This window comes from Cupressus sempervirens, chromosome 7, assembly GCF_028749045.1.
Source record: "Cupressus sempervirens isolate cs-2001-9-10 chromosome 7, ASM2874904v1, whole genome shotgun sequence".
Classification (NCBI taxonomy): domain Eukaryota; kingdom Viridiplantae; phylum Streptophyta; class Pinopsida; order Cupressales; family Cupressaceae; genus Cupressus; species Cupressus sempervirens.
Window position 1 is genome coordinate 231,363,192 of NC_143124.1, and position 72,089 is coordinate 231,435,280.

At 34.0% G+C, this 72,089-nt stretch overlaps 2 pseudogenes; both read right to left on the bottom strand.

Annotated features, from left to right (window-relative positions):
• Positions 1-21,302: 21,302 nt before the first annotated feature.
• Positions 21,303-24,122, bottom strand: LOC149546354 (protein ACCELERATED CELL DEATH 6-like; annotated as a pseudogene).
• Positions 24,123-49,152: 25,030 nt separating this feature from the next.
• LOC149546355 (protein ACCELERATED CELL DEATH 6-like) lies at positions 49,153-51,972 on the bottom strand (annotated as a pseudogene).
• Between the last annotated feature and the right edge of the window lie 20,117 nt (positions 51,973-72,089).

Below are 72,089 nucleotides of genomic sequence, written 5' to 3' on the forward strand. Positions count from 1 at the left end.
CTTAGATTTGGAAATGATCTTCATACTCTAAGAGCATCGATTAATTATTCATGTTGAAAAAGAAACAAATGTAAGTTGTTTTCTTTTCCCATCCATTTCACATCTTATACCATGCCTTGATATCCTATTATAGAGATTGATTATGTTTTTTGTTTTGCCTCTCTTAATTTATTTTTACCCTAAGCCTCTTCCTATGAGTCTAGTGATGTGCTATTAACAATAGGAATATTGTGTAGAACTGTAGGTAGTTGATTCCACAATGGGCTACAATTTTTAGTCTTTTACTTTTTAATTAGGTGTCATAATGGCATCTTAGAACTCAAACATTGATTAAGATAGAAAGTTTCTATTATAGCATTAGATTTAAAATAATAAGGGAATTGTCTAGGTATTCACCAACGTTCACAAAGTCTAAGAATATCAGCTCATAAAATTGGAACTAAAACAAACAGCACTAGAAAAACTACCCTAAATAAATCAACAAAGACCACTGAACGCATATATCTGAATAGGTGATTTGGACCCAAAGAGCTCCACAGAGCCCTGAAGACTTAATAGCTGCCCACTGAACTGTTGAAGAATAATGCTGGTTTTATAATTAATAGTTTTATAATTAATTTACTAGTATGTGGAAAGTCATTTTGAATTGTTCCTATTCATAGAGTATTTTCTCCAATTTTTTATAGCTTTCAACATGTGCACATAATTTGACTAGTTCTAATTCAATTAGTAATTCTGTAGGTCTTTTTAAAAAATTTTAACCATATTTAATCTTAGAAATTTTGGGCCAACAATTGACAATTGCCACCCTTTCATATGCCATGTTGTCATCCATGAAAGACACAAGTATAATAAAGGTTTATAATTTAATAATTAATATTGTCATAATATGCTTGAATACTGAAATTAATTATAAATTCATTTGTTCATTGACAACTAGGTTTACCAACGAGCATAATGTAAAATTTCAGAAGATGATTTTGTTGTTGCACGTCAATTCCTAGGAAAAATTAGGTCAAGACAAATACAAATTAGTTGATGATATCCTCTGCAACATCATCTTTCTCTGTCTCAAACAATAAGTCTTGTAGGTTTATTGCACGTCAATTCCTAGGGAAAATTAGGTCAAGACAAATACAAATTAGTTGATGATATCCTCTACAACATCATCTTGCTTTGTCTCAAATAGTAAGTTTTGTAGGGAAACTTCATAAAGCTTTATTGATCTATGTTTTGAAGTTGCTTGATTGTACAACTTCAGAGATGCATATGGATTGGTTTGGTATTTAAAATTTAAAATTATGATTTCATCATAGTTCATTAACATAATATATATGTTTATGTTACTTATTGATTTGAACATGAAAGTACTGCTCACCATCAATAATGGAAAATGCGAGCTAACTAATTGGAGTCTGAGTGGTATTTTAGATTTTCCACTTTGGCTTATCTAATAGAATAGATCTTAGCAGGGCCCAAATGGAAGGAGTTTAGTTGGTATTTGTCCTCTATTCTAGCTTTATTTCAGTCTTCAGAAGGAACTTAGCTGTCTTGTAGCTATTGTTTCTATTGGGAACCTATGCCTATGTAGGAAAATACATACACAAAGGATTGAAGCAGAGATGTAAGGTATCAGCTAATTTAGGAATAATATATGTTAAAATATTTTTATTGCAATGCATCGTATATTTCAAGTGGATTACAATGCACCAAATTATGGTGGATTATAGAAACATATCCTCTCGTATGTAAGATAATCTGTGCGACATGTTGCTACTAAATGGATTTGTCTTGAAGTAATTTTAACTGAGATTAATTCCTACAATGGCATGTTCTATTTAAAACCATAGAGCCATGCTTCTCCCACCGGATGAGTGGATGGATTCAATGACAAAGGTGGATAACTACTCTATTGTTATAGAATAAAGTTAGCTTGCCTGCTGGAAATGAGAGGGGCTATCTTACCTAAATGATGGCTATGCCTCACCCTATTTTTGGTGGTGGACCAACTCTGTATAACTGGTTCTTACTTGAATGGAACAACAATAGTTCCAAACTATCTGTCAACACCACTGCTTCCTACATCATTTCCATCCCCTCTAAGCCCCCTTCCTTCCTAGCCCCATAGAGTCAATAGCATTATTATTCATTTCCATCTATCCGTTGTTGCACTTCTAGAAACCATGAGGGTGGTTCAAATGCCAACACTTCAGCCCTCCCGGCTGCCACTTCTTTACCTGGGATCACTTATTTATACTTAGAGAGTATTATCTTGAGAATAATCTTGTAACTTATGTAATAGAGGGTTTCTAGCAGAGACTAGGTTATTTCAGCCTGGAGAGATAACCTAGATGTCTTATGCTTCATTTAGAAAAGAAACTACATTTGTAGAGGGGTTGTGTAAGTAGCTAGATGTTAATGTAACCACATAAATAAATCTAATTTTTAGTCATTAAAAATCATGCACAAAATTGGGCTCTATCATAGTGCTTGCTTAGAAAAAAAATTAAATACATGGCCTTTCATTGGTTTATTCTCCAACCATACAAATTTATGCTACTAGAACCTCCACTTTGCCGTAAGATGACTACACCCATATCCACAACATATCATTACTTTTTGAAAAATCCATTTTTTGTAAGAAGAGCTGTTCCTTATACCTTGTATAATTTACATACAAATACTTCACCAATTCAGTCAATCTCAGAAAAAAAGCTATGCATTGTTGTTGCATCATCAATATTACCATTCAAGTCAAGCCCCCCAGTGAACCAACCCACCCCAACAAGGTAGTTCAATGATGGGTCCTCCACAAGATTTGCACCAATTATAAATAGCTGTTGGAAATTTTCCATCTTGAGTGCTTGATAAGAATCATTGGTTTTTTCCCTTTGTAGATGGAAAATCTCTCTATTAATTTGGCTAATTTGATCATTCATGGAATAGTCACATATCCCTTGGCTCTAATTTGAATGTAGACTGTCGTTCATTCTTATCATGGTTTCTCTACTGCTACATTCATGGCAGCTACTCTCTCTTGAAAACCATAAAGGTTTTTGTAGTCTTTTCTAAGAGTGTTTCTCATTATCTTTATTTACCACTTGCATTTAATGTTAAACAATGTATCTTATTGACTTGATCTAGTCATTTCTCTATGATTTGACCTATTATAACATTGTATGAAATCTTTTTCATCCTTATGATTGCAATCTAATAGTCATTTGATGATTGCCTTTTGCATTTATGTATTTAATCATTACACCTCTCTATTATCAAATCTTGGTCAATCTTATCAGATTTTAGGACTTTTAACAATTTATTCTTCTCAATTAGTGTGCTTTTATTGTAGTGCCCTAATATCTTTGTAATCTCTAACTCTCTATTGCCCTCTTACTATGATTTAACTTATTTTAAGGCCTTTGAAGAAATTGTAGAAGATTTATAGGGGCTGCATTAACTTGGTAGAGACATCACCCCTTTTCTTCAAATTCTTAATAAGAGTCTTTGACTCCCTTTTGAGTCATGAGATATTGAACCTTGTGTTTTACTGTTGCCTAAGATGGGCCACACAATCATTACTGCCATGCTTGAAGGGGTTGATGGTTACTGATAGGCATCCCATTGTTGGAAGAGACGTTATTCCAATTCTTTTGGCCTCTGACTTATATAGAGTCTGCTCCATACAAAGAAAAAACCAACCAAAAAAATGAACAAATGAATTGAGTCATCCCAATCTTATGTTGAAGATATAGAATCATATACAATTTCCAGTGTAAATAAACCCAATGATATTCTACATAGAACAATTTTGGATTCCATTAGATCTTCATATCCAAAAAGACTAGATGCGCTAGTGATTTAATTCCAGTATTAGTTCATGTAAAAACATTACATTCTTAAATATGATTTGCTATTATATTGTATCACTGTTATGATTCAAATGATAGAAGCTTTATTTGAATTCATGAACTCATATTTGTAATCTCATTAGTTCTCTCTTATTTATGGCGTTCACAAGAATTTTCATGTCTTCCTTAAAAGGGCTACTCATAATAGAAACACCATAAACTAGCTTCCTATCACTTGCTAACAGAGATGTTTCTTCTTTCCCTTGCCCCCAACCACCATGATTCTCAGGAACCCACTGGGCACCAACACAAAGAGAATCATAACTAGGTGCTAGGACTAGGGATGAGGATCAGTTGTCTCTTGTTGTTGCTAGTGTAGGTCCTATGCCTGCACTTGATGCGCCCATACTATTTAAGGGTTGGGTGGCATTGTTGTCCAACCCCCAAAATGCCTCCTGCTCTTTGTTTGACTAGGTCTCTGCATTTTGGGCCTCCATGGGAGTGCTGAGGCTACTACTACCCCCGCCCTGAGTGGCCAGTTTAATGGTCAGTCATAATAGAAATACTTTCATTTGTAATAGGAGTACTCTAATTTAAGTGTATTTAATTATTCATTTTTTAAGTAGTAATGGTCCTTACCTAATCCATTTTTCATGATTAATGAGTATTACAATTGGCATTAATGGTTTTCACAAGGGTGAATTATCAAAACTTGTCTAATATCCCATAAGTACAGTAGTACCCATACAAATATTATTTCAAGACAAAGCCCCAACATAATGGGATCATTTATTTCAAATGTTATATGCACATGAACTATCTAGTTGGCTATTAGAATGTACTTTTAGCTAAATCAAATTAAGACCATATGTTATTATTTTATTTTAAATTAATTAATAACGATAATCAAATGTCTGCAATGTGAATGGGCATCTAAGTACTACAACTAATTAAAGCAATTCTAAAGACAAAAATTGAAATTTGGAAAGACTTGCCTGAATAAATCTTGTGACCCCATGCTGTCTAAGAGTGTCTATGTATTATGAAACAATGTAACTCTAGAGGAGAGCAAGACTGATGTAATAGTTTAGTAAAAAATCATTGGCACCAGAACTAAGGATGTAGAGAGCCTATGACACATTAGATGAAGCATTCTGCTATCCCACCATGCTTATTAGTTTTGAAATGGCTGCAACTATGGAGGCCATTTACATAAGTTTTGTAGGTGCTAGTTACATTCGACAGCTGTAATGGAATGAATTGTTCCATTGGGAGGTACTAAATTTCTGAAATAAAATATTGGCATGTAAACTTATATTTGAAAAAAATCATTTCTTTTCTTTTTGTTCTTTTTTTAACCTCTAGCATGTCATTTTGGCAACTGGAAGCCTTCTTCATTTCTCATTTGATATATTGTAGTATTACCTTAAAATAAATTGTCTCATAATTTTTTATATGATTACAACCATATGAATAAAGGATCAATCAAACTGACAGGAAGATGATCTCAATGAGTTTTGTATAAATGGTAATAGTGTAATATTTGGTAATGATTAATATGAATAAAATCAAACTTTGTTTTTATTCCTCAATGAGTTTTGTATATAAAAAAGCATATTTTGAGTGATTTTGAGGAGATGGTTGCAAGGATAGGCTGAATTTAAATGCACACAAATTAGTTTAAAAGGTGTCCTAAAACAAAGAGAATAATTCTTTTATCACAATATCAAGCTGTATTTATTTCTTAATGACAAGTTTGAGTTGAGTATCACCTTTTCTATTTTAATGCCAAATTTTTGAATGGGGTTTATAGTGTTAATATGCAGGGGAATATGGAGCTTTGATTACAGTTAAGAATTTTATTATTGCAACCACACAACGCCAAGGTGGAGTTAAATATTGTTTAGTTTCCAATTATTTAGGATATATTAGGAGCATAACATTTTGTAGAATATAAGTGATGCTATGATAATTTCATACAGCTTTAGATATAGTTATTGATTTTCATTCACTACCAGGTATTTACAACTAGCACATTTCATAATTTTAGTGCACACTACAATGACTACTTCAATAGGATTTCAACTTGCCTTAACTAGTGTTTGGTTTTTATAGGGTTCTTATAAAGAAAAACTTGAATATTTTATGTAATGGTGGACCAGGTATTTATGTGGTTGTTTTTTGTACTTGTGATATTATTTTAATGGAATAAAAGACTAAACCATGATTTAATATTTAGCACGTATAGTAATATTTAATATCTTCATTACTATGTCTTTATTGTTTATGTAAAAAAAATTCTACATTGTTATGAGTAATGTATTAAACTTGTTAGTGATAAAAAATTATATAGATGTTTCAAAGTAATGCATATCAAATATGGAGCTCCTTCGTGACATTAATAAAATGCTTCATATTAGAAAACCATTCAATGTGTTTTAGCACACTATGATAATAAGGGTAATATATGAGTCAAATTATTTGGTCTTATCATGGATCACTTAGATATCTTCGTGAGACAATGACAGGTGTTCTAGAGGTGAGCACAGAGCATGATGATGTACGTAAGGGATGTGTGTTAGGGAAGTTTGTGAAAGCATATTTTCCAAGAAGTTACACTAGATCTGAGGGTGTTCTTGATCTAGTACATTCAAATGTTTGTGGATCGATGTTGATGAAATCTCTCAGAGGATATGAATACTATGTTACTTTTATTGATGATTTCTCTAGAAAGACCTGGATATACTTCTTGAAAACTAAGGATGAGGTTTTTAGTCGATTCCAAGAGTTCAAGGCTTTTGTGGAGAATTTGACAAGAAAGAAGATAAAGGCTCTTTGGTCAAACAATGGAGGCAAGTACAAAGGACATGTCTTCCAGGAGTTCTTCACCAGAGAAGGAATCAAGAGAGAGTGGACTATTCCTTATAATCCATAGCATAATTGAGTTACTGAGAGGAAGAATCATTCTATATTAGAGGTAGCAAGAGCTATGCTACATGACTAGGACATGCCCCATTACTTATGGGTAGAGGCGTGTAATACAATAGTTTACATCTAGAATAGAGTTGCACACACGGTGCTAGAGAGGATGACACCAGAGGAGGCTTTCACATGGAAGAAGCTAGAGATTGGTCACTTTAGGAAAATCAAGAGTTTGGCATATTGTCATATTCCTAGAGATACATGTACAAAGTTAGATCAAACTATAGAGAGGGGGTACTTTGTTGGGTACAGTGAGACCTAAAAAAAATATAAGATTTTCATTGTAAGGAATAAAATAATTATTATCAAATGTGATGTCAAGTTCATGGAGGACAAGGCATTTAGAAGATCCAAATATTTTCCAATAGATGATCAGAGTGAGTAGCCAACATAAGCTCCAAGACCAAGTCAAGGGTAGTAAAGCTCAAGTACAATTACTTAATACAAGTGTAGACTCGAGTGGTGAAGATTCACAGAGTATGGACCAACAAGTGCAATAGGAAATGCATCTAGTGGACTAAGAGGTTGAAATTTCATCCTCTATAGTTGGTACTAGGAACCATGAGGTTCTAGATACACAAATGGATACCTAAGAGTTTGTGGGAGCTCCTAGGAAGAGTACTTGACAATGGAGACAACCAGCCAAGTTCAATGACAATGTGGCACTAGTTAGTTAGTTGGTAGATAGTGAGCCTTCTAACTATCAGGAAGCTACAGAAGATCAGGTATGGCAAGATGCTATGGTTGAGGAATATTCCTCAATAATGCAGAATGATGTATGGGAGGTAGTGCCTAGACCAATAGAGATCTATAAGATAAAGCACGGTGCATATGGTAGCATCTAGAAATACAAGGTGAGGTTCATGGAAAAGGGGTTCTCTCAGAAGAAGGAAATAGACTATGAGGAGACATTTTCTCTAGATTCCAGGTATACTTCTATACAAGTTGTAATCTTACTTGTAGCATAGATGGGATGGTAGATCCATCAAATGGATGTCAAGATAACTTTCCTTAATGGTGAGTTGAAGGAGGAGGTATACATAGAACAACTAGAAGGCTTTATAGTACACAAAAAAAAGACCCACGTGTGCAGATTGAGGAAAGCATTTTATGGACTCTAGCAGGCTAGCATGGTATGAGCATATTGATACATACTTGCAAAAAATAGGCTTTGTGAAGAGTGAAGTTTGGGGGTGAGATTCTCATTCTTGTTCTTTATGTGGATGACTTGTTTCTTATAGGATCACTAGGGCTCATATTGGATTGCAAGAGGAACCATGTAGAAGAGTTTGAGATGAAGATTTGGGACTTATGCACTACTTTCTAAGCATGAAAGTGTGGTAGACAAATGGGAAGATTTTCATTGGTCAAGGGAAATATTGCATTGAAATCTTGAAGATATTCGAGATGGAGGATTGCAATGCCATGTCTACACTGATGATCACAAATTGGAGGAAGGTAGATACATCCAAGGAGAAGGATGTAGATCCCACTTTATAAAGACAGTTGATTGGTTTGCTTATGTATTTGGTCAACACTAGGATAGATATAGCATTTGCAGTTAACTCTCTTAGAGAGTTCACGGTTGAACCAAAGAGAATGCATTGGAAATTGGCTAAGCACATGCTACATTACTTGTGTGGTATAGTTGAGTATGAGATCAGATATGTTTGAGGTGAAGGTATCATGTTGATAGGCTATACTGACATAAATTGGGCAGGAGTTACAATGGACAAAAGAAGCACTTTAGGGTGTTGTTTCAACTTGGGATTAGGAGTTGTTTCTTGGTTTAGTAGGAAGCAAAAGTCTATGGCTCTAAGTTCAATAGAAGTAGAATACATAGTAGCTAGCATGGAGATATTTGAAGCTATATGGCTTTGGAAGTTGTTAGTAGCTTTATTTGGTCAGAAGGTTGAAACTACTATGATACATTGTGATAATTAGAGTTGCTTCAAGTTGTTTGAGAATCCAGTGTTTCATGATAGGTCTAAACATATAGATTAGATATCACTTCATCAGAGATTGTGTACAATGGGTAGTTATTCAACTACAATACATACCTATAGACAAGCAGGTAGCAGACATTCTAACTAAGGCATTGGGGAAGACAAAACTCATCTTCTTTAGAGATAAGTTGGCTGTCATGCAAAACAACTTCCTCACTAAGAGGGAGTGTTAGTTTTGGTAGCTTGGATAGTTGTTTTTCCATATGCTATTGTTTAGTATATAATTGTTTTTTCTAACAAATTGGTTAGAGTAAGGAAAAATATTTATTAAATAATTGACTTCTTTTAGAAGCACTAGAAACCAATTTTTTTACGGTTGGTAAGTTGTTTTATATCTCAGCTGCCAATTGTAAATTGATCTTGGTCATTGGTTTACCAACAAGAGTAGTATAAATGGGGGTCTAGGGGGCATTAGGAAAATAAGAAGTTTGGAGAAACATTTTTAGTGCTAGCAAATGAGTTTGTAAGTTTGTAGTGTTAGCAAGGGTGTAGTGCTACCGTGGGAATAGTAGTGGGGAATATCAACAGGGGAAATTAGGAGGTTGTCAAAGTTTTGCTAGTGAGAGGAAAATAATTTTTTACTTCTTGATTTGCTGAAGTTTAATATAATTTCTCATCTGTAGAATTGGTTTTCCCTTAGGGGTTTTTCCAGGGACAATTTGTCTAAAAATATTGTGTTCATTGTGTTGCACTGCATGCATTTGTTTCTATATTTTATAAGTGAAGTTGCAATTGTGTTATTTTTCTATATTAGCTAGGAATTTGTTTTTAGCAGTTTAAAAATTGTTTACGATAAGAGATTAATAATTAGTGACTACAATAGTTGATTTTTCACACACTAAGTGTCTATGGTTTGTGGAATGAGATGGTTGTGATCTTTAAGCTAATGTGATAATGGTACATTGTAAGATGAATAGGAGATGAAATTTCATATTTTGATATGAATTTAATTGTGTAATCTTTTACTCAAATTTATTGATTCATGTTTAATGTATTATGACAATAAATAATTTTACACACTAAAATATCTTCTACTTATGTGAAATAAAATGTCTTCAAGGTTAATTTGAACTAGTCTAAAATAGATTAAATTCATTTGAATTAATTGATGATCTAGATACTTATAAGATACAAGAGAATTATATATACTATTAGTTAAAATTAATAAAGTGGGTATGAGTACTTAGTCTCTCTTCTCTAAGAATTTCTCAAGTTTGGTGCTAATCTTATATTTATAAGGATTGTGTGTGTGTGTGTGTGTGTGTGTGTGTGCGCGCGCGCGTGCACGCGCGTGTGTGCACATGTGCATGTGCGTGTGCGTGTGCGCATGTGCGCATATGTGTGCATGCATGTGCATGCGCAATATTGTATGTTGAAAGATATGTTTAGGTTATGCTTCAATCAAATGCTTTCTTGGATGAGAAGCCTTTGGGTTGACAGTTTTATTTCCCTCTCTTTGGCCTTCCTTCTAATCTAATTTCTCAACAATGTCATTATCAAGTCTAAATATTATCAAGAGAGTATTTGCAAAATTACCACCATAAGTTTGCACATTTTTTGAGCTTTTTGGCTAGATAAGTAGATGAATGAAGTGGTCTCATTGCAAGAGATTTTTGAATTTGAAAAAAAAAATTATAACTAGATCTTACTTTCTTCATTTGTTTATACACAAGTTTTGGTTTTTAAAGAATTTTAGGAAAGGTTTAGAGTCTCTCTTTTATAGAAAAGTTTGTAGGTATGTCCTTTGTCTCTCTTGTTTGAATTTAAATCTTTGATCGATATAGGTGATAATTCTTCAATCTCATTAATACTTTCAAATAGAAATTAATTATCTATTTACTTACTATATATAAAGTTATTTAATTTACATAGGTAATGTTTAATTTATCTTATTTCTTTCTTGATGTGGGGCTGCAACATTTACATAAAACTTAGCCTATTTATTTATGCTTTTAGCTTGCTTAAATAATGTTATGGTGCACCATTTCCAAGGGGGAAAGGTTCTGATTTTTCCTAGAAAATCAAAGTTATTCTATCCATGCGTATAAACCATTGGTCTTAGAATGGTTTTCACATTTGAGTGTCAACACACTTAATAAATTCTACCATATATGCCAAGTACACCATGTATGCCAAGTTGTAGTGTGTGCCGAGTTAGAATCTTAACAAGTGCCAAGTGACTTTAGGTGCCGAGCAAGCAATGGATGTCGAGCAGTATATAGGTATCGAGTCACAGTTCATGCTGAGAAAAATAGAATGTGGTATGTGCTATGTGATCCAGGAATATTCATGTGCCAAGTAACAGAGAGTGTAATAGGTGTCGAGAAATATAGAAACATTTATGTGCCGAGAACCAGTAATGTAACATGTGCTAAGTAACACAAAATCAACATAATAGTTTGTGCATTGACAAAATAAGATATAATGCATGACTCACGAAGGGATAAGAAGATAAGATTAAGCCTTTACATTTACCTATGATATCAACATGCAACCAATCAGAGAATTGGTGACAACATGCAACCAATAGGTGAAATCCAAAGATTTGAGTAGAAATTTTAAGTTTGTGATTACATTGCAAACCCTATGTCCACAATGTCTTGCTAATGAGACTTGGACACCATAATGTCAAGGTTGTTGGAGTTATCAAGTTGCCAAGAGATTTTTGTAGAATAGAGAAATTAGCAAGGGTGTCAAGGACTTAGTGATTTGAGCAACAATTACACATCTAGTTGATTAGTATAAAACAAGAGTTACATAGAGATTAGATCAAGCAAGGATCAGAATAGATAGAGTAGATCAAGCACCTAAACCTAGCAATTGAAGATTGCATTTTATCAGGTCTATTATTCTAATACTTTCTTACCATTGTATTAGATGTTTAAAATCCTATGTTCATAGGTTAGCTTAACAACTAGGTAGGAGAACCTTTGGAGAAGGTGATGAAAATCTTATTGAATTAGATGGGTTTAAAAACCTATTGTAAATCCTTTAACAGGGTGACACTTCTTGTAAAGTGTTGGTAAATTCTCTAACCAGGTCACTATTGACATAGTGTAAAGCCTTTAATAGGGCAGACCATCAAAAGTGATGGAACAAATATTGTTGCAGTGATTTTGTGGGTGTCATCCCCACCCCAATTTTACCTTCTTATTCTTGGAGGGTTTTTGGGTTATCAAATTCCTAGTGTCATGTGTTGATGCATGCTTTTATTCCATGTTTTCTTATATGTTTTGATGCATGCACTTTACTTTCAGTTATGCATTAAAGATGGTTTAAAAGGATAAAAATTAGTTACTTCTAATTCACCCCTCCTCCCACCGCCCCTGCCCCTCCTCTTCTTAGAAGTCTACTTTCTATTTTGAACATTCCAACAATTAGGATTAGAGCTCTGGTTCTCACAAGGAGAAGCCTAAAAAATTAGAGAAAAAGATCAAAAGATGGAAGTCTTCAAACTTGGGAAGATCATAGACAATTAAGTGATTGATGTGCATCTCGCTCTACAAAAGCTGGAGGAAGCTAGAGAGGAACTGAAAAAATCCTTGAAAAGAAGAAAGGACATAGCTATAGCTGAAAATGACATAGATTACAAGGAGATTGACACCACACAAGTGTTTTCCAATGGAGATTCAAAGAAATTTGATGCAACAATAGAAAAATTGATGGAGAAAAATAGAGCTCAAGTAGAAGAGATAAGATCTCTTAAAATGGAACAAGATTCACAAGCCATGATGCTATGTGAAATAACTAAACAAAAGAAAAGAGAAATTGAGGATAGAACCATGCTTGAGGATGAAAAAAGAAACCTTGCAAATAGACTTGAGGAGAAGTCCATAGAACTTAAAAGGATTTCCAACATGCAGTTGGATAAACTTAGCTAGATGATGAATGCTCATCATGAGCTAAACATGAAGGACATTGAGATCTCTACTCTTAAAATGCAAAATGAACAATTGTAAAATGATTTGAAAAGAGAAAAAGAGATATTAAAGAGCTTCAACAAGTCAAGTGAAGCCATCAAGCACTTTGAGTAGTTACTTAAATCACCAAGATTCAGCAATGACACTTAAGGAGTAGGATTCACCAGTACTGAAGAAGGTGAAACATCAAGGAGTGCTAAGAAAAGGAGTGACAAAGGTAAGAATTCTGAACCTACTTGTCATTTCTATGGTAAAAAAGGGCACACTGCTAATGTTTTTAGGAGTAGGAAGACCAATCAATAGGACACACCCAAAAGCAAAGGTTATTGTCACAAGTTTAGCATGCAAGGACACCTAACACATGATTGTAGAAACAAAGCCATAAAGACACCAAGATTTAATGGTCACTGCTACAACTATAAAAAGTATGGACATAGAGCTTTTGAGTGTAGATCAAAGCCTATGTGGACACCTAATCAGCCTGTAAGGAGAAACAACTATGTGCACCACTACAACTGGGATTATAATACAAGGAAAAGTTGTCACTACTATCAAGAATATGGTCATGTTCCTCAAAACTGCATAAGAACACATTTTAGAGGGAACTATAATAGGTGGTTAAGTCAAACCACATGTTTTAGTTGCTTGAAGACTGGACATGTCAGTAGATATTGTTGAACAAAGGCCAAGGCTCCCAAGTTATAAGTCAACAAGGGTAAAGAAAAATTTGATGTGGAACACATCAAGGTAGAAATGAAAAAGACATGGCAAAGAAGAGATGGACCAAGCACATCCAATGGAGAGGTCATTTCACCCAAGATATCAAGTGATAACACTTCATCCAGTTAAGCACAAGACAAGCGCATGGGGCTAATATATATAAAGATATATAATGGATCAGCCCAAAAAAACAAAGAAGTGTTGCAAAGAAGAGATCAACATCAAAAAAGGTGCTAAGAAAAAACTTGAAAATTTTGTAGAAGATGCTGAGTTGCCTTTGGATGTCGAGTGAAACTCCAATATAAGCCGAGTTGGAAAGTCTAGTTGATGCCGAGTGAGATATGTTAGTGGTTTCCAAGTGAATAGAAAACAATGGATGTTGAGTTTACAATTGTAAGCACTATGCAATAAATGCTAGGTTTTGAACCTAATAAAGTTGAAAATCACTCATTTTTAAGTCATTAGAACACAAAGAGAAAAGAAAAGAATAGCGAAGAACCAATCAAGAAGTGATTTAATAAAGATTTGCATGAATCCAAATAGCAATTCAACTTGAACTCTTCGATTCAAAGGTATTTCATCAAGTGCCGAGCTACGTAGTATTTAAAAGTTTATTCAAAATTTAAACTCTAGCTCAATCAAGATGGCATCTAGGTCTAAAACCAAAAAAGGAAAGGAAAGTCACGAAGTTAAACATGTTAGTAATGAGGTTAAGCAACTAGAATCTAAACCCATTCCTAAGGTTGCATACAAAATGACCCAGCCCGTGCTTTGTCAGTCATTCTAGACACAGTAGTTATGGTCCAAGATATCAAGAAATGTTATAACTATATGATTGGAGTCATAGGTGACCTAGAATTTTTAATGCCTTTGATAAGCTGTGTGACAAGGGAGTATTGAAGGATGAGTTCTCAGTGGTCGAGAAGAACGGTTAAACTAATGCCCTAGTTTTTTCCATTATATTTAAGACTGAATGGATTTGCATTGTGCTAAGTTGAATTCATGATGGATCATTTTGGTGAGAAACATGACTAGTGAAGATCACAAAGAAAATAGTTCATAGGGTTACTGGATTTCCAACCCTAGATCAGCCTAAGACCCTAAGAAGTGACAAAAGGGAGGCTATAGAGAAAAATAATAGTGCCAAATAGAACAACAGGGGAATGACCATTGACACCATCATTGAACCCTTACTTGATTTTGTTGTTAGAGTTATATCCCACAAATTTTATCAATCTAGCAGACTGAACAATGTGTCATGCATAGCAGTAGATGTTGTATACAAACTAGTGAAGAAGGACCACACTTATGATCTAGCAGAGCTTATGCTTTAATAGATTAATGAAAATTTGGGAGCCATAAGGAAATCTAAAGGAGCTTAATGAAAATTTGGATTAGTGTTGGTATGTATATTCTTCTATGTCATGAAAGAATTTCCTTTAGTAGGAAAGGTGAATTGGGATCCTAACAAGACAATTGTCACACAAATCAATGAGTATATTGAGCAAATGGGTGACAATTTTGATGTTCAGATGATAAGCTACTTTGAGTACTTCAAGAAGTCCATGAAACAAAGGATGAGGATACCAGTACTCTTTGGAAGATCATGTAGACTCACTACTCTGAAAAATAACTCTGCCACATGAACAACATCACTAGTCTTTTTGCATGGAATGAAATTTGCTATCTTTGAAAACTTGTCAACTACCACAAGAATAGAATCATACCCTTGCCAAGTCCTTGATAATCCAAGAATGAAATCCATTCTAACATCCTCCCATGACTACCCTAGTATAGGTAATGGTTAATATAACCTTGTAGTCTTCTTCACTCCTTTTGCCATCTCACAATTTTTTACAACTCTATAAAAACTTCTTCACATCTTGGTATAACTATGGCTAGTAATAATTTTTAGCAACTAAAGAAATCGTCTTATCTCTCCCAAGATGTTGAGTCAATCCTCCACTATGCTTCTCATTGATTAGATTCTCTCTCGTAGAACTTTTGGGAATGCATAACTATCTTCCTTTTAACATCATACCATCTTGGATTATAAATTCCAAGAACTTTGTCCTATCAAGTGTAATAGGTTCTGCACAAGCCTTCTAAGCTTCACCAAAATTAGAATCCTCTGAATACAAATTATTGAGTTCTTATAACCCATCCACCTTAATATGCATCTCTGTTAGAAAAAGTTATCTTCTATTAAGAGCATCTGCAACTCTGTTAGACTTTGCACTCCTATGTTTTAAAAAAAATGCATAATTCTACAAAAAATCAACCTACATCAAATGCCTCTAGTTTAATTTTCCTTGACTATTCAAATATTTCAAAGTTGGATGATCAGTATACAAAACAAACTCCCTAAGAAGAAGATAGTGTCTCCACTTCTTCAATACATGAACTATAGCATTAAATTCTTGATCATAAATAGATTAGTTTCTTTTGACATCATTCAACTTCTAACTAAAATAAGCAACAATTATACCTTGTTAGCTCAAACTAGCTCCTATTGTAGTACTGCTAGGATCATAATCTACTTGAAACATTTTGCCAAAATTTGGAAATCCTACAATAGGTTGCTATATAAGTTTTTGTTTCAACAAATTGAAAATCTTACTTGCTCCTACAGTCCACTTAAATTAATTTCAATCCCCTCTCATTTTTTCAATAAAGGGTCCACAAATATTGCTAAAACCTCTTATGAACTTTCTGTAAAAACTAGTTAGTCCATGAAAATATCTTACCTTAGTAGCACTCTTTGGAGTAGGTCATTCAAGATTAGCCTTTTTAATGTCCCTTTTTTGGACTATTATTAATTTACTTTACAATTTTTATGAGGTTGATAGTTTCATCTCTGATCTCCCTTAATCTGTCTTCCATTCTCCTATTTATAGACATCATTACTAGTGAATGGTCGTATCCCTTTAGATAATAATTAATCAAGTTACTATTGTTAAGATTTAATTAACTCATATTCTAGAATGTATATTATATCTAATATCAATAATATTTATAATTTTAAAACACATTAGTATTTATCTTATATTTTTTTGATATTTTAATTATTGTTTTATTGAGTCCATTATATAATATACCTATTATATTAATAATGTAGATAGATAATATAATTTCATTATCTATTTGATATATTATGATGTTAACTTTATTAATTTTATTATTATTATTAGACATATCATAAGAATATTGGATTAGTAAATATATATTATGAAATTATTATATTAATAAATAATGATAAATTATCATTATACATATTTTAAGATTTAAATATATCCAATTGTATATATTAAAGATACTTAATATTATTTATTTTGATTGGTAATAGTTTTTTTATATTAATTAAGAAAATAAGTACAATACATCATCAAAATGAATAAGTCCATCTATCATCTACCTATGCTACTCTTCAGCCTTACATTGGACTTCCCTCCCCTTTTAGCTTATTTTCATCTATAAGCTATTCCTCTATTCTAGACATTACTATTTAAAGTTTTACAATCTTCAAAATAGCCTGGAAATACATATTAAGAAAAAAAAAACTATGAGCTCCTATGTAATAAGAAAATTTGAGCTATGTGGCATTCTATGCAGCATTATCATCTTTCTTCAATTCTATCTTAGCAAATCTCAAACCTAGTTTGCATTTACATTTGCTTTGCTAACTAGATTTTTCTTTTCCCTTTCTTGTCTATAATTCTTGTCACTCCAAGAAACAAAATGTTCTAACTGCTTCTTAGCATCGCTTCATTGTTGTCCACAAAACTGTGTCTTTATTTTCCCTAGTACCTTCGCTCTTAGTCTCCACTCGATTTGACTGGTGTTACCTCAATACTAGTGGGTTAGTGATGGTTTGTAGGCACTACACTAGTAGCCCTTTCATGGTTTTGTGTGAGTCGAAGAGGTGGTTGTTACCTTTGATCGCCTATCAAGATGCATCACCCTCCCTATAGTTGAGTGTCTTGCATCATTTACAACAAGTTAGTGGGTATTTTAAATCTAAATTATATTATTCACCCCCAAAGTGAGAAGCATTTACTAATCCCATGTGTAACGTGAGTGGACATTGAATGATAGTCTTGTCAATAGCATAAGGACGCCTCAAAGTTGTGTTGGAGTTGTTGTCTAGGCAACACAATTTGGGATTCTAGCAAACAATAAGTAATGGGATATTTTTCTAGTTCAAAACTAACTATTCTATGCTCAAATAAGTTTAAATGTTGCAGGTTCTCAAATTTTGGATGCTCATTTGTGAACAAACAAAAGATTGCTCATATGCTTAGAACCTCACAAGAGGGGGTCCAAAATGTTTATCTTTTTGGACCGATGAGGCTTACACTTCTACATTAGATGTACCTTTCATTGTGACATATAACGGTGCACAACATGGACCCACTGCATGCAAGGTTTTCACCATCAAGAGATCTTTTTGGTTTAATTCTTACCTACTTAGAAGGAGCTTCACTTGGTTTCAGAAGCACTACAATAGATACAAGGTGAAGTTCCTTGTTTGGGGTTTCTTCTTTCCCATAGCATGATCGAGTGATCTTGCATTCCATGATATCCAGTAATCAAAACCCTAGACCTAAATTTTTTTACAACTCTAGACTATCTTTGATAACATAGGATGTGTTGAGATTTCTTCCTAAGTTGATCATCATTTTTTGTTGTTGGCTGACATACTTATTAATGATGAAAGTAGGCAAAATTCCCTTTTTACCTTCTCATTTCTATGTATAACTGATACATTTTAAGTTTTCCAAAGAAGTGGAGTGCTCTTATCAATTGGTGGGTGTCTCAAGAAGATGGTAGAGATTTGACTAGGAAAAGCATGTGAAGATAACCATTTGAATCAAATTTCCCTCAAGAATTCCCCTTCTTCCTTTCCCCACTTCTTTCTACCCCTTCCATGGATTTGATGTAAACTTATTTTATCCATGAGTGGTCCTGCATGTAGATAGTAGTAGATGGTAATAGTTAAGGTGACATGTGAGTTAGTTAGGGTTGGAAGTTGTTTTCTCGCCCTAGATATAAACACTTGCCTATAAATAAGAGATAGATTGACTTTATTAGGGTCAGTGAAGTTAATGATTTTATCCTCCATACTATTGTAACACACTACATGATGAATGAAAGATATATCATCTTTTTTGGAAATTCTTTGTCTCACCCAGTATGTTTTGGTATTTATAAGTTGTGTTTTGAGTAAAGGAATCTTAAAGTGCTTGCTATGCAATTCATTTGTCTTCAAAAATAGTGATATCTTTCTATTTTGTTTCTATTATTTTCCTTGTCTTGGATAAACTAAATGACTTTTTGTACTTTAGTACTAGTTTCATTTGCAACACTTATATGTGTTAGATTGATTGATTGAGCACATGTTTAAATAGTTCTATCATTCAAGCATGTATTCTTAATAATAATAGTGTAAAAATAGACTATAGGTAGATTGTATCTCTAACTCTTTAGGATCCTTACTTTCTTTGTTGTTCTTGGTTCCCTCCTAAGATATTTGACCAACTCTATTTAGTAATCCAATGCTTGACCAAATGAGAAGAAAAATGGTGAATCCATTACCCAACCTAGGTATGTGTAGGATCATGGTGTGCCAAAAAGTGGCAATATGAAAAAGTTGTAGTTTTAAAATGTCTAAAAGTGTTTGAAAATCCATTCTACATTTTTTCCCATCTATCTTGATACTAAAGAAAAAAGGTAGTACCTTAGTCAAAGAAGATATGAGGCTACTTGATTTGATCTATGGCCCAATAGGAGTACCAAAAGCATAGTTATTTATTGCTCTCTTTGGGTACTAGTGGTCAGTTGACATGACGTCTTTCAATACTTTTCCAATTTCTACTTGTGATGCTAGCCAAGATGCTTTCTTATAATTTGAAATCTATCTGACCCTTCAAATGAGAATAGATGACCTTGCCGTCGAAAAAAATCTTTTAGGGCTACAAAAATCCTATACAGTGGGAGTTTGTTATTTTATAAAATGACTATTAACTTTATTTTATTAAAAAATAATAATAATATATTGTCCAAAAAAATGGGTGGGTGAGAAAAGCAAAATTCAAAGCTCAAGTGAGATTGAGTTTAATTAGGAAAGAAATAATTCAGAATTGGAGTTTATTAGGGATGAATTTGATCAAAATGAATCAACAATTTTTTAAAGTTATGAGAGATATTCATAAGGAGGTTAAGAAGAATGTAATTAAATGTTATAAACATTCTACTAGATTATTTATGTCTAGGGCCATGTTCATGTAGAAGTCTATGATCTTAATGGGAGGTAGAAGGAAATGGCACTTTAGTAGTTATACAAGTAGTCATGACTACTATATTTAGAAGCATAAAAAAATGGATAGGTTCAAGCATCACTTTATTAATTTGCACCTAGATCTATATAATGACATTATAGAAAAGCATAACTATAAGCATTTAATAATTATTTCAACAATATTAATAATGAAAATAACAAAAAAAGGTCCAAATACTAAAAGGATATTCATTTGAAATCACACTAGTTCTAGATAAATTTGAAAGTGAAGTATCATCAATCTTCTAGCAAAATCATATGCCTTAAAAATTGGGTAGCCTTAATCCCCTTAAAGAAGTCCTTCCTTGACTTTGGTACAAACAAAAAACATACATGATAGTCTTAGGTTGTTCACAAAATGGAGTGTAGGTGTAAATAATATATTGATCAAAGATGTCCGAATCAAGTTGAAGATCTTGATAAAGAATTTACCAAAGTAATGAATCTTTAAGTTATGAATCGCTGACTAAATAGTCTAAAATCCACAACGTAATTACCCAAAGAGGAATAGAGGTGTTTTCTTGGAATTAAAATTATACCAAATGATAAAAGAATTTTCACTTGTTAAAGTAAACATGCATAAGATATATTGAAGATAGTTAGAATGATAATTTACAATCCAACATCTATTATGTAGCAACAAACACAAAACTCAATAGAAAAGATAAAGAGTCTAAGTTTGATTTTTAAAAAATTAAAATTAAAATATTGTTGAAAGTTTCATGTATCTCACTACAACTATGTAAAATATTATGCATGGAGCTACAATGTTCATTACATATATTGTACTTCATTACATGATTATAACTTTCATTGCATATATTGTACTTTTTGACATGAACCTACATTGCAATTTAAGGCTAAGAATACTTTATGATTATTGATTTTGCTCAACTCTTTACTTTCATTTATCAAAACAGATTTATGTTACTAATATAGTCAATATAGTCAACGCATTTATCTGTTATATGATTAAATAATACATCATATGCTATTTTGTTATTCAATACTTATAGTTGTATACAAGACAAAATTGATGCTTGGTGCAAAGCACAAGAATAATTATTTAGTTTTACTGTTCATATTTAGTTAAACTAAACAGAAATTCAATTTTTACTAACTTCATAATGTTTTTTACAATATGATTTAATTGTATGACATATAACATTTATACACTTAAATAAATACAACTACACTTTAATAACAAGGAAAAAATATACATAAGGTGTGAATAAAATGCCTCTTATCTATCAAACATTAATTAATTAAATCTAATTTGTATCTATTTTATAGGTTTCACAAAAGAAAATCGAACCAAAACAAATCTACTCGAGTATTGAGAATACATACAAATATACAATTAGCTCGAAGCATGCGGGTGTCTGACATGGTTTTGTATCACAGGTATAAATAATCTGTTCACTTCCAATGAAATGCACATATTCATATTGCAAGACATAGTAATGATAAGACTCGTAAACACAAATTTTCAAACCTTATGAATCACTGAGAGTGGTTTTCCTTCGTTGCTCGTAGCCATATCTTTCTCCGACTCATCCTTGTCAGCCGTATCTTTCTTAGCCATATCCTCATGGCGATCGCAGTAAAAGAATGCAAGCCACTTGCGTACGGACAAGCGCACCAGGTCCAAAAGGCCCTATCTTTCTAGTGTCATCCACACCCACTCCCCCACGAGCTCAGGAAGGAAAAGAAGTAGACCATTCAAATGGTTAAATCTGGCCTTCTTCACGCAGAACTTTCCAACCATGTAGAAAAAGGTGAAATTACCACAACCACATATGATCAAGCAGGCCCCAAGAATGAACCAAGCCAGCTTGTGAGCCTTGCGGTCAAGCATTGCGTACATTGCAGCCATGAAGCCATAGGCCGTAAAGGCAAACGTGGCACAAACCAAAAGGTTGGTAGCACAGAGGAACAGTATCTTATTTCCCGTTGTGATAGGGGTATTCATCTGCCACATCAGCACCACGAAGAGCGACAGAAAAAATGCAACACAGTAAAAAATGAGAAAAAGCTTAAATGAGTCTAATCCCAGCAGAATTGGTGCACCCAAGTTCTTATCTGACTCTCCTTTTTCTACCTTCATCACGAAACTTCCCGGAATAGTGAAAGCCGCCGTAGAAGACATTGTTGCTAACAGAACTGCCACCACTAACTCTACGTTGCGCCTGTCGTCAAATGTTTTGTCCACCGTCTTTATTGCAACCTCATGTTTCTCCGCGCTCACCTTTGGAGCGCTGTACAAGAAAGGCTTGCGCTTCGAAGGATAACTAGGCAACACTACAATTATCTTGTCAGATTCGTGATACTGTGTGTTCTCTCTCACAATGTCCAGGGCCGTTAAGCCTTCCTTATTTAGGGCAAATTTGTTTATTCCCCCCGATCCGCAGCAACGAGCTCACCATCTACAAAATGCACACATAGATTCAGTTCATTGGAAATGGTAATCCATTAAAAACAGTAATGCTTAAGGATTTAAACTTTTCCCTTGCTGGGTATTTTCAAAGGAAATACTTTCATTAACTTCACTTTATGGTTACCTATTTCAATAGTTCACGAGATCTGGCCAAGAAATCTTACACAAACCCAAATCGAGTTCTCGTACATTGTTTCTTCAAGGAAATAAACCAAAGTTTTGTTTCCTAAGAAACTTACATTGAAGCTTTTTTTCCTTGCTGCAATATGCAGAGGCATGTCTCCTTCACTTATCTTTGAAAAACGATCTGTTTCTCCAGCCGCATCTTTTTCTCTACTTTGGGGGGGCTTTTCCTCTGGAGGCTTGTCAAGTCCCCTGTTCACCAAGTCTAATAAAAACACTTTTTTACTCAAGTATTCAACAATTCTGACTTGGCTAACTTGGGCAGCTAAATGCAGTACGTTCACTCCACAACTGTTCGGTATTTCAACAGCGTCTGGCCGCCACTTTATCAACTCTTGGACTGCTTCCAGATGCCCCAGTTTCGCCACCATACAAAGCGGTGTTTCTTTGTTGTCATTAAGAAAGTAACACAGTTGGGGTACTTTAGTCTCTATTAACTGCTTTATTATATACACATCGTTCCTGGCAACAGATATATGCAAGGCTGTATTTCCATGTTTATATTTCTCTTGGATTAAATCATTTGCATCTAGCAACTTTAGAATCCGGTCCACCAGATCAGTAAAAGAGACACCCTACAACATTACCTTAAGTTTGGGAAGCTCTTGTTAAAGAATGGCTAAAGCTAAAGAATGCCTAGTTTACCCTTTGCTCAAGCGATAAAAACCTCAACTAAAGACTCAAAATCGTGAACATAGGGAAAATAAAGCCATGAAGTACCATATGTATAATGTATAAAACAGCTACCAACAGTGAAGAAATCAAAGCTGAAAATAATAATAAGATCAATAGAATAAAACAACTGTAAAAAAAAGACAGCCGTGCTTAACTCATTTCAAGTGAAGAAAGTTTGGGACATGGAATGATATTTATTTGGCGAAAAGTTTGATAGTTGTTTAAATAAGAAATCACTGATCGTCTGAGGGCATTGTTGCATCAATCTTAAGGAAGATTTTTTTTAATAGTATATTATAAAGAACAATCTGTAAATGAGTGTATAGACATTTTATAATAATAGGAGACTACCCGGTCTTACATCTTTCTTATGGGGTTTAAGTCCTCTCTTTTCAACTAAAGGGTATACATTGTTTTCCCTCTCAGAATTTAACCTTGTAACCGATCTTTAAAAACACAAGTCCTCCATTACTAACAAACTAGGACTATACTATCATCCACGCAAATAAAAACATAATTTTTTCAAAACACTCACTTAAATCTCCTCTGTTTATTGCAACATAAACAGGTTCTCTCGTCCAGAGTCTTTTGCAGAAGCCTCGGCGTTTTCCCTTTACATAGCTGCTTCACTGTGATTAAATCGCCGCTTTCGCAGGCTTTGAAGAGAGGCGTCTCCTTATTCTTGTTTAAGACATCCACACCACTTTGTTCTTGTTAGAGCAGATGCTTTACCACATGAGGAAAGCCTCCCTGAGCAGCCAAGTGCAATGCAGCATTCCCTTGAGCATTTGTAGCTCTTACAAGCAGAGAATTGAGTCGCGGGAGCTGTTGAACGAATGATAGATTTCCCACAGCGGCAGCTAAATGGAGAAGGGTGTTTTCCCCTCCAAGTGTTCTACTTTTGAGAACCTTTTCTGCAAGTTGGGCATCCGCTATCTTTATTTTCGGACTCAGTGAGGCGTTGTACGCCTCATGATCGATTCCCTCGTTGAGCTGCTCAATATCAGTCGCCATGGCAATCTCTTCAGATTTCTGTGCTCTTGCCTTCACTACTCGTCTTTATAATGTTGTTAAACAATTTGATTTAGGAAAATGGGCATACCCTTCAATGAGAGGTCGAAGAAAAAGTACTTTGAAGAGATTCCATCGACACTTCCAGAATAAGTGACAATGCGAGTCTCGTGTGTTATCAAAGAATGCTTTAATTTAGTTAAAGAGACTTGAAGTGACTTCCACTACATTTGTTTGGTTGAACTCACAAACTTTTCTTTAGATGGAATCAGATACAATATTTAACGTGGATTGAGGGTAACTAAGGCCTTGAATCAGAACAAATCACTAGTACATACGGAGGCATTTAAAGACATTGTTTAAAGACAAAATTATTATTTTAATTATCTTAAATAGAAAATAGTAACATATTTTTATTGTCTTTGATTAAAGTTGAAGACAAAAGCACCGTGCATTTTCGATGAAGGAAATACGAAGAATATGAAAGCGGGAAACAAATTTGTGCACGAAATGTAGGAGATTTCGAGTAATTTTTTTGGCTCATCCATGCACTTTCGATTAAGCAGTATGAGGAAGATAAGGCAGGAATTTGTAGAGAAACTGTAGGAGATTTAGCATAAATATTTTGGGTCAATCTTCTAACTCTATTTTGGGTTGTTTTCTAACTCTGTTTATGTTACAAAATGCATTAGGGTAGGCATTGTTGGCTCTGCATGCTTTAGTAGGTAACATTCTATGCATCTGTGTATTAGATAAAAATACAAAGTAATTTTTTGTGTTTGATTGGCATTATTTCTATAGTAGGGGTTTTAGCTAAGTTTTTTTTAGCTTTCATTTGTGCTCTAGCCCGTGGGAGTTTTGGAAGATTTATTCGGAACCTCCACTACTAATGGCTACCTTACCCTAAGACACGATTTAGGAGATTTCTCCTCTAAAAGGTATTTATTCATATAATGAACTACGCCTCTAGTTATCAAACTAGATTATAGGTTTGAAGAAATGAACCTCAACCTAGATTTGTAACATATCATTGCTTGTGTGTTGTTTTATGAAAGAAAGGAGACTTGCACAAGTTGAACAATAATACCCAAAAAGAAAAACCCTAAACGCTTATAGAGATAAAAATTTCGTATTGTGGCCAATACATAATTCTATATTGATGATATATTCCCCAGACGCCAATGAAATGATCAAGTTGCACATGGACAAATCGAAGAAGCTGGATGAAGAAAACAAGGTAAGTTTGATCTCTCTGCCTATTTTCAAAATGGTCTTAGATGGCAAGATATTCCAGAGGTGGGAAATTATATTGGTCTAGTGATTATTAAAAGGTCACCTGTGCATGGCCGAGGTCTGTTTGCTACCAAGGATGTTGAGATCTGAGATACTCTGCTTGTGTGAGTAGACTCTATACGAGGCCGGGGGCCTTCCATATGGAAGAGAGCCCTATCAGTCATGAGGTTCAATCTCTTCATCAAGACACACACGACTGCGAAGAAGGTGTGCGACATATATACGATAAGTGATTTTTTATTTTCAAACAAAATTTGTTAATAATGTGGTGTGGCAAGACATCCTGTGGTACTTTTGAAGACATTTTCAGCCAAGGGTTTACCTTGCCTTCTTTCTGAGAACCCACGAGCTATGGTGAGGAGGCAATAGTTAGGCCGATATTTTTGTGTTGCAAAATGCTACCAGTTATACATGGCAGATCCCTATTTTTTGTTTGTTTTGGTAATCAACTATTGTTAGTTTTGAGGGTTAAGCCATAAATAGTGATTAATAATTTTATTTAGAGCCAATAACATTGCTGCATTTTCCTTCTAAGATATTTATCTTCTATGTTTTCTAAGGAAACATTATCGATCTTTAATTATTATCTGTGTAAAATGCTTGCTGTCACATTTTCATTGGCCAAAGTAGAGGCTTCACATATTTCTATGTGAGAGAAGAAGTGATTATCAGCCAAATGTAGAATCAAGGCAATGTGAAGAATCAGACAATCAGAGTTCGCTGGTGGCAGGTCAATCATTAATAGCTCATGCATACAGAGCAGGTGAATCATCATGAACATCCCATGTGGAATCTCTAGTTGCCTGCCGTAGGACCAAGTGTTGTGACTATTGATGTTAGGGAATGTGTTTGAACTGTCATTTTTATAGATTATCTTTAACACTTGGCGTGTTTGACAGAATGATGGAATGCCCCTTTGCACATCTCACTATGCATTGCTTTTTCCTCACCTAGACACCATGGTCAGAAAGCAAGGGCACTTGGTTGAATTCTAGAAGACAATTAATGTTCCTCCTCCAACTGTCAAGCATGCAAACTGTTTGTGTGTCTAAGAATTTTAACTAAATATATATTTTTCTTAGGAGTATTTTACTGTAGATTTTTCCAGGGTACTACATTGCAAGAGGAGAGATATCCACAAGCAATTGGCTATGTAGGGAAGCAATATCGTGTGCCTTCATCTGGGTTCCTAAATATTAATTCCACATTTTCTGTTGGTATACAATTGGAGTTGGCTATGTTGTCTAGGTAGATTCAGTCTCCACTACAAGAGAACACCCTAATATCCATGTCTTAGGGTTTTCATTTATGCATTTAGCCATTTTGTTGTTCTATTATTTTCTTGTTCATGTGTTTGTCCACGACATAGATCTACGGTCTACTATAGTTGAAAAAAGTATGAACCTTGGCAGTTAAGTTTCAAATGCATTCTCTTAATTGGACGGTAAGGAAGTGCTTAGTGAGCATTGTGAGAAAGAGTTTGCCACATGTAGTGTTGTCTACTTAAAAGCTTTAATATGAATAGTCACTCTAACTGAACTTTCTGGTGCGAAAGACACTCAACAGTTCAAGTGCAACCCAATGGTTCCATCTTCTTCCCAACATTTCTTCTCTACACCTCTTCCAAATTTCCATTTGCATTGTAATCCAAACACATTAAAGCCATTTTATCTCTCCATACAAGCTTTTTAATGAAAATTTCATATTCAACCTTCAGATAGCCCCATATTTTCATTTAATGAGCTCTAACAACTTTTCTACCTTAGTGATTACACTGAAATCTGTAGTAAAATGTGGTCATGTGGGGCAGCAGCATCTGATAGCCCTTTTCTAGTATCCTCTTGTAAGAGTATGCAGCCTCTAGATTCTTCAATTGATTTTTTCCAAATATTTAATATGGAATTTTCCCTTTTTTTTTGGTATTCTAAGGTACTAGTTTACCCCTGAGGACCTCATGACAAACTTTTTCCAATTATACAAATTAAAAATTCTATAAGACAACATATTCGTAGAAGGATAGCGGCTAGTGACATCCTTTTATTTTCATCTGCACTTTCTTACGCTAGTTTGGTGGATTCTTCAGAGTACTTTTGGGCTTCATTTTGGTTGTCTTAAAAAAAACATATGATGTAATGGTGGTTTTAACATAAGGATTCGATTATGACACATCTTCCATTATATTTGAATTCTTTGTTATGGTGGTTTTAATAGAATGATTGGATAGCTTAGTCAGAAGTTGGATGCAAAATGGGATATCTCTGTACTTTTTTCTTTTCTAAATTCATGTAATGGCATCTGGTGTTTCATTTAAAAGGAAAAAAAAAGTATTTAAATAATTTAGGACTTGCGAGAACTTGGCATCATATGTCATATAGAAGTTTCTCAGTGGTCTAATTGTGGAGATACTGACAAGTGTGCTTTTTCACTTGGGTTTGGAGCTTAGATTTGGAAATGATCTTCATACTCTAAGAGCATCGATTAATTATTCATGTTGAAAAAGAAACAAATGTAAGTTGTTTTCTTTTCCCATCCATTTCACATCTTATACCATGCCTTGATATCCTATTATAGAGATTGATTATGTTTTTTGTTTTGCCTCTCTTAATTTATTTTTACCCTAAGCCTCTTCCTATGAGTCTAGTGATGTGCTATTAACAATAGGAATATTGTGTAGAACTGTAGGTAGTTGATTCCACAATGGGCTACAAATTTTAGTCTTTTACTTTTTAATTAGGTGTCATAATGGCATCTTAGAACTCAAACATTGATTAAGATAGAAAGTTTCTATTATAGCATTAGATTTAAAATAATAAGGGAATTGTCTAGGTATTCACCAACGTTCACAAAGTCTAAGAATATCAGCTCATAAAATTGGAACTAAAACAAACAGCACTAGAAAAACTACCCTAAATAAATCAACAAAGACCACTGAACGCATATATCTGAATAGGTGATTTGGACCCAAAGAGCTCCACAGAGCCCTGAAGACTTAATAGCTGCCCACTGAACTGTTGAAGAATAATGCTGGTTTTATAATTAATAGTTTTATAATTAATTTACTAGTATGTGGAAAGTCATTTTGAATTGTTCCTATTCATAGAGTATTTTCTCCAATTTTTTATAGCTTTCAACATGTGCACATAATTTGACTAGTTCTAATTCAATTAGTAATTCTGTAGGTCTTTTTAAAAAATTTTAACCATATTTAATCTTAGAAATTTTGGGCCAACAATTGACAATTGCCACCCTTTCATATGCCATGTTGTCATCCATGAAAGACACAAGTATAATAAAGGTTTATAATTTAATAATTAATATTGTCATAATATGCTTGAATACTGAAATTAATTATAAATTCATTTGTTCATTGACAACTAGGTTTACCAACGAGCATAATGTAAAATTTCAGAAGATGATTTTGTTGTTGCACGTCAATTCCTAGGAAAAATTAGGTCAAGACAAATACAAATTAGTTGATGATATCCTCTGCAACATCATCTTTCTCTGTCTCAAACAATAAGTCTTGTAGGTTTATTGCACGTCAATTCCTAGGGAAAATTAGGTCAAGACAAATACAAATTAGTTGATGATATCCTCTACAACATCATCTTGCTTTGTCTCAAATAGTAAGTTTTGTAGGGAAACTTCATAAAGCTTTATTGATCTATGTTTTGAAGTTGCTTGATTGTACAACTTCAGAGATGCATATGGATTGGTTTGGTATTTAAAATTTAAAATTATGATTTCATCATAGTTCATTAACATAATATATATGTTTATGTTACTTATTGATTTGAACATGAAAGTACTGCTCACCATCAATAATGGAAAATGCGAGCTAACTAATTGGAGTCTGAGTGGTATTTTAGATTTTCCACTTTGGCTTATCTAATAGAATAGATCTTAGCAGGGCCCAAATGGAAGGAGTTTAGTTGGTATTTGTCCTCTATTCTAGCTTTATTTCAGTCTTCAGAAGGAACTTAGCTGTCTTGTAGCTATTGTTTCTATTGGGAACCTATGCCTATGTAGGAAAATACATACACAAAGGATTGAAGCAGAGATGTAAGGTATCAGCTAATTTAGGAATAATATATGTTAAAATATTTTTATTGCAATGCATCGTATATTTCAAGTGGATTACAATGCACCAAATTATGGTGGATTATAGAAACATATCCTCTCGTATGTAAGATAATCTGTGCGACATGTTGCTACTAAATGGATTTGTCTTGAAGTAATTTTAACTGAGATTAATTCCTACAATGGCATGTTCTATTTAAAACCATAGAGCCATGCTTCTCCCACCGGATGAGTGGATGGATTCAATGACAAAGGTGGATAACTACTCTATTGTTATAGAATAAAGTTAGCTTGCCTGCTGGAAATGAGAGGGGCTATCTTACCTAAATGATGGCTATGCCTCACCCTATTTTTGGTGGTGGACCAACTCTGTATAACTGGTTCTTACTTGAATGGAACAACAATAGTTCCAAACTATCTGTCAACACCACTGCTTCCTACATCATTTCCATCCCCTCTAAGCCCCCTTCCTTCCTAGCCCCATAGAGTCAATAGCATTATTATTCATTTCCATCTATCCGTTGTTGCACTTCTAGAAACCATGAGGGTGGTTCAAATGCCAACACTTCAGCCCTCCCGGCTGCCACTTCTTTACCTGGGATCACTTATTTATACTTAGAGAGTATTATCTTGAGAATAATCTTGTAACTTATGTAATAGAGGGTTTCTAGCAGAGACTAGGTTATTTCAGCCTGGAGAGATAACCTAGATGTCTTATGCTTCATTTAGAAAAGAAACTACATTTGTAGAGGGGTTGTGTAAGTAGCTAGATGTTAATGTAACCACATAAATAAATCTAATTTTTAGTCATTAAAAATCATGCACAAAATTGGGCTCTATCATAGTGCTTGCTTAGAAAAAAAATTAAATACATGGCCTTTCATTGGTTTATTCTCCAACCATACAAATTTATGCTACTAGAACCTCCACTTTGCCGTAAGATGACTACACCCATATCCACAACATATCATTACTTTTTGAAAAATCCATTTTTTGTAAGAAGAGCTGTTCCTTATACCTTGTATAATTTACATACAAATACTTCACCAATTCAGTCAATCTCAGAAAAAAAGCTATGCATTGTTGTTGCATCATCAATATTACCATTCAAGTCAAGCCCCCCAGTGAACCAACCCACCCCAACAAGGTAGTTCAATGATGGGTCCTCCACAAGATTTGCACCAATTATAAATAGCTGTTGGAAATTTTCCATCTTGAGTGCTTGATAAGAATCATTGGTTTTTTCCCTTTGTAGATGGAAAATCTCTCTATTAATTTGGCTAATTTGATCATTCATGGAATAGTCACATATCCCTTGGCTCTAATTTGAATGTAGACTGTCGTTCATTCTTATCATGGTTTCTCTACTGCTACATTCATGGCAGCTACTCTCTCTTGAAAACCATAAAGGTTTTTGTAGTCTTTTCTAAGAGTGTTTCTCATTATCTTTATTTACCACTTGCATTTAATGTTAAACAATGTATCTTATTGACTTGATCTAGTCATTTCTCTATGATTTGACCTATTATAACATTGTATGAAATCTTTTTCATCCTTATGATTGCAATCTAATAGTCATTTGATGATTGCCTTTTGCATTTATGTATTTAATCATTACACCTCTCTATTATCAAATCTTGGTCAATCTTATCAGATTTTAGGACTTTTAACAATTTATTCTTCTCAATTAGTGTGCTTTTATTGTAGTGCCCTAATATCTTTGTAATCTCTAACTCTCTATTGCCCTCTTACTATGATTTAACTTATTTTAAGGCCTTTGAAGAAATTGTAGAAGATTTATAGGGGCTGCATTAACTTGGTAGAGACATCACCCCTTTTCTTCAAATTCTTAATAAGAGTCTTTGACTCCCTTTTGAGTCATGAGATATTGAACCTTGTGTTTTACTGTTGCCTAAGATGGGCCACACAATCATTACTGCCATGCTTGAAGGGGTTGATGGTTACTGATAGGCATCCCATTGTTGGAAGAGACGTTATTCCAATTCTTTTGGCCTCTGACTTATATAGAGTCTGCTCCATACAAAGAAAAAACCAACCAAAAAAATGAACAAATGAATTGAGTCATCCCAATCTTATGTTGAAGATATAGAATCATATACAATTTCCAGTGTAAATAAACCCAATGATATTCTACATAGAACAATTTTGGATTCCATTAGATCTTCATATCCAAAAAGACTAGATGCGCTAGTGATTTAATTCCAGTATTAGTTCATGTAAAAACATTACATTCTTAAATATGATTTGCTATTATATTGTATCACTGTTATGATTCAAATGATAGAAGCTTTATTTGAATTCATGAACTCATATTTGTAATCTCATTAGTTCTCTCTTATTTATGGCGTTCACAAGAATTTTCATGTCTTCCTTAAAAGGGCTACTCATAATAGAAACACCATAAACTAGCTTCCTATCACTTGCTAACAGAGATGTTTCTTCTTTCCCTTGCCCCCAACCACCATGATTCTCAGGAACCCACTGGGCACCAACACAAAGAGAATCATAACTAGGTGCTAGGACTAGGGATGAGGATCAGTTGTCTCTTGTTGTTGCTAGTGTAGGTCCTATGCCTGCACTTGATGCGCCCATACTATTTAAGGGTTGGGTGGCATTGTTGTCCAACCCCCAAAATGCCTCCTGCTCTTTGTTTGACTAGGTCTCTGCATTTTGGGCCTCCATGGGAGTGCTGAGGCTACTACTACCCCCGCCCTGAGTGGCCAGTTTAATGGTCAGTCATAATAGAAATACTTTCATTTGTAATAGGAGTACTCTAATTTAAGTGTATTTAATTATTCATTTTTTAAGTAGTAATGGTCCTTACCTAATCCATTTTTCATGATTAATGAGTATTACAATTGGCATTAATGGTTTTCACAAGGGTGAATTATCAAAACTTGTCTAATATCCCATAAGTACAGTAGTACCCATACAAATATTATTTCAAGACAAAGCCCCAACATAATGGGATCATTTATTTCAAATGTTATATGCACATGAACTATCTAGTTGGCTATTAGAATGTACTTTTAGCTAAATCAAATTAAGACCATATGTTATTATTTTATTTTAAATTAATTAATAACGATAATCAAATGTCTGCAATGTGAATGGGCATCTAAGTACTACAACTAATTAAAGCAATTCTAAAGACAAAAATTGAAATTTGGAAAGACTTGCCTGAATAAATCTTGTGACCCCATGCTGTCTAAGAGTGTCTATGTATTATGAAACAATGTAACTCTAGAGGAGAGCAAGACTGATGTAATAGTTTAGTAAAAAATCATTGGCACCAGAACTAAGGATGTAGAGAGCCTATGACACATTAGATGAAGCATTCTGCTATCCCACCATGCTTATTAGTTTTGAAATGGCTGCAACTATGGAGGCCATTTACATAAGTTTTGTAGGTGCTAGTTACATTCGACAGCTGTAATGGAATGAATTGTTCCATTGGGAGGTACTAAATTTCTGAAATAAAATATTGGCATGTAAACTTATATTTGAAAAAAATCATTTCTTTTCTTTTTGTTCTTTTTTTAACCTCTAGCATGTCATTTTGGCAACTGGAAGCCTTCTTCATTTCTCATTTGATATATTGTAGTATTACCTTAAAATAAATTGTCTCATAATTTTTTATATGATTACAACCATATGAATAAAGGATCAATCAAACTGACAGGAAGATGATCTCAATGAGTTTTGTATAAATGGTAATAGTGTAATATTTGGTAATGATTAATATGAATAAAATCAAACTTTGTTTTTATTCCTCAATGAGTTTTGTATATAAAAAAGCATATTTTGAGTGATTTTGAGGAGATGGTTGCAAGGATAGGCTGAATTTAAATGCACACAAATTAGTTTAAAAGGTGTCCTAAAACAAAGAGAATAATTCTTTTATCACAATATCAAGCTGTATTTATTTCTTAATGACAAGTTTGAGTTGAGTATCACCTTTTCTATTTTAATGCCAAATTTTTGAATGGGGTTTATAGTGTTAATATGCAGGGGAATATGGAGCTTTGATTACAGTTAAGAATTTTATTATTGCAACCACACAACGCCAAGGTGGAGTTAAATATTGTTTAGTTTCCAATTATTTAGGATATATTAGGAGCATAACATTTTGTAGAATATAAGTGATGCTATGATAATTTCATACAGCTTTAGATATAGTTATTGATTTTCATTCACTACCAGGTATTTACAACTAGCACATTTCATAATTTTAGTGCACACTACAATGACTACTTCAATAGGATTTCAACTTGCCTTAACTAGTGTTTGGTTTTTATAGGGTTCTTATAAAGAAAAACTTGAATATTTTATGTAATGGTGGACCAGGTATTTATGTGGTTGTTTTTTGTACTTGTGATATTATTTTAATGGAATAAAAGACTAAACCATGATTTAATATTTAGCACGTATAGTAATATTTAATATCTTCATTACTATGTCTTTATTGTTTATGTAAAAAAAATTCTACATTGTTATGAGTAATGTATTAAACTTGTTAGTGATAAAAAATTATATAGATGTTTCAAAGTAATGCATATCAAATATGGAGCTCCTTCGTGACATTAATAAAATGCTTCATATTAGAAAACCATTCAATGTGTTTTAGCACACTATGATAATAAGGGTAATATATGAGTCAAATTATTTGGTCTTATCATGGATCACTTAGATATCTTCGTGAGACAATGACAGGTGTTCTAGAGGTGAGCACAGAGCATGATGATGTACGTAAGGGATGTGTGTTAGGGAAGTTTGTGAAAGCATATTTTCCAAGAAGTTACACTAGATCTGAGGGTGTTCTTGATCTAGTACATTCAAATGTTTGTGGATCGATGTTGATGAAATCTCTCAGAGGATATGAATACTATGTTACTTTTATTGATGATTTCTCTAGAAAGACCTGGATATACTTCTTGAAAACTAAGGATGAGGTTTTTAGTCGATTCCAAGAGTTCAAGGCTTTTGTGGAGAATTTGACAAGAAAGAAGATAAAGGCTCTTTGGTCAAACAATGGAGGCAAGTACAAAGGACATGTCTTCCAGGAGTTCTTCACCAGAGAAGGAATCAAGAGAGAGTGGACTATTCCTTATAATCCATAGCATAATTGAGTTACTGAGAGGAAGAATCATTCTATATTAGAGGTAGCAAGAGCTATGCTACATGACTAGGACATGCCCCATTACTTATGGGTAGAGGCGTGTAATACAATAGTTTACATCTAGAATAGAGTTGCACACACGGTGCTAGAGAGGATGACACCAGAGGAGGCTTTCACATGGAAGAAGCTAGAGATTGGTCACTTTAGGAAAATCAAGAGTTTGGCATATTGTCATATTCCTAGAGATACATGTACAAAGTTAGATCAAACTATAGAGAGGGGGTACTTTGTTGGGTACAGTGAGACCTAAAAAAAATATAAGATTTTCATTGTAAGGAATAAAATAATTATTATCAAATGTGATGTCAAGTTCATGGAGGACAAGGCATTTAGAAGATCCAAATATTTTCCAATAGATGATCAGAGTGAGTAGCCAACATAAGCTCCAAGACCAAGTCAAGGGTAGTAAAGCTCAAGTACAATTACTTAATACAAGTGTAGACTCGAGTGGTGAAGATTCACAGAGTATGGACCAACAAGTGCAATAGGAAATGCATCTAGTGGACTAAGAGGTTGAAATTTCATCCTCTATAGTTGGTACTAGGAACCATGAGGTTCTAGATACACAAATGGATACCTAAGAGTTTGTGGGAGCTCCTAGGAAGAGTACTTGACAATGGAGACAACCAGCCAAGTTCAATGACAATGTGGCACTAGTTAGTTAGTTGGTAGATAGTGAGCCTTCTAACTATCAGGAAGCTACAGAAGATCAGGTATGGCAAGATGCTATGGTTGAGGAATATTCCTCAATAATGCAGAATGATGTATGGGAGGTAGTGCCTAGACCAATAGAGATCTATAAGATAAAGCACGGTGCATATGGTAGCATCTAGAAATACAAGGTGAGGTTCATGGAAAAGGGGTTCTCTCAGAAGAAGGAAATAGACTATGAGGAGACATTTTCTCTAGATTCCAGGTATACTTCTATACAAGTTGTAATCTTACTTGTAGCATAGATGGGATGGTAGATCCATCAAATGGATGTCAAGATAACTTTCCTTAATGGTGAGTTGAAGGAGGAGGTATACATAGAACAACTAGAAGGCTTTATAGTACACAAAAAAAAGACCCACGTGTGCAGATTGAGGAAAGCATTTTATGGACTCTAGCAGGCTAGCATGGTATGAGCATATTGATACATACTTGCAAAAAATAGGCTTTGTGAAGAGTGAAGTTTGGGGGTGAGATTCTCATTCTTGTTCTTTATGTGGATGACTTGTTTCTTATAGGATCACTAGGGCTCATATTGGATTGCAAGAGGAACCATGTAGAAGAGTTTGAGATGAAGATTTGGGACTTATGCACTACTTTCTAAGCATGAAAGTGTGGTAGACAAATGGGAAGATTTTCATTGGTCAAGGGAAATATTGCATTGAAATCTTGAAGATATTCGAGATGGAGGATTGCAATGCCATGTCTACACTGATGATCACAAATTGGAGGAAGGTAGATACATCCAAGGAGAAGGATGTAGATCCCACTTTATAAAGACAGTTGATTGGTTTGCTTATGTATTTGGTCAACACTAGGATAGATATAGCATTTGCAGTTAACTCTCTTAGAGAGTTCACGGTTGAACCAAAGAGAATGCATTGGAAATTGGCTAAGCACATGCTACATTACTTGTGTGGTATAGTTGAGTATGAGATCAGATATGTTTGAGGTGAAGGTATCATGTTGATAGGCTATACTGACATAAATTGGGCAGGAGTTACAATGGACAAAAGAAGCACTTTAGGGTGTTGTTTCAACTTGGGATTAGGAGTTGTTTCTTGGTTTAGTAGGAAGCAAAAGTCTATGGCTCTAAGTTCAATAGAAGTAGAATACATAGTAGCTAGCATGGAGATATTTGAAGCTATATGGCTTTGGAAGTTGTTAGTAGCTTTATTTGGTCAGAAGGTTGAAACTACTATGATACATTGTGATAATTAGAGTTGCTTCAAGTTGTTTGAGAATCCAGTGTTTCATGATAGGTCTAAACATATAGATTAGATATCACTTCATCAGAGATTGTGTACAATGGGTAGTTATTCAACTACAATACATACCTATAGACAAGCAGGTAGCAGACATTCTAACTAAGGCATTGGGGAAGACAAAACTCATCTTCTTTAGAGATAAGTTGGCTGTCATGCAAAACAACTTCCTCACTAAGAGGGAGTGTTAGTTTTGGTAGCTTGGATAGTTGTTTTTCCATATGCTATTGTTTAGTATATAATTGTTTTTTCTAACAAATTGGTTAGAGTAAGGAAAAATATTTATTAAATAATTGACTTCTTTTAGAAGCACTAGAAACCAATTTTTTTACGGTTGGTAAGTTGTTTTATATCTCAGCTGCCAATTGTAAATTGATCTTGGTCATTGGTTTACCAACAAGAGTAGTATAAATGGGGGTCTAGGGGGCATTAGGAAAATAAGAAGTTTGGAGAAACATTTTTAGTGCTAGCAAATGAGTTTGTAAGTTTGTAGTGTTAGCAAGGGTGTAGTGCTACCGTGGGAATAGTAGTGGGGAATATCAACAGGGGAAATTAGGAGGTTGTCAAAGTTTTGCTAGTGAGAGGAAAATAATTTTTTACTTCTTGATTTGCTGAAGTTTAATATAATTTCTCATCTGTAGAATTGGTTTTCCCTTAGGGGTTTTTCCAGGGACAATTTGTCTAAAAATATTGTGTTCATTGTGTTGCACTGCATGCATTTGTTTCTATATTTTATAAGTGAAGTTGCAATTGTGTTATTTTTCTATATTAGCTAGGAATTTGTTTTTAGCAGTTTAAAAATTGTTTACGATAAGAGATTAATAATTAGTGACTACAATAGTTGATTTTTCACACACTAAGTGTCTATGGTTTGTGGAATGAGATGGTTGTGATCTTTAAGCTAATGTGATAATGGTACATTGTAAGATGAATAGGAGATGAAATTTCATATTTTGATATGAATTTAATTGTGTAATCTTTTACTCAAATTTATTGATTCATGTTTAATGTATTATGACAATAAATAATTTTACACACTAAAATATCTTCTACTTATGTGAAATAAAATGTCTTCAAGGTTAATTTGAACTAGTCTAAAATAGATTAAATTCATTTGAATTAATTGATGATCTAGATACTTATAAGATACAAGAGAATTATATATACTATTAGTTAAAATTAATAAAGTGGGTATGAGTACTTAGTCTCTCTTCTCTAAGAATTTCTCAAGTTTGGTGCTAATCTTATATTTATAAGGATTGTGTGTGTGTGTGTGTGTGTGTGTGTGTGCGCGCGCGCGTGCACGCGCGTGTGTGCACATGTGCATGTGCGTGTGCGTGTGCGCATGTGCGCATATGTGTGCATGCATGTGCATGCGCAATATTGTATGTTGAAAGATATGTTTAGGTTATGCTTCAATCAAATGCTTTCTTGGATGAGAAGCCTTTGGGTTGACAGTTTTATTTCCCTCTCTTTGGCCTTCCTTCTAATCTAATTTCTCAACAATGTCATTATCAAGTCTAAATATTATCAAGAGAGTATTTGCAAAATTACCACCATAAGTTTGCACATTTTTTGAGCTTTTTGGCTAGATAAGTAGATGAATGAAGTGGTCTCATTGCAAGAGATTTTTGAATTTGAAAAAAAAAATTATAACTAGATCTTACTTTCTTCATTTGTTTATACACAAGTTTTGGTTTTTAAAGAATTTTAGGAAAGGTTTAGAGTCTCTCTTTTATAGAAAAGTTTGTAGGTATGTCCTTTGTCTCTCTTGTTTGAATTTAAATCTTTGATCGATATAGGTGATAATTCTTCAATCTCATTAATACTTTCAAATAGAAATTAATTATCTATTTACTTACTATATATAAAGTTATTTAATTTACATAGGTAATGTTTAATTTATCTTATTTCTTTCTTGATGTGGGGCTGCAACATTTACATAAAACTTAGCCTATTTATTTATGCTTTTAGCTTGCTTAAATAATGTTATGGTGCACCATTTCCAAGGGGGAAAGGTTCTGATTTTTCCTAGAAAATCAAAGTTATTCTATCCATGCGTATAAACCATTGGTCTTAGAATGGTTTTCACATTTGAGTGTCAACACACTTAATAAATTCTACCATATATGCCAAGTACACCATGTATGCCAAGTTGTAGTGTGTGCCGAGTTAGAATCTTAACAAGTGCCAAGTGACTTTAGGTGCCGAGCAAGCAATGGATGTCGAGCAGTATATAGGTATCGAGTCACAGTTCATGCTGAGAAAAATAGAATGTGGTATGTGCTATGTGATCCAGGAATATTCATGTGCCAAGTAACAGAGAGTGTAATAGGTGTCGAGAAATATAGAAACATTTATGTGCCGAGAACCAGTAATGTAACATGTGCTAAGTAACACAAAATCAACATAATAGTTTGTGCATTGACAAAATAAGATATAATGCATGACTCACGAAGGGATAAGAAGATAAGATTAAGCCTTTACATTTACCTATGATATCAACATGCAACCAATCAGAGAATTGGTGACAACATGCAACCAATAGGTGAAATCCAAAGATTTGAGTAGAAATTTTAAGTTTGTGATTACATTGCAAACCCTATGTCCACAATGTCTTGCTAATGAGACTTGGACACCATAATGTCAAGGTTGTTGGAGTTATCAAGTTGCCAAGAGATTTTTGTAGAATAGAGAAATTAGCAAGGGTGTCAAGGACTTAGTGATTTGAGCAACAATTACACATCTAGTTGATTAGTATAAAACAAGAGTTACATAGAGATTAGATCAAGCAAGGATCAGAATAGATAGAGTAGATCAAGCACCTAAACCTAGCAATTGAAGATTGCATTTTATCAGGTCTATTATTCTAATACTTTCTTACCATTGTATTAGATGTTTAAAATCCTATGTTCATAGGTTAGCTTAACAACTAGGTAGGAGAACCTTTGGAGAAGGTGATGAAAATCTTATTGAATTAGATGGGTTTAAAAACCTATTGTAAATCCTTTAACAGGGTGACACTTCTTGTAAAGTGTTGGTAAATTCTCTAACCAGGTCACTATTGACATAGTGTAAAGCCTTTAATAGGGCAGACCATCAAAAGTGATGGAACAAATATTGTTGCAGTGATTTTGTGGGTGTCATCCCCACCCCAATTTTACCTTCTTATTCTTGGAGGGTTTTTGGGTTATCAAATTCCTAGTGTCATGTGTTGATGCATGCTTTTATTCCATGTTTTCTTATATGTTTTGATGCATGCACTTTACTTTCAGTTATGCATTAAAGATGGTTTAAAAGGATAAAAATTAGTTACTTCTAATTCACCCCTCCTCCCACCGCCCCTGCCCCTCCTCTTCTTAGAAGTCTACTTTCTATTTTGAACATTCCAACAATTAGGATTAGAGCTCTGGTTCTCACAAGGAGAAGCCTAAAAAATTAGAGAAAAAGATCAAAAGATGGAAGTCTTCAAACTTGGGAAGATCATAGACAATTAAGTGATTGATGTGCATCTCGCTCTACAAAAGCTGGAGGAAGCTAGAGAGGAACTGAAAAAATCCTTGAAAAGAAGAAAGGACATAGCTATAGCTGAAAATGACATAGATTACAAGGAGATTGACACCACACAAGTGTTTTCCAATGGAGATTCAAAGAAATTTGATGCAACAATAGAAAAATTGATGGAGAAAAATAGAGCTCAAGTAGAAGAGATAAGATCTCTTAAAATGGAACAAGATTCACAAGCCATGATGCTATGTGAAATAACTAAACAAAAGAAAAGAGAAATTGAGGATAGAACCATGCTTGAGGATGAAAAAAGAAACCTTGCAAATAGACTTGAGGAGAAGTCCATAGAACTTAAAAGGATTTCCAACATGCAGTTGGATAAACTTAGCTAGATGATGAATGCTCATCATGAGCTAAACATGAAGGACATTGAGATCTCTACTCTTAAAATGCAAAATGAACAATTGTAAAATGATTTGAAAAGAGAAAAAGAGATATTAAAGAGCTTCAACAAGTCAAGTGAAGCCATCAAGCACTTTGAGTAGTTACTTAAATCACCAAGATTCAGCAATGACACTTAAGGAGTAGGATTCACCAGTACTGAAGAAGGTGAAACATCAAGGAGTGCTAAGAAAAGGAGTGACAAAGGTAAGAATTCTGAACCTACTTGTCATTTCTATGGTAAAAAAGGGCACACTGCTAATGTTTTTAGGAGTAGGAAGACCAATCAATAGGACACACCCAAAAGCAAAGGTTATTGTCACAAGTTTAGCATGCAAGGACACCTAACACATGATTGTAGAAACAAAGCCATAAAGACACCAAGATTTAATGGTCACTGCTACAACTATAAAAAGTATGGACATAGAGCTTTTGAGTGTAGATCAAAGCCTATGTGGACACCTAATCAGCCTGTAAGGAGAAACAACTATGTGCACCACTACAACTGGGATTATAATACAAGGAAAAGTTGTCACTACTATCAAGAATATGGTCATGTTCCTCAAAACTGCATAAGAACACATTTTAGAGGGAACTATAATAGGTGGTTAAGTCAAACCACATGTTTTAGTTGCTTGAAGACTGGACATGTCAGTAGATATTGTTGAACAAAGGCCAAGGCTCCCAAGTTATAAGTCAACAAGGGTAAAGAAAAATTTGATGTGGAACACATCAAGGTAGAAATGAAAAAGACATGGCAAAGAAGAGATGGACCAAGCACATCCAATGGAGAGGTCATTTCACCCAAGATATCAAGTGATAACACTTCATCCAGTTAAGCACAAGACAAGCGCATGGGGCTAATATATATAAAGATATATAATGGATCAGCCCAAAAAAACAAAGAAGTGTTGCAAAGAAGAGATCAACATCAAAAAAGGTGCTAAGAAAAAACTTGAAAATTTTGTAGAAGATGCTGAGTTGCCTTTGGATGTCGAGTGAAACTCCAATATAAGCCGAGTTGGAAAGTCTAGTTGATGCCGAGTGAGATATGTTAGTGGTTTCCAAGTGAATAGAAAACAATGGATGTTGAGTTTACAATTGTAAGCACTATGCAATAAATGCTAGGTTTTGAACCTAATAAAGTTGAAAATCACTCATTTTTAAGTCATTAGAACACAAAGAGAAAAGAAAAGAATAGCGAAGAACCAATCAAGAAGTGATTTAATAAAGATTTGCATGAATCCAAATAGCAATTCAACTTGAACTCTTCGATTCAAAGGTATTTCATCAAGTGCCGAGCTACGTAGTATTTAAAAGTTTATTCAAAATTTAAACTCTAGCTCAATCAAGATGGCATCTAGGTCTAAAACCAAAAAAGGAAAGGAAAGTCACGAAGTTAAACATGTTAGTAATGAGGTTAAGCAACTAGAATCTAAACCCATTCCTAAGGTTGCATACAAAATGACCCAGCCCGTGCTTTGTCAGTCATTCTAGACACAGTAGTTATGGTCCAAGATATCAAGAAATGTTATAACTATATGATTGGAGTCATAGGTGACCTAGAATTTTTAATGCCTTTGATAAGCTGTGTGACAAGGGAGTATTGAAGGATGAGTTCTCAGTGGTCGAGAAGAACGGTTAAACTAATGCCCTAGTTTTTTCCATTATATTTAAGACTGAATGGATTTGCATTGTGCTAAGTTGAATTCATGATGGATCATTTTGGTGAGAAACATGACTAGTGAAGATCACAAAGAAAATAGTTCATAGGGTTACTGGATTTCCAACCCTAGATCAGCCTAAGACCCTAAGAAGTGACAAAAGGGAGGCTATAGAGAAAAATAATAGTGCCAAATAGAACAACAGGGGAATGACCATTGACACCATCATTGAACCCTTACTTGATTTTGTTGTTAGAGTTATATCCCACAAATTTTATCAATCTAGCAGACTGAACAATGTGTCATGCATAGCAGTAGATGTTGTATACAAACTAGTGAAGAAGGACCACACTTATGATCTAGCAGAGCTTATGCTTTAATAGATTAATGAAAATTTGGGAGCCATAAGGAAATCTAAAGGAGCTTAATGAAAATTTGGATTAGTGTTGGTATGTATATTCTTCTATGTCATGAAAGAATTTCCTTTAGTAGGAAAGGTGAATTGGGATCCTAACAAGACAATTGTCACACAAATCAATGAGTATATTGAGCAAATGGGTGACAATTTTGATGTTCAGATGATAAGCTACTTTGAGTACTTCAAGAAGTCCATGAAACAAAGGATGAGGATACCAGTACTCTTTGGAAGATCATGTAGACTCACTACTCTGAAAAATAACTCTGCCACATGAACAACATCACTAGTCTTTTTGCATGGAATGAAATTTGCTATCTTTGAAAACTTGTCAACTACCACAAGAATAGAATCATACCCTTGCCAAGTCCTTGATAATCCAAGAATGAAATCCATTCTAACATCCTCCCATGACTACCCTAGTATAGGTAATGGTTAATATAACCTTGTAGTCTTCTTCACTCCTTTTGCCATCTCACAATTTTTTACAACTCTATAAAAACTTCTTCACATCTTGGTATAACTATGGCTAGTAATAATTTTTAGCAACTAAAGAAATCGTCTTATCTCTCCCAAGATGTTGAGTCAATCCTCCACTATGCTTCTCATTGATTAGATTCTCTCTCGTAGAACTTTTGGGAATGCATAACTATCTTCCTTTTAACATCATACCATCTTGGATTATAAATTCCAAGAACTTTGTCCTATCAAGTGTAATAGGTTCTGCACAAGCCTTCTAAGCTTCACCAAAATTAGAATCCTCTGAATACAAATTATTGAGTTCTTATAACCCATCCACCTTAATATGCATCTCTGTTAGAAAAAGTTATCTTCTATTAAGAGCATCTGCAACTCTGTTAGACTTTGCACTCCTATGTTTTAAAAAAAATGCATAATTCTACAAAAAATCAACCTACATCAAATGCCTCTAGTTTAATTTTCCTTGACTATTCAAATATTTCAAAGTTGGATGATCAGTATACAAAACAAACTCCCTAAGAAGAAGATAGTGTCTCCACTTCTTCAATACATGAACTATAGCATTAAATTCTTGATCATAAATAGATTAGTTTCTTTTGACATCATTCAACTTCTAACTAAAATAAGCAACAATTATACCTTGTTAGCTCAAACTAGCTCCTATTGTAGTACTGCTAGGATCATAATCTACTTGAAACATTTTGCCAAAATTTGGAAATCCTACAATAGGTTGCTATATAAGTTTTCGTTTCAACAAATTGAAAATCTTACTTGCTCCTACAGTCCACTTAAATTAATTTCAATCCCCTCTCATTTTTTCAATAAAGGGTCCACAAATATTGCTAAAACCTCTTATGAACTTTCTGTAAAAACTAGTTAGTCCATGAAAATATCTTACCTTAGTAGCACTCTTTGGAGTAGGTCATTCAAGATTAGCCTTTTTAATGTCCCTTTTTTGGACTATTATTAATTTACTTTACAATTTTTATGAGGTTGATAGTTTCATCTCTGATCTCCCTTAATCTGTCTTCCATTCTCCTATTTATAGACATCATTACTAGTGAATGGTCGTATCCCTTTAGATAATAATTAATCAAGTTACTATTGTTAAGATTTAATTAACTCATATTCTAGAATGTATATTATATCTAATATCAATAATATTTATAATTTTAAAACACATTAGTATTTATCTTATATTTTTTTGATATTTTAATTATTGTTTTATTGAGTCCATTATATAATATACCTATTATATTAATAATGTAGATAGATAATATAATTTCATTATCTATTTGATATATTATGATGTTAACTTTATTAATTTTATTATTATTATTAGACATATCATAAGAATATTGGATTAGTAAATATATATTATGAAATTATTATATTAATAAATAATGATAAATTATCATTATACATATTTTAAGATTTAAATATATCCAATTGTATATATTAAAGATACTTAATATTATTTATTTTGATTGGTAATAGTTTTTTTATATTAATTAAGAAAATAAGTACAATACATCATCAAAATGAATAAGTCCATCTATCATCTACCTATGCTACTCTTCAGCCTTACATTGGACTTCCCTCCCCTTTTAGCTTATTTTCATCTATAAGCTATTCCTCTATTCTAGACATTACTATTTAAAGTTTTACAATCTTCAAAATAGCCTGGAAATACATATTAAGAAAAAAAAAACTATGAGCTCCTATGTAATAAGAAAATTTGAGCTATGTGGCATTCTATGCAGCATTATCATCTTTCTTCAATTCTATCTTAGCAAATCTCAAACCTAGTTTCCATTTACATTTGCTTTGCTAACTAGATTTTTCTTTTCCCTTTCTTGTCTATAATTCTTGTCACTCCAAGAAACAAAATGTTCTAACTGCTTCTTAGCATCGCTTCATTGTTGTCCACAAAACTGTGTCTTTATTTTCCCTAGTACCTTCGCTCTTAGTCTCCACTCGATTTGACTGGTGTTACCTCAATACTAGTGGGTTAGTGATGGTTTGTAGGCACTACACTAGTAGCCCTTTCATGGTTTTGTGTGAGTCGAAGAGGTGGTTGTTACCTTTGATCGCCTATCAAGATGCATCACCCTCCCTATAGTTGAGTGTCTTGCATCATTTACAACAAGTTAGTGGGTATTTTAAATCTAAATTATATTATTCACCCCCAAAGTGAGAAGCATTTACTAATCCCATGTGTAACGTGAGTGGACATTGAATGATAGTCTTGTCAATAGCATAAGGACGCCTCAAAGTTGTGTTGGAGTTGTTGTCTAGGCAACACAATTTGGGATTCTAGCAAACAATAAGTAATGGGATATTTTTCTAGTTCAAAACTAACTATTCTATGCTCAAATAAGTTTAAATGTTGCAGGTTCTCAAATTTTGGATGCTCATTTGTGAACAAACAAAAGATTGCTCATATGCTTAGAACCTCACAAGAGGGGGTCCAAAATGTTTATCTTTTTGGACCGATGAGGCTTACACTTCTACATTAGATGTACCTTTCATTGTGACATATAACGGTGCACAACATGGACCCACTGCATGCAAGGTTTTCACCATCAAGAGATCTTTTTGGTTTAATTCTTACCTACTTAGAAGGAGCTTCACTTGGTTTCAGAAGCACTACAATAGATACAAGGTGAAGTTCCTTGTTTGGGGTTTCTTCTTTCCCATAGCATGATCGAGTGATCTTGCATTCCATGATATCCAGTAATCAAAACCCTAGACCTAAATTTTTTTACAACTCTAGACTATCTTTGATAACATAGGATGTGTTGAGATTTCTTCCTAAGTTGATCATCATTTTTTGTTGTTGGCTGACATACTTATTAATGATGAAAGTAGGCAAAATTCCCTTTTTACCTTCTCATTTCTATGTATAACTGATACATTTTAAGTTTTCCAAAGAAGTGGAGTGCTCTTATCAATTGGTGGGTGTCTCAAGAAGATGGTAGAGATTTGACTAGGAAAAGCATGTGAAGATAACCATTTGAATCAAATTTCCCTCAAGAATTCCCCTTCTTCCTTTCCCCACTTCTTTCTACCCCTTCCATGGATTTGATGTAAACTTATTTTATCCATGAGTGGTCCTGCATGTAGATAGTAGTAGATGGTAATAGTTAAGGTGACATGTGAGTTAGTTAGGGTTGGAAGTTGTTTTCTCGCCCTAGATATAAACACTTGCCTATAAATAAGAGATAGATTGACTTTATTAGGGTCAGTGAAGTTAATGATTTTATCCTCCATACTATTGTAACACACTACATGATGAATGAAAGATATATCATCTTTTTTGGAAATTCTTTGTCTCACCCAGTATGTTTTGGTATTTATAAGTTGTGTTTTGAGTAAAGGAATCTTAAAGTGCTTGCTATGCAATTCATTTGTCTTCAAAAATAGTGATATCTTTCTATTTTGTTTCTATTATTTTCCTTGTCTTGGATAAACTAAATGACTTTTTGTACTTTAGTACTAGTTTCATTTGCAACACTTATATGTGTTAGATTGATTGATTGAGCACATGTTTAAATAGTTCTATCATTCAAGCATGTATTCTTAATAATAATAGTGTAAAAATAGACTATAGGTAGATTGTATCTCTAACTCTTTAGGATCCTTACTTTCTTTGTTGTTCTTGGTTCCCTCCTAAGATATTTGACCAACTCTATTTAGTAATCCAATGCTTGACCAAATGAGAAGAAAAATGGTGAATCCATTACCCAACCTAGGTATGTGTAGGATCATGGTGTGCCAAAAAGTGGCAATATGAAAAAGTTGTAGTTTTAAAATGTCTAAAAGTGTTTGAAAATCCATTCTACATTTTTTCCCATCTATCTTGATACTAAAGAAAAAAGGTAGTACCTTAGTCAAAGAAGATATGAGGCTACTTGATTTGATCTATGGCCCAATAGGAGTACCAAAAGCATAGTTATTTATTGCTCTCTTTGGGTACTAGTGGTCAGTTGACATGACGTCTTTCAATACTTTTCCAATTTCTACTTGTGATGCTAGCCAAGATGCTTTCTTATAATTTGAAATCTATCTGACCCTTCAAATGAGAATAGATGACCTTGCCGTCGAAAAAAATCTTTTAGGGCTACAAAAATCCTATACAGTGGGAGTTTGTTATTTTATAAAATGACTATTAACTTTATTTTATTAAAAAATAATAATAATATATTGTCCAAAAAAATGGGTGGGTGAGAAAAGCAAAATTCAAAGCTCAAGTGAGATTGAGTTTAATTAGGAAAGAAATAATTCAGAATTGGAGTTTATTAGGGATGAATTTGATCAAAATGAATCAACAATTTTTTAAAGTTATGAGAGATATTCATAAGGAGGTTAAGAAGAATGTAATTAAATGTTATAAACATTCTACTAGATTATTTATGTCTAGGGCCATGTTCATGTAGAAGTCTATGATCTTAATGGGAGGTAGAAGGAAATGGCACTTTAGTAGTTATACAAGTAGTCATGACTACTATATTTAGAAGCATAAAAAAATGGATAGGTTCAAGCATCACTTTATTAATTTGCACCTAGATCTATATAATGACATTATAGAAAAGCATAACTATAAGCATTTAATAATTATTTCAACAATATTAATAATGAAAATAACAAAAAAAGGTCCAAATACTAAAAGGATATTCATTTGAAATCACACTAGTTCTAGATAAATTTGAAAGTGAAGTATCATCAATCTTCTAGCAAAATCATATGCCTTAAAAATTGGGTAGCCTTAATCCCCTTAAAGAAGTCCTTCCTTGACTTTGGTACAAACAAAAAACATACATGATAGTCTTAGGTTGTTCACAAAATGGAGTGTAGGTGTAAATAATATATTGATCAAAGATGTCCGAATCAAGTTGAAGATCTTGATAAAGAATTTACCAAAGTAATGAATCTTTAAGTTATGAATCGCTGACTAAATAGTCTAAAATCCACAACGTAATTACCCAAAGAGGAATAGAGGTGTTTTCTTGGAATTAAAATTATACCAAATGATAAAAGAATTTTCACTTGTTAAAGTAAACATGCATAAGATATATTGAAGATAGTTAGAATGATAATTTACAATCCAACATCTATTATGTAGCAACAAACACAAAACTCAATAGAAAAGATAAAGAGTCTAAGTTTGATTTTTAAAAAATTAAAATTAAAATATTGTTGAAAGTTTCATGTATCTCACTACAACTATGTAAAATATTATGCATGGAGCTACAATGTTCATTACATATATTGTACTTCATTACATGATTATAACTTTCATTGCATATATTGTACTTTTTGACATGAACCTACATTGCAATTTAAGGCTAAGAATACTTTATGATTATTGATTTTGCTCAACTCTTTACTTTCATTTATCAAAACAGATTTATGTTACTAATATAGTCAATATAGTCAACGCATTTATCTGTTATATGATTAAATAATACATCATATGCTATTTTGTTATTCAATACTTATAGTTGTATACAAGACAAAATTGATGCTTGGTGCAAAGCACAAGAATAATTATTTAGTTTTACTGTTCATATTTAGTTAAACTAAACAGAAATTCAATTTTTACTAACTTCATAATGTTTTTTACAATATGATTTAATTGTATGACATATAACATTTATACACTTAAATAAATACAACTACACTTTAATAACAAGGAAAAAATATACATAAGGTGTGAATAAAATGCCTCTTATCTATCAAACATTAATTAATTAAATCTAATTTGTATCTATTTTATAGGTTTCACAAAAGAAAATCGAACCAAAACAAATCTACTCGAGTATTGAGAATACATACAAATATACAATTAGCTCGAAGCATGCGGGTGTCTGACATGGTTTTGTATCACAGGTATAAATAATCTGTTCACTTCCAATGAAATGCACATATTCATATTGCAAGACATAGTAATGATAAGACTCGTAAACACAAATTTTCAAACCTTATGAATCACTGAGAGTGGTTTTCCTTCGTTGCTCGTAGCCATATCTTTCTCCGACTCATCCTTGTCAGCCGTATCTTTCTTAGCCATATCCTCATGGCGATCGCAGTAAAAGAATGCAAGCCACTTGCGTACGGACAAGCGCACCAGGTCCAAAAGGCCCTATCTTTCTAGTGTCATCCACACCCACTCCCCCACGAGCTCAGGAAGGAAAAGAAGTAGACCATTCAAATGGTTAAATCTGGCCTTCTTCACGCAGAACTTTCCAACCATGTAGAAAAAGGTGAAATTACCACAACCACATATGATCAAGCAGGCCCCAAGAATGAACCAAGCCAGCTTGTGAGCCTTGCGGTCAAGCATTGCGTACATTGCAGCCATGAAGCCATAGGCCGTAAAGGCAAACGTGGCACAAACCAAAAGGTTGGTAGCACAGAGGAACAGTATCTTATTTCCCGTTGTGATAGGGGTATTCATCTGCCACATCAGCACCACGAAGAGCGACAGAAAAAATGCAACACAGTAAAAAATGAGAAAAAGCTTAAATGAGTCTAATCCCAGCAGAATTGGTGCACCCAAGTTCTTATCTGACTCTCCTTTTTCTACCTTCATCACGAAACTTCCCGGAATAGTGAAAGCCGCCGTAGAAGACATTGTTGCTAACAGAACTGCCACCACTAACTCTACGTTGCGCCTGTCGTCAAATGTTTTGTCCACCGTCTTTATTGCAACCTCATGTTTCTCCGCGCTCACCTTTGGAGCGCTGTACAAGAAAGGCTTGCGCTTCGAAGGATAACTAGGCAACACTACAATTATCTTGTCAGATTCGTGATACTGTGTGTTCTCTCTCACAATGTCCAGGGCCGTTAAGCCTTCCTTATTTAGGGCAAATTTGTTTATTCCCCCCGATCCGCAGCAACGAGCTCACCATCTACAAAATGCACACATAGATTCAGTTCATTGGAAATGGTAATCCATTAAAAACAGTAATGCTTAAGGATTTAAACTTTTCCCTTGCTGGGTATTTTCAAAGGAAATACTTTCATTAACTTCACTTTATGGTTACCTATTTCAATAGTTCACGAGATCTGGCCAAGAAATCTTACACAAACCCAAATCGAGTTCTCGTACATTGTTTCTTCAAGGAAATAAACCAAAGTTTTGTTTCCTAAGAAACTTACATTGAAGCTTTTTTTCCTTGCTGCAATATGCAGAGGCATGTCTCCTTCACTTATCTTTGAAAAACGATCTGTTTCTCCAGCCGCATCTTTTTCTCTACTTTGGGGGGGCTTTTCCTCTGGAGGCTTGTCAAGTCCCCTGTTCACCAAGTCTAATAAAAACACTTTTTTACTCAAGTATTCAACAATTCTGACTTGGCTAACTTGGGCAGCTAAATGCAGTACGTTCACTCCACAACTGTTCGGTATTTCAACAGCGTCTGGCCGCCACTTTATCAACTCTTGGACTGCTTCCAGATGCCCCAGTTTCGCCACCATACAAAGCGGTGTTTCTTTGTTGTCATTAAGAAAGTAACACAGTTGGGGTACTTTAGTCTCTATTAACTGCTTTATTATATACACATCGTTCCTGGCAACAGATATATGCAAGGCTGTATTTCCATGTTTATATTTCTCTTGGATTAAATCATTTGCATCTAGCAACTTTAGAATCCGGTCCACCAGATCAGTAAAAGAGACACCCTACAACATTACCTTAAGTTTGGGAAGCTCTTGTTAAAGAATGGCTAAAGCTAAAGAATGCCTAGTTTACCCTTTGCTCAAGCGATAAAAACCTCAACTAAAGACTCAAAATCGTGAACATAGGGAAAATAAAGCCATGAAGTACCATATGTATAATGTATAAAACAGCTACCAACAGTGAAGAAATCAAAGCTGAAAATAATAATAAGATCAATAGAATAAAACAACTGTAAAAAAAAGACAGCCGTGCTTAACTCATTTCAAGTGAAGAAAGTTTGGGACATGGAATGATATTTATTTGGCGAAAAGTTTGATAGTTGTTTAAATAAGAAATCACTGATCGTCTGAGGGCATTGTTGCATCAATCTTAAGGAAGATTTTTTTTAATAGTATATTATAAAGAACAATCTGTAAATGAGTGTATAGACATTTTATAATAATAGGAGACTACCCGGTCTTACATCTTTCTTATGGGGTTTAAGTCCTCTCTTTTCAACTAAAGGGTATACATTGTTTTCCCTCTCAGAATTTAACCTTGTAACCGATCTTTAAAAACACAAGTCCTCCATTACTAACAAACTAGGACTATACTATCATCCACGCAAATAAAAACATAATTTTTTCAAAACACTCACTTAAATCTCCTCTGTTTATTGCAACATAAACAGGTTCTCTCGTCCAGAGTCTTTTGCAGAAGCCTCGGCGTTTTCCCTTTACATAGCTGCTTCACTGTGATTAAATCGCCGCTTTCGCAGGCTTTGAAGAGAGGCGTCTCCTTATTCTTGTTTAAGACATCCACACCACTTTGTTCTTGTTAGAGCAGATGCTTTACCACATGAGGAAAGCCTCCCTGAGCAGCCAAGTGCAATGCAGCATTCCCTTGAGCATTTGTAGCTCTTACAAGCAGAGAATTGAGTCGCGGGAGCTGTTGAACGAATGATAGATTTCCCACAGCGGCAGCTAAATGGAGAAGGGTGTTTTCCCCTCCAAGTGTTCTACTTTTGAGAACCTTTTCTGCAAGTTGGGCATCCGCTATCTTTATTTTCGGACTCAGTGAGGCGTTGTACGCCTCATGATCGATTCCCTCGTTGAGCTGCTCAATATCAGTCGCCATGGCAATCTCTTCAGATTTCTGTGCTCTTGCCTTCACTACTCGTCTTTATAATGTTGTTAAACAATTTGATTTAGGAAAATGGGCATACCCTTCAATGAGAGGTCGAAGAAAAAGTACTTTGAAGAGATTCCATCGACACTTCCAGAATAAGTGACAATGCGAGTCTCGTGTGTTATCAAAGAATGCTTTAATTTAGTTAAAGAGACTTGAAGTGACTTCCACTACATTTGTTTGGTTGAACTCACAAACTTTTCTTTAGATGGAATCAGATACAATATTTAACGTGGATTGAGGGTAACTAAGGCCTTGAATCAGAACAAATCACTAGTACATACGGAGGCATTTAAAGACATTGTTTAAAGACAAAATTATTATTTTAATTATCTTAAATAGAAAATAGTAACATATTTTTATTGTCTTTGATTAAAGTTGAAGACAAAAGCACCGTGCATTTTCGATGAAGGAAATACGAAGAATATGAAAGCGGGAAACAAATTTGTGCACGAAATGTAGGAGATTTCGAGTAATTTTTTTGGCTCATCCATGCACTTTCGATTAAGCAGTATGAGGAAGATAAGGCAGGAATTTGTAGAGAAACTGTAGGAGATTTAGCATAAATATTTTGGGTCAATCTTCTAACTCTATTTTGGGTTGTTTTCTAACTCTGTTTATGTTACAAAATGCATTAGGGTAGGCATTGTTGGCTCTGCATGCTTTAGTAGGTAACATTCTATGCATCTGTGTATTAGATAAAAATACAAAGTAATTTTTTGTGTTTGATTGGCATTATTTCTATAGTAGGGGTTTTAGCTAAGTTTTTTTTAGCTTTCATTTGTGCTCTAGCCCGTGGGAGTTTTGGAAGATTTATTCGGAACCTCCACTACTAATGGCTACCTTACCCTAAGACACGATTTAGGAGATTTCTCCTCTAAAAGGTATTTATTCATATAATGAACTACGCCTCTAGTTATCAAACTAGATTATAGGTTTGAAGAAATGAACCTCAACCTAGATTTGTAACATATCATTGCTTGTGTGTTGTTTTATGAAAGAAAGGAGACTTGCACAAGTTGAACAATAATACCCAAAAAGAAAAACCCTAAACGCTTATAGAGATAAAAATTTCGTATTGTGGCCAATACATAATTCTATATTGATGATATATTCCCCAGACGCCAATGAAATGATCAAGTTGCACATGGACAAATCGAAGAAGCTGGATGAAGAAAACAAGGTAAGTTTGATCTCTCTGCCTATTTTCAAAATGGTCTTAGATGGCAAGATATTCCAGAGGTGGGAAATTATATTGGTCTAGTGATTATTAAAAGGTCACCTGTGCATGGCCGAGGTCTGTTTGCTACCAAGGATGTTGAGATCTGAGATACTCTGCTTGTGTGAGTAGACTCTATACGAGGCCGGGGGCCTTCCATATGGAAGAGAGCCCTATCAGTCATGAGGTTCAATCTCTTCATCAAGACACACACGACTGCGAAGAAGGTGTGCGACATATATACGATAAGTGATTTTTTATTTTCAAACAAAATTTGTTAATAATGTGGTGTGGCAAGACATCCTGTGGTACTTTTGAAGACATTTTCAGCCAAGGGTTTACCTTGCCTTCTTTCTGAGAACCCACGAGCTATGGTGAGGAGGCAATAGTTAGGCCGATATTTTTGTGTTGCAAAATGCTACCAGTTATACATGGCAGATCCCTATTTTTTGTTTGTTTTGGTAATCAACTATTGTTAGTTTTGAGGGTTAAGCCATAAATAGTGATTAATAATTTTATTTAGAGCCAATAACATTGCTGCATTTTCCTTCTAAGATATTTATCTTCTATGTTTTCTAAGGAAACATTATCGATCTTTAATTATTATCTGTGTAAAATGCTTGCTGTCACATTTTCATTGGCCAAAGTAGAGGCTTCACATATTTCTATGTGAGAGAAGAAGTGATTATCAGCCAAATGTAGAATCAAGGCAATGTGAAGAATCAGACAATCAGAGTTCGCTGGTGGCAGGTCAATCATTAATAGCTCATGCATACAGAGCAGGTGAATCATCATGAACATCCCATGTGGAATCTCTAGTTGCCTGCCGTAGGACCAAGTGTTGTGACTATTGATGTTAGGGAATGTGTTTGAACTGTCATTTTTATAGATTATCTTTAACACTTGGCGTGTTTGACAGAATGATGGAATGCCCCTTTGCACATCTCACTATGCATTGCTTTTTCCTCACCTAGACACCATGGTCAGAAAGCAAGGGCACTTGGTTGAATTCTAGAAGACAATTAATGTTCCTCCTCCAACTGTCAAGCATGCAAACTGTTTGTGTGTCTAAGAATTTTAACTAAATATATATTTTTCTTAGGAGTATTTTACTGTAGATTTTTCCAGGGTACTACATTGCAAGAGGAGAGATATCCACAAGCAATTGGCTATGTAGGGAAGCAATATCGTGTGCCTTCATCTGGGTTCCTAAATATTAATTCCACATTTTCTGTTGGTATACAATTGGAGTTGGCTATGTTGTCTAGGTAGATTCAGTCTCCACTACAAGAGAACACCCTAATATCCATGTCTTAGGGTTTTCATTTATGCATTTAGCCATTTTGTTGTTCTATTATTTTCTTGTTCATGTGTTTGTCCACGACATAGATCTACGGTCTACTATAGTTGAAAAAAGTATGAACCTTGGCAGTTAAGTTTCAAATGCATTCTCTTAATTGGACGGTAAGGAAGTGCTTAGTGAGCATTGTGAGAAAGAGTTTGCCACATGTAGTGTTGTCTACTTAAAAGCTTTAATATGAATAGTCACTCTAACTGAACTTTCTGGTGCGAAAGACACTCAACAGTTCAAGTGCAACCCAATGGTTCCATCTTCTTCCCAACATTTCTTCTCTACACCTCTTCCAAATTTCCATTTGCATTGTAATCCAAACACATTAAAGCCATTTTATCTCTCCATACAAGCTTTTTAATGAAAATTTCATATTCAACCTTCAGATAGCCCCATATTTTCATTTAATGAGCTCTAACAACTTTTCTACCTTAGTGATTACACTGAAATCTGTAGTAAAATGTGGTCATGTGGGGCAGCAGCATCTGATAGCCCTTTTCTAGTATCCTCTTGTAAGAGTATGCAGCCTCTAGATTCTTCAATTGATTTTTTCCAAATATTTAATATGGAATTTTCCCTTTTTTTTTGGTATTCTAAGGTACTAGTTTACCCCTGAGGACCTCATGACAAACTTTTTCCAATTATACAAATTAAAAATTCTATAAGACAACATATTCGTAGAAGGATAGCGGCTAGTGACATCCTTTTATTTTCATCTGCACTTTCTTACGCTAGTTTGGTGGATTCTTCAGAGTACTTTTGGGCTTCATTTTGGTTGTCTTAAAAAAAACATATGATGTAATGGTGGTTTTAACATAAGGATTCGATTATGACACATCTTCCATTATATTTGAATTCTTTGTTATGGTGGTTTTAATAGAATGATTGGATAGCTTAGTCAGAAGTTGGATGCAAAATGGGATATCTCTGTACTTTTTTCTTTTCTAAATTCATGTAATGGCATCTGGTGTTTCATTTAAAAGGAAAAAAAAAGTATTTAAATAATTTAGGACTTGCGAGAACTTGGCATCATATGTCATATAGAAGTTTCTCAGTGGTCTAATTGTGGAGATACTGACAAGTGTGCTTTTTCACTTGGGTTTGGAGCTTAGATTTGGAAATGATCTTCATACTCTAAGAGCATCGATTAATTATTCATGTTGAAAAAGAAACAAATGTAAGTTGTTTTCTTTTCCCATCCATTTCACATCTTATACCATGCCTTGATATCCTATTATAGAGATTGATTATGTTTTTTGTTTTGCCTCTCTTAATTTATTTTTACCCTAAGCCTCTTCCTATGAGTCTAGTGATGTGCTATTAACAATAGGAATATTGTGTAGAACTGTAGGTAGTTGATTCCACAATGGGCTACAATTTTTAGTCTTTTACTTTTTAATTAGGTGTCATAATGGCATCTTAGAACTCAAACATTGATTAAGATAGAAAGTTTCTATTATAGCATTAGATTTAAAATAATAAGGGAATTGTCTAGGTATTCACCAACGTTCACAAAGTCTAAGAATATCAGCTCATAAAATTGGAACTAAAACAAACAGCACTAGAAAAACTACCCTAAATAAATCAACAAAGACCACTGAACGCATATATCTGAATAGGTGATTTGGACCCAAAGAGCTCCACAGAGCCCTGAAGACTTAATAGCTGCCCACTGAACTGTTGAAGAATAATGCTGGTTTTATAATTAATAGTTTTATAATTAATTTACTAGTATGTGGAAAGTCATTTTGAATTGTTCCTATTCATAGAGTATTTTCTCCAATTTTTTATAGCTTTCAACATGTGCACATAATTTGACTAGTTCTAATTCAATTAGTAATTCTGTAGGTCTTTTTAAAAAATTTTAACCATATTTAATCTTAGAAATTTTGGGCCAACAATTGACAATTGCCACCCTTTCATATGCCATGTTGTCATCCATGAAAGACACAAGTATAATAAAGGTTTATAATTTAATAATTAATATTGTCATAATATGCTTGAATACTGAAATTAATTATAAATTCATTTGTTCATTGACAACTAGGTTTACCAACGAGCATAATGTAAAATTTCAGAAGATGATTTTGTTGTTGCACGTCAATTCCTAGGAAAAATTAGGTCAAGACAAATACAAATTAGTTGATGATATCCTCTGCAACATCATCTTTCTCTGTCTCAAACAATAAGTCTTGTAGGTTTATTGCACGTCAATTCCTAGGGAAAATTAGGTCAAGACAAATACAAATTAGTTGATGATATCCTCTACAACATCATCTTGCTTTGTCTCAAATAGTAAGTTTTGTAGGGAAACTTCATAAAGCTTTATTGATCTATGTTTTGAAGTTGCTTGATTGTACAACTTCAGAGATGCATATGGATTGGTTTGGTATTTAAAATTTAAAATTATGATTTCATCATAGTTCATTAACATAATATATATGTTTATGTTACTTATTGATTTGAACATGAAAGTACTGCTCACCATCAATAATGGAAAATGCGAGCTAACTAATTGGAGTCTGAGTGGTATTTTAGATTTTCCACTTTGGCTTATCTAATAGAATAGATCTTAGCAGGGCCCAAATGGAAGGAGTTTAGTTGGTATTTGTCCTCTATTCTAGCTTTATTTCAGTCTTCAGAAGGAACTTAGCTGTCTTGTAGCTATTGTTTCTATTGGGAACCTATGCCTATGTAGGAAAATACATACACAAAGGATTGAAGCAGAGATGTAAGGTATCAGCTAATTTAGGAATAATATATGTTAAAATATTTTTATTGCAATGCATCGTATATTTCAAGTGGATTACAATGCACCAAATTATGGTGGATTATAGAAACATATCCTCTCGTATGTAAGATAATCTGTGCGACATGTTGCTACTAAATGGATTTGTCTTGAAGTAATTTTAACTGAGATTAATTCCTACAATGGCATGTTCTATTTAAAACCACAGAGCCATGCTTCTCCCACCGGATGAGTGGATGGATTCAATGACAAAGGTGGATAACTACTCTATTGTTATAGAATAAAGTTAGCTTGCCTGCTGGAAATGAGAGGGGCTATCTTACCTAAATGATGGCTATGCCTCACCCTATTTTTGGTGGTGGACCAACTCTGTATAACTGGTTCTTACTTGAATGGAACAACAATAGTTCCAAACTATCTGTCAACACCACTGCTTCCTACATCATTTCCATCCCCTCTAAGCCCCCTTCCTTCCTAGCCCCATAGAGTCAATAGCATTATTATTCATTTCCATCTATCCGTTGTTGCACTTCTAGAAACCATGAGGGTGGTTCAAATGCCAACACTTCAGCCCTCCCGGCTGCCACTTCTTTACCTGGGATCACTTATTTATACTTAGAGAGTATTATCTTGAGAATAATCTTGTAACTTATGTAATAGAGGGTTTCTAGCAGAGACTAGGTTATTTCAGCCTGGAGAGATAACCTAGATGTCTTATGCTTCATTTAGAAAAGAAACTACATTTGTAGAGGGGTTGTGTAAGTAGCTAGATGTTAATGTAACCACATAAATAAATCTAATTTTTAGTCATTAAAAATCATGCACAAAATTGGGCTCTATCATAGTGCTTGCTTAGAAAAAAAATTAAATACATGGCCTTTCATTGGTTTATTCTCCAACCATACAAATTTATGCTACTAGAACCTCCACTTTGCCGTAAGATGACTACACCCATATCCACAACATATCATTACTTTTTGAAAAATCCATTTTTTGTAAGAAGAGCTGTTCCTTATACCTTGTATAATTTACATACAAATACTTCACCAATTCAGTCAATCTCAGAAAAAAAGCTATGCATTGTTGTTGCATCATCAATATTACCATTCAAGTCAAGCCCCCCAGTGAACCAACCCACCCCAACAAGGTAGTTCAATGATGGGTCCTCCACAAGATTTGCACCAATTATAAATAGCTGTTGGAAATTTTCCATCTTGAGTGCTTGATAAGAATCATTGGTTTTTTCCCTTTGTAGATGGAAAATCTCTCTATTAATTTGGCTAATTTGATCATTCATGGAATAGTCACATATCCCTTGGCTCTAATTTGAATGTAGACTGTCGTTCATTCTTATCATGGTTTCTCTACTGCTACATTCATGGCAGCTACTCTCTCTTGAAAACCATAAAGGTTTTTGTAGTCTTTTCTAAGAGTGTTTCTCATTATCTTTATTTACCACTTGCATTTAATGTTAAACAATGTATCTTATTGACTTGATCTAGTCATTTCTCTATGATTTGACCTATTATAACATTGTATGAAATCTTTTTCATCCTTATGATTGCAATCTAATAGTCATTTGATGATTGCCTTTTGCATTTATGTATTTAATCATTACACCTCTCTATTATCAAATCTTGGTCAATCTTATCAGATTTTAGGACTTTTAACAATTTATTCTTCTCAATTAGTGTGCTTTTATTGTAGTGCCCTAATATCTTTGTAATCTCTAACTCTCTATTGCCCTCTTACTATGATTTAACTTATTTTAAGGCCTTTGAAGAAATTGTAGAAGATTTATAGGGGCTGCATTAACTTGGTAGAGACATCACCCCTTTTCTTCAAATTCTTAATAAGAGTCTTTGACTCCCTTTTGAGTCATGAGATATTGAACCTTGTGTTTTACTGTTGCCTAAGATGGGCCACACAATCATTACTGCCATGCTTGAAGGGGTTGATGGTTACTGATAGGCATCCCATTGTTGGAAGAGACGTTATTCCAATTCTTTTGGCCTCTGACTTATATAGAGTCTGCTCCATACAAAGAAAAAACCAACCAAAAAAATGAACAAATGAATTGAGTCATCCCAATCTTATGTTGAAGATATAGAATCATATACAATTTCCAGTGTAAATAAACCCAATGATATTCTACATAGAACAATTTTGGATTCCATTAGATCTTCATATCCAAAAAGACTAGATGCGCTAGTGATTTAATTCCAGTATTAGTTCATGTAAAAACATTACATTCTTAAATATGATTTGCTATTATATTGTATCACTGTTATGATTCAAATGATAGAAGCTTTATTTGAATTCATGAACTCATATTTGTAATCTCATTAGTTCTCTCTTATTTATGGCGTTCACAAGAATTTTCATGTCTTCCTTAAAAGGGCTACTCATAATAGAAACACCATAAACTAGCTTCCTATCACTTGCTAACAGAGATGTTTCTTCTTTCCCTTGCCCCCAACCACCATGATTCTCAGGAACCCACTGGGCACCAACACAAAGAGAATCATAACTAGGTGCTAGGACTAGGGATGAGGATCAGTTGTCTCTTGTTGTTGCTAGTGTAGGTCCTATGCCTGCACTTGATGCGCCCATACTATTTAAGGGTTGGGTGGCATTGTTGTCCAACCCCCAAAATGCCTCCTGCTCTTTGTTTGACTAGGTCTCTGCATTTTGGGCCTCCATGGGAGTGCTGAGGCTACTACTACCCCCGCCCTGAGTGGCCAGTTTAATGGTCAGTCATAATAGAAATACTTTCATTTGTAATAGGAGTACTCTAATTTAAGTGTATTTAATTATTCATTTTTTAAGTAGTAATGGTCCTTACCTAATCCATTTTTCATGATTAATGAGTATTACAATTGGCATTAATGGTTTTCACAAGGGTGAATTATCAAAACTTGTCTAATATCCCATAAGTACAGTAGTACCCATACAAATATTATTTCAAGACAAAGCCCCAACATAATGGGATCATTTATTTCAAATGTTATATGCACATGAACTATCTAGTTGGCTATTAGAATGTACTTTTAGCTAAATCAAATTAAGACCATATGTTATTATTTTATTTTAAATTAATTAATAACGATAATCAAATGTCTGCAATGTGAATGGGCATCTAAGTACTACAACTAATTAAAGCAATTCTAAAGACAAAAATTGAAATTTGGAAAGACTTGCCTGAATAAATCTTGTGACCCCATGCTGTCTAAGAGTGTCTATGTATTATGAAACAATGTAACTCTAGAGGAGAGCAAGACTGATGTAATAGTTTAGTAAAAAATCATTGGCACCAGAACTAAGGATGTAGAGAGCCTATGACACATTAGATGAAGCATTCTGCTATCCCACCATGCTTATTAGTTTTGAAATGGCTGCAACTATGGAGGCCATTTACATAAGTTTTGTAGGTGCTAGTTACATTCGACAGCTGTAATGGAATGAATTGTTCCATTGGGAGGTACTAAATTTCTGAAATAAAATATTGGCATGTAAACTTATATTTGAAAAAAATCATTTCTTTTCTTTTTGTTCTTTTTTTAACCTCTAGCATGTCATTTTGGCAACTGGAAGCCTTCTTCATTTCTCATTTGATATATTGTAGTATTACCTTAAAATAAATTGTCTCATAATTTTTTATATGATTACAACCATATGAATAAAGGATCAATCAAACTGACAGGAAGATGATCTCAATGAGTTTTGTATAAATGGTAATAGTGTAATATTTGGTAATGATTAATATGAATAAAATCAAACTTTGTTTTTATTCCTCAATGAGTTTTGTATATAAAAAAGCATATTTTGAGTGATTTTGAGGAGATGGTTGCAAGGATAGGCTGAATTTAAATGCACACAAATTAGTTTAAAAGGTGTCCTAAAACAAAGAGAATAATTCTTTTATCACAATATCAAGCTGTATTTATTTCTTAATGACAAGTTTGAGTTGAGTATCACCTTTTCTATTTTAATGCCAAATTTTTGAATGGGGTTTATAGTGTTAATATGCAGGGGAATATGGAGCTTTGATTACAGTTAAGAATTTTATTATTGCAACCACACAACGCCAAGGTGGAGTTAAATATTGTTTAGTTTCCAATTATTTAGGATATATTAGGAGCATAACATTTTGTAGAATATAAGTGATGCTATGATAATTTCATACAGCTTTAGATATAGTTATTGATTTTCATTCACTACCAGGTATTTACAACTAGCACATTTCATAATTTTAGTGCACACTACAATGACTACTTCAATAGGATTTCAACTTGCCTTAACTAGTGTTTGGTTTTTATAGGGTTCTTATAAAGAAAAACTTGAATATTTTATGTAATGGTGGACCAGGTATTTATGTGGTTGTTTTTTGTACTTGTGATATTATTTTAATGGAATAAAAGACTAAACCATGATTTAATATTTAGCACGTATAGTAATATTTAATATCTTCATTACTATGTCTTTATTGTTTATGTAAAAAAAATTCTACATTGTTATGAGTAATGTATTAAACTTGTTAGTGATAAAAAATTATATAGATGTTTCAAAGTAATGCATATCAAATATGGAGCTCCTTCGTGACATTAATAAAATGCTTCATATTAGAAAACCATTCAATGTGTTTTAGCACACTATGATAATAAGGGTAATATATGAGTCAAATTATTTGGTCTTATCATGGATCACTTAGATATCTTCGTGAGACAATGACAGGTGTTCTAGAGGTGAGCACAGAGCATGATGATGTACGTAAGGGATGTGTGTTAGGGAAGTTTGTGAAAGCATATTTTCCAAGAAGTTACACTAGATCTGAGGGTGTTCTTGATCTAGTACATTCAAATGTTTGTGGATCGATGTTGATGAAATCTCTCAGAGGATATGAATACTATGTTACTTTTATTGATGATTTCTCTAGAAAGACCTGGATATACTTCTTGAAAACTAAGGATGAGGTTTTTAGTCGATTCCAAGAGTTCAAGGCTTTTGTGGAGAATTTGACAAGAAAGAAGATAAAGGCTCTTTGGTCAAACAATGGAGGCAAGTACAAAGGACATGTCTTCCAGGAGTTCTTCACCAGAGAAGGAATCAAGAGAGAGTGGACTATTCCTTATAATCCATAGCATAATTGAGTTACTGAGAGGAAGAATCATTCTATATTAGAGGTAGCAAGAGCTATGCTACATGACTAGGACATGCCCCATTACTTATGGGTAGAGGCGTGTAATACAATAGTTTACATCTAGAATAGAGTTGCACACACGGTGCTAGAGAGGATGACACCAGAGGAGGCTTTCACATGGAAGAAGCTAGAGATTGGTCACTTTAGGAAAATCAAGAGTTTGGCATATTGTCATATTCCTAGAGATACATGTACAAAGTTAGATCAAACTATAGAGAGGGGGTACTTTGTTGGGTACAGTGAGACCTAAAAAAAATATAAGATTTTCATTGTAAGGAATAAAATAATTATTATCAAATGTGATGTCAAGTTCATGGAGGACAAGGCATTTAGAAGATCCAAATATTTTCCAATAGATGATCAGAGTGAGTAGCCAACATAAGCTCCAAGACCAAGTCAAGGGTAGTAAAGCTCAAGTACAATTACTTAATACAAGTGTAGACTCGAGTGGTGAAGATTCACAGAGTATGGACCAACAAGTGCAATAGGAAATGCATCTAGTGGACTAAGAGGTTGAAATTTCATCCTCTATAGTTGGTACTAGGAACCATGAGGTTCTAGATACACAAATGGATACCTAAGAGTTTGTGGGAGCTCCTAGGAAGAGTACTTGACAATGGAGACAACCAGCCAAGTTCAATGACAATGTGGCACTAGTTAGTTAGTTGGTAGATAGTGAGCCTTCTAACTATCAGGAAGCTACAGAAGATCAGGTATGGCAAGATGCTATGGTTGAGGAATATTCCTCAATAATGCAGAATGATGTATGGGAGGTAGTGCCTAGACCAATAGAGATCTATAAGATAAAGCACGGTGCATATGGTAGCATCTAGAAATACAAGGTGAGGTTCATGGAAAAGGGGTTCTCTCAGAAGAAGGAAATAGACTATGAGGAGACATTTTCTCTAGATTCCAGGTATACTTCTATACAAGTTGTAATCTTACTTGTAGCATAGATGGGATGGTAGATCCATCAAATGGATGTCAAGATAACTTTCCTTAATGGTGAGTTGAAGGAGGAGGTATACATAGAACAACTAGAAGGCTTTATAGTACACAAAAAAAAGACCCACGTGTGCAGATTGAGGAAAGCATTTTATGGACTCTAGCAGGCTAGCATGGTATGAGCATATTGATACATACTTGCAAAAAATAGGCTTTGTGAAGAGTGAAGTTTGGGGGTGAGATTCTCATTCTTGTTCTTTATGTGGATGACTTGTTTCTTATAGGATCACTAGGGCTCATATTGGATTGCAAGAGGAACCATGTAGAAGAGTTTGAGATGAAGATTTGGGACTTATGCACTACTTTCTAAGCATGAAAGTGTGGTAGACAAATGGGAAGATTTTCATTGGTCAAGGGAAATATTGCATTGAAATCTTGAAGATATTCGAGATGGAGGATTGCAATGCCATGTCTACACTGATGATCACAAATTGGAGGAAGGTAGATACATCCAAGGAGAAGGATGTAGATCCCACTTTATAAAGACAGTTGATTGGTTTGCTTATGTATTTGGTCAACACTAGGATAGATATAGCATTTGCAGTTAACTCTCTTAGAGAGTTCACGGTTGAACCAAAGAGAATGCATTGGAAATTGGCTAAGCACATGCTACATTACTTGTGTGGTATAGTTGAGTATGAGATCAGATATGTTTGAGGTGAAGGTATCATGTTGATAGGCTATACTGACATAAATTGGGCAGGAGTTACAATGGACAAAAGAAGCACTTTAGGGTGTTGTTTCAACTTGGGATTAGGAGTTGTTTCTTGGTTTAGTAGGAAGCAAAAGTCTATGGCTCTAAGTTCAATAGAAGTAGAATACATAGTAGCTAGCATGGAGATATTTGAAGCTATATGGCTTTGGAAGTTGTTAGTAGCTTTATTTGGTCAGAAGGTTGAAACTACTATGATACATTGTGATAATTAGAGTTGCTTCAAGTTGTTTGAGAATCCAGTGTTTCATGATAGGTCTAAACATATAGATTAGATATCACTTCATCAGAGATTGTGTACAATGGGTAGTTATTCAACTACAATACATACCTATAGACAAGCAGGTAGCAGACATTCTAACTAAGGCATTGGGGAAGACAAAACTCATCTTCTTTAGAGATAAGTTGGCTGTCATGCAAAACAACTTCCTCACTAAGAGGGAGTGTTAGTTTTGGTAGCTTGGATAGTTGTTTTTCCATATGCTATTGTTTAGTATATAATTGTTTTTTCTAACAAATTGGTTAGAGTAAGGAAAAATATTTATTAAATAATTGACTTCTTTTAGAAGCACTAGAAACCAATTTTTTTACGGTTGGTAAGTTGTTTTATATCTCAGCTGCCAATTGTAAATTGATCTTGGTCATTGGTTTACCAACAAGAGTAGTATAAATGGGGGTCTAGGGGGCATTAGGAAAATAAGAAGTTTGGAGAAACATTTTTAGTGCTAGCAAATGAGTTTGTAAGTTTGTAGTGTTAGCAAGGGTGTAGTGCTACCGTGGGAATAGTAGTGGGGAATATCAACAGGGGAAATTAGGAGGTTGTCAAAGTTTTGCTAGTGAGAGGAAAATAATTTTTTACTTCTTGATTTGCTGAAGTTTAATATAATTTCTCATCTGTAGAATTGGTTTTCCCTTAGGGGTTTTTCCAGGGACAATTTGTCTAAAAATATTGTGTTCATTGTGTTGCACTGCATGCATTTGTTTCTATATTTTATAAGTGAAGTTGCAATTGTGTTATTTTTCTATATTAGCTAGGAATTTGTTTTTAGCAGTTTAAAAATTGTTTACGATAAGAGATTAATAATTAGTGACTACAATAGTTGATTTTTCACACACTAAGTGTCTATGGTTTGTGGAATGAGATGGTTGTGATCTTTAAGCTAATGTGATAATGGTACATTGTAAGATGAATAGGAGATGAAATTTCATATTTTGATATGAATTTAATTGTGTAATCTTTTACTCAAATTTATTGATTCATGTTTAATGTATTATGACAATAAATAATTTTACACACTAAAATATCTTCTACTTATGTGAAATAAAATGTCTTCAAGGTTAATTTGAACTAGTCTAAAATAGATTAAATTCATTTGAATTAATTGATGATCTAGATACTTATAAGATACAAGAGAATTATATATACTATTAGTTAAAATTAATAAAGTGGGTATGAGTACTTAGTCTCTCTTCTCTAAGAATTTCTCAAGTTTGGTGCTAATCTTATATTTATAAGGATTGTGTGTGTGTGTGTGTGTGTGTGTGTGTGCGCGCGCGCGTGCACGCGCGTGTGTGCACATGTGCATGTGCGTGTGCGTGTGCGCATGTGCGCATATGTGTGCATGCATGTGCATGCGCAATATTGTATGTTGAAAGATATGTTTAGGTTATGCTTCAATCAAATGCTTTCTTGGATGAGAAGCCTTTGGGTTGACAGTTTTATTTCCCTCTCTTTGGCCTTCCTTCTAATCTAATTTCTCAACAATGTCATTATCAAGTCTAAATATTATCAAGAGAGTATTTGCAAAATTACCACCATAAGTTTGCACATTTTTTGAGCTTTTTGGCTAGATAAGTAGATGAATGAAGTGGTCTCATTGCAAGAGATTTTTGAATTTGAAAAAAAAAATTATAACTAGATCTTACTTTCTTCATTTGTTTATACACAAGTTTTGGTTTTTAAAGAATTTTAGGAAAGGTTTAGAGTCTCTCTTTTATAGAAAAGTTTGTAGGTATGTCCTTTGTCTCTCTTGTTTGAATTTAAATCTTTGATCGATATAGGTGATAATTCTTCAATCTCATTAATACTTTCAAATAGAAATTAATTATCTATTTACTTACTATATATAAAGTTATTTAATTTACATAGGTAATGTTTAATTTATCTTATTTCTTTCTTGATGTGGGGCTGCAACATTTACATAAAACTTAGCCTATTTATTTATGCTTTTAGCTTGCTTAAATAATGTTATGGTGCACCATTTCCAAGGGGGAAAGGTTCTGATTTTTCCTAGAAAATCAAAGTTATTCTATCCATGCGTATAAACCATTGGTCTTAGAATGGTTTTCACATTTGAGTGTCAACACACTTAATAAATTCTACCATATATGCCAAGTACACCATGTATGCCAAGTTGTAGTGTGTGCCGAGTTAGAATCTTAACAAGTGCCAAGTGACTTTAGGTGCCGAGCAAGCAATGGATGTCGAGCAGTATATAGGTATCGAGTCACAGTTCATGCTGAGAAAAATAGAATGTGGTATGTGCTATGTGATCCAGGAATATTCATGTGCCAAGTAACAGAGAGTGTAATAGGTGTCGAGAAATATAGAAACATTTATGTGCCGAGAACCAGTAATGTAACATGTGCTAAGTAACACAAAATCAACATAATAGTTTGTGCATTGACAAAATAAGATATAATGCATGACTCACGAAGGGATAAGAAGATAAGATTAAGCCTTTACATTTACCTATGATATCAACATGCAACCAATCAGAGAATTGGTGACAACATGCAACCAATAGGTGAAATCCAAAGATTTGAGTAGAAATTTTAAGTTTGTGATTACATTGCAAACCCTATGTCCACAATGTCTTGCTAATGAGACTTGGACACCATAATGTCAAGGTTGTTGGAGTTATCAAGTTGCCAAGAGATTTTTGTAGAATAGAGAAATTAGCAAGGGTGTCAAGGACTTAGTGATTTGAGCAACAATTACACATCTAGTTGATTAGTATAAAACAAGAGTTACATAGAGATTAGATCAAGCAAGGATCAGAATAGATAGAGTAGATCAAGCACCTAAACCTAGCAATTGAAGATTGCATTTTATCAGGTCTATTATTCTAATACTTTCTTACCATTGTATTAGATGTTTAAAATCCTATGTTCATAGGTTAGCTTAACAACTAGGTAGGAGAACCTTTGGAGAAGGTGATGAAAATCTTATTGAATTAGATGGGTTTAAAAACCTATTGTAAATCCTTTAACAGGGTGACACTTCTTGTAAAGTGTTGGTAAATTCTCTAACCAGGTCACTATTGACATAGTGTAAAGCCTTTAATAGGGCAGACCATCAAAAGTGATGGAACAAATATTGTTGCAGTGATTTTGTGGGTGTCATCCCCACCCCAATTTTACCTTCTTATTCTTGGAGGGTTTTTGGGTTATCAAATTCCTAGTGTCATGTGTTGATGCATGCTTTTATTCCATGTTTTCTTATATGTTTTGATGCATGCACTTTACTTTCAGTTATGCATTAAAGATGGTTTAAAAGGATAAAAATTAGTTACTTCTAATTCACCCCTCCTCCCACCGCCCCTGCCCCTCCTCTTCTTAGAAGTCTACTTTCTATTTTGAACATTCCAACAATTAGGATTAGAGCTCTGGTTCTCACAAGGAGAAGCCTAAAAAATTAGAGAAAAAGATCAAAAGATGGAAGTCTTCAAACTTGGGAAGATCATAGACAATTAAGTGATTGATGTGCATCTCGCTCTACAAAAGCTGGAGGAAGCTAGAGAGGAACTGAAAAAATCCTTGAAAAGAAGAAAGGACATAGCTATAGCTGAAAATGACATAGATTACAAGGAGATTGACACCACACAAGTGTTTTCCAATGGAGATTCAAAGAAATTTGATGCAACAATAGAAAAATTGATGGAGAAAAATAGAGCTCAAGTAGAAGAGATAAGATCTCTTAAAATGGAACAAGATTCACAAGCCATGATGCTATGTGAAATAACTAAACAAAAGAAAAGAGAAATTGAGGATAGAACCATGCTTGAGGATGAAAAAAGAAACCTTGCAAATAGACTTGAGGAGAAGTCCATAGAACTTAAAAGGATTTCCAACATGCAGTTGGATAAACTTAGCTAGATGATGAATGCTCATCATGAGCTAAACATGAAGGACATTGAGATCTCTACTCTTAAAATGCAAAATGAACAATTGTAAAATGATTTGAAAAGAGAAAAAGAGATATTAAAGAGCTTCAACAAGTCAAGTGAAGCCATCAAGCACTTTGAGTAGTTACTTAAATCACCAAGATTCAGCAATGACACTTAAGGAGTAGGATTCACCAGTACTGAAGAAGGTGAAACATCAAGGAGTGCTAAGAAAAGGAGTGACAAAGGTAAGAATTCTGAACCTACTTGTCATTTCTATGGTAAAAAAGGGCACACTGCTAATGTTTTTAGGAGTAGGAAGACCAATCAATAGGACACACCCAAAAGCAAAGGTTATTGTCACAAGTTTAGCATGCAAGGACACCTAACACATGATTGTAGAAACAAAGCCATAAAGACACCAAGATTTAATGGTCACTGCTACAACTATAAAAAGTATGGACATAGAGCTTTTGAGTGTAGATCAAAGCCTATGTGGACACCTAATCAGCCTGTAAGGAGAAACAACTATGTGCACCACTACAACTGGGATTATAATACAAGGAAAAGTTGTCACTACTATCAAGAATATGGTCATGTTCCTCAAAACTGCATAAGAACACATTTTAGAGGGAACTATAATAGGTGGTTAAGTCAAACCACATGTTTTAGTTGCTTGAAGACTGGACATGTCAGTAGATATTGTTGAACAAAGGCCAAGGCTCCCAAGTTATAAGTCAACAAGGGTAAAGAAAAATTTGATGTGGAACACATCAAGGTAGAAATGAAAAAGACATGGCAAAGAAGAGATGGACCAAGCACATCCAATGGAGAGGTCATTTCACCCAAGATATCAAGTGATAACACTTCATCCAGTTAAGCACAAGACAAGCGCATGGGGCTAATATATATAAAGATATATAATGGATCAGCCCAAAAAAACAAAGAAGTGTTGCAAAGAAGAGATCAACATCAAAAAAGGTGCTAAGAAAAAACTTGAAAATTTTGTAGAAGATGCTGAGTTGCCTTTGGATGTCGAGTGAAACTCCAATATAAGCCGAGTTGGAAAGTCTAGTTGATGCCGAGTGAGATATGTTAGTGGTTTCCAAGTGAATAGAAAACAATGGATGTTGAGTTTACAATTGTAAGCACTATGCAATAAATGCTAGGTTTTGAACCTAATAAAGTTGAAAATCACTCATTTTTAAGTCATTAGAACACAAAGAGAAAAGAAAAGAATAGCGAAGAACCAATCAAGAAGTGATTTAATAAAGATTTGCATGAATCCAAATAGCAATTCAACTTGAACTCTTCGATTCAAAGGTATTTCATCAAGTGCCGAGCTACGTAGTATTTAAAAGTTTATTCAAAATTTAAACTCTAGCTCAATCAAGATGGCATCTAGGTCTAAAACCAAAAAAGGAAAGGAAAGTCACGAAGTTAAACATGTTAGTAATGAGGTTAAGCAACTAGAATCTAAACCCATTCCTAAGGTTGCATACAAAATGACCCAGCCCGTGCTTTGTCAGTCATTCTAGACACAGTAGTTATGGTCCAAGATATCAAGAAATGTTATAACTATATGATTGGAGTCATAGGTGACCTAGAATTTTTAATGCCTTTGATAAGCTGTGTGACAAGGGAGTATTGAAGGATGAGTTCTCAGTGGTCGAGAAGAACGGTTAAACTAATGCCCTAGTTTTTTCCATTATATTTAAGACTGAATGGATTTGCATTGTGCTAAGTTGAATTCATGATGGATCATTTTGGTGAGAAACATGACTAGTGAAGATCACAAAGAAAATAGTTCATAGGGTTACTGGATTTCCAACCCTAGATCAGCCTAAGACCCTAAGAAGTGACAAAAGGGAGGCTATAGAGAAAAATAATAGTGCCAAATAGAACAACAGGGGAATGACCATTGACACCATCATTGAACCCTTACTTGATTTTGTTGTTAGAGTTATATCCCACAAATTTTATCAATCTAGCAGACTGAACAATGTGTCATGCATAGCAGTAGATGTTGTATACAAACTAGTGAAGAAGGACCACACTTATGATCTAGCAGAGCTTATGCTTTAATAGATTAATGAAAATTTGGGAGCCATAAGGAAATCTAAAGGAGCTTAATGAAAATTTGGATTAGTGTTGGTATGTATATTCTTCTATGTCATGAAAGAATTTCCTTTAGTAGGAAAGGTGAATTGGGATCCTAACAAGACAATTGTCACACAAATCAATGAGTATATTGAGCAAATGGGTGACAATTTTGATGTTCAGATGATAAGCTACTTTGAGTACTTCAAGAAGTCCATGAAACAAAGGATGAGGATACCAGTACTCTTTGGAAGATCATGTAGACTCACTACTCTGAAAAATAACTCTGCCACATGAACAACATCACTAGTCTTTTTGCATGGAATGAAATTTGCTATCTTTGAAAACTTGTCAACTACCACAAGAATAGAATCATACCCTTGCCAAGTCCTTGATAATCCAAGAATGAAATCCATTCTAACATCCTCCCATGACTACCCTAGTATAGGTAATGGTTAATATAACCTTGTAGTCTTCTTCACTCCTTTTGCCATCTCACAATTTTTTACAACTCTATAAAAACTTCTTCACATCTTGGTATAACTATGGCTAGTAATAATTTTTAGCAACTAAAGAAATCGTCTTATCTCTCCCAAGATGTTGAGTCAATCCTCCACTATGCTTCTCATTGATTAGATTCTCTCTCGTAGAACTTTTGGGAATGCATAACTATCTTCCTTTTAACATCATACCATCTTGGATTATAAATTCCAAGAACTTTGTCCTATCAAGTGTAATAGGTTCTGCACAAGCCTTCTAAGCTTCACCAAAATTAGAATCCTCTGAATACAAATTATTGAGTTCTTATAACCCATCCACCTTAATATGCATCTCTGTTAGAAAAAGTTATCTTCTATTAAGAGCATCTGCAACTCTGTTAGACTTTGCACTCCTATGTTTTAAAAAAAATGCATAATTCTACAAAAAATCAACCTACATCAAATGCCTCTAGTTTAATTTTCCTTGACTATTCAAATATTTCAAAGTTGGATGATCAGTATACAAAACAAACTCCCTAAGAAGAAGATAGTGTCTCCACTTCTTCAATACATGAACTATAGCATTAAATTCTTGATCATAAATAGATTAGTTTCTTTTGACATCATTCAACTTCTAACTAAAATAAGCAACAATTATACCTTGTTAGCTCAAACTAGCTCCTATTGTAGTACTGCTAGGATCATAATCTACTTGAAACATTTTGCCAAAATTTGGAAATCCTACAATAGGTTGCTATATAAGTTTTTGTTTCAACAAATTGAAAATCTTACTTGCTCCTACAGTCCACTTAAATTAATTTCAATCCCCTCTCATTTTTTCAATAAAGGGTCCACAAATATTGCTAAAACCTCTTATGAACTTTCTGTAAAAACTAGTTAGTCCATGAAAATATCTTACCTTAGTAGCACTCTTTGGAGTAGGTCATTCAAGATTAGCCTTTTTAATGTCCCTTTTTTGGACTATTATTAATTTACTTTACAATTTTTATGAGGTTGATAGTTTCATCTCTGATCTCCCTTAATCTGTCTTCCATTCTCCTATTTATAGACATCATTACTAGTGA